Source organism: Lactuca sativa, chromosome 8, assembly GCF_002870075.4.
Source record: "Lactuca sativa cultivar Salinas chromosome 8, Lsat_Salinas_v11, whole genome shotgun sequence".
Lineage (NCBI taxonomy): Eukaryota > Viridiplantae > Streptophyta > Magnoliopsida > Asterales > Asteraceae > Lactuca > Lactuca sativa.
Window position 1 is genome coordinate 146,791,826 of NC_056630.2, and position 72,089 is coordinate 146,863,914.

Consider the following 72,089-nt stretch of genomic DNA (forward strand, 5'->3'; position numbering starts at 1 on the left):
TAATACATACACATTTATAGTTTCTACTCTACTAGCTCTCTATCCTAATATACATGGATATATATTGTACTACATGGCAAAGTGAGATAACTCACCTGGACAGTTTCTCATAAGATTAAGGGTTTCATGGGTGATCCCACTGGTGGTCAATGCGCCTAACGAGTATTAACCTATAATATTTTAACATGTTAATCTTTATGACGATGTGGTAATGAAACTAGATCTTTCACTAATCCCGATGAATATCGAGAGTTCTATCAAATAAGGATCAACCAAGCCAGACAGTTGGGAGGCAGGACCATTCAACATATAGCCTTTCTGAAATCCAACAACCAAGCCAACGTGACCATTCTAGACACCTCTCTCGTAAGTAGATCAATCAATATTTAACTAGAATTACTGATAAATATTATTTATAGGTTCATAATAACGATTATGACTATACATATAAGTTACACTTAAAATACTAGTACGTCTAGCTTAACTTACAGAGATTTCCTAACAAAAGTCCAAAAATTGCACTAGCAGAACTTCGGCCTGATAGCTACTAATGTCAGGCACTCATGGACTTCAGATCTTGCCAAAATATCCTATATACTGGAGATTTCTATGGCCAAATGTAGAGAGATTCGAGAGGGAGAGTAGGAATGTTGTGGGAGAAATGAAATGGGGTTGCAAGTTATTTATAGACAAATTTAAGGGAGGGTGCGTGTAACACCCCTAATCCAACATCACCAGGAAAGGAAAGGAAAACCCTAAGTCAAAGGGTTAACTCGTCGAGTCCATGGAGGGACTCAACGAGTCGAAGCGGGCTCCATGTTGCAACTTAAGTAGCTGACTCGGTGAGTCGTGGGGCTGACTTGACGAGTCAGGTCTCAGTTGGGAAACCCTAATTTCGGGACTTGGTGGCCTATTTAAACGCCCAATTCTCATTTCTAGGGCTTCATTTGCAGCCTCCACTGTCCAGAGATGAAACCCTAGCCACCCAACTTCATTCTTGAGCTTGTGTGAGAAGATTAAGGTCCCTTTTGAGTTCATCTTGAAGGTTGTAAGAGAAAGGAGCAAGGAAAGGAGTATAGATCCAGAGTTTGGGTGACATCTCGGATCATTTGAAGATATGAAGCTCATACCTTGGCTATTAATCATCTAGATCCCATTCTTTGCTTGTATCTTGTCACTTTTGGGAGCATTTCCAAGGCCAACCCGAGTATTGAGCCTTTGAGGATGAATAAAGATTAGATCTGAGCTATAGAAGCTCTGAGTGAGAAGCTTTACTCAGCTATGGCTTCCTTTCATGACTTGTACCTCCTTTGTAGCTTAGATTTGGTGTTTTAGCTTCATAGCACCTTGCATTCACGTAAAGTTAGCAACTTTACGTGTAATGCTATCCTTAGGAATCTAGATCTACAATTGGTAAGCAATGGATTGGACTGTAATCATCAAAATGAAGATGGACTCGGCGAGTCTGTTCTTGGACTCGACGAGTCGGGTTGAAACCCTAATCCCTTTTGGTTATGAGTGAGACCAGTGTGTTGAGTGGTGACTCAGTGAGTTGGACATGACAGGACTCGGAGATTGGAAGACCCGATGAGTCATGGGGTGACTCAGCGAGTCGAGTTGCGACTTGTAGGATTTTCTAAGTTTATGAACTCGGCGAGTCAATAGTGTGACTTTGCGAGTAGGGTCAACCTGGAAGGTTGACTTTGACCAGGACTTGAACTTGACTAGAGTTGACTTGGTATGACTTATGGAGGATATTTTGGGACTAAGTGTTATATTGATATTGGTAGCTCGGGGAGCTGCAATTCGGAGAGTTATTGGATAACAATTAGGAGGGTACCAGTCAAAGCTTCAGCATTGCAAGGTGAGTCTCCTCACTGTGTGAATGGGTCTAAGGCCACAATGCCAACCCATGTAGTTATGAGTAGGAAGACCCGAGGGTTAGCCCTAGGCATTGTATGCTAGTATGATATTCAAGACCAAGGTCCAGTGTTAGCGGGCGGGTGCCCAAGGAATGGTTCACATGATAGTTTATACTTGTTGTCTGTGTGATATATGTATGTGCCTGGTAGGGAGGTGAGTGTGGGCGAGGTCCCGTACCTCACCAATAGTAGAGTGTGGACGGTGTTTCATATCTCATTAGCAGCAGAGCAGGGGCGAGACCCAAGGTAGGAAGGGAGTGAGTGTGGGCCGGGCCCGTATCTCACTATCAGTAGGAGCATGGACGGGGTTCCATGACTCGTTAGTAGCAGGGCAGGGGTGGGGACCAAGATAGGCGAGGCCTTAGAACAGGATCCAGTAGTATATGTTTCAGTCTATGTGTTATGATATGATTGTATGTTAGTATATATTAGCGGGCGGGGCCCAGAGACAGGCGGGGCCTAAGAGAAATAGATTTGTACACCGAGCAGGGCTCGAAGCCAGGCGGGGCCTGTTGTAGTGGGCGGGGCCCGAGGTAGTGGGTGAGGACTAGTATTTGCAGTATGCGATTATGTGCATGGTATGTGGTAGGTTGGGGGAACTCACTAAGCTTCGTGCTTACAATTTTCAGTTTTGGTTTCAGGTACTTCCGGTGGCAAAGGGAAGAGCTCGTGGTGATCACATGTCACCCACCATAGTCAGTCAGCCTGGGATGTTTACTCTGATAATAAGAACATGTTTTGAATTGATACTCCGAATTTATGTTATGACTTATGTTATGGTTTTATAACTGTGGTTTTTAGTAATGTTTTTAAAGGAAATTTTTTTAGTCGTGATTTTGGGATCGTTTCAAGTTGGTATCAGAGCCTAGGTTTGAGGGATTTGGGCACACTTTCGGGTGTGTCTGAACTCAAACTAAGGAATTGGTATATAAATTTAAAAAAAAAACAAAAATCAGTTTTTGTAAAAATGGATTATTGAGAAAAGAAAAGAGTTTTAGAAAAAGAGAAAAGAACTTTGAGAAAGAAAAGAACTTTGGAAAGAGAAAAGGGTGTGGTGCATGTAATCAGCCGAGCTCAAGTAAGTACCCCAAAATACCCATATAAGTTTATGTTATGATTATCATTTAGTAGAACAACATGCTAGATTAGGACTAAGAATCTAGGAAGGATGCCTTATGTGCATGTTGTATGTGTATGAGCTTTATGAATTGCATGCTAGTACAGATTCTTGATGTGTGAATAGAATTACTTGATTATGTGTTGGTTATATTCCCCTTTTGTCTGAATGCTACTTGCTTCATGCTTTTTGGGATTCTGAGTGATGGGAGTTAGCCATTAGGTGAATGCGTCAAGTCACCTATGACCAGGGTTGAATAATCTAAGAGTGCTGGATTTGGCCTTATTGCATAGCTCTTGTCTGAGTCCAACCGTTGTAGGGACAAGTCCTTTACTCGAAGGATTATCTGAGCCTCATCACATGTGATGGTATTCAGGTAGTGGCTAGTTGACATTAGGAGGATGCCTTCAGTAGCTGAGGACTAGGTTCGGGTTGGAGATTACCCTAGGGCAAGCCTAGGATGAGAGTAGTGTTGGGAGCAGTGTTAGTAGAAGATGTTGGGTTTTGAGCATTCTAACACTCCTAAGTGTACATGCAACCCTAAATACCTTGGATCTATGTTTTCTCTATTATACATGAAAATATGAATATTCCAAGGTATTACCCTATCTAGCATACAATTCTTGATACTTGGGTAATATAACAAGTTAGAATACATACCTTTTAGATGTAACTTGTCTTCATGAAGCTTGAGTGCCTAGTGCCCCAAGTGTGACACCTCAAATGGTTCACACAACACCATGAACACTTGGAATAACCTTAAGAATAAGGATACTTTGGTTCTCTCTAGTGAAATCGGCCTTGCCCTTTTGTGTACTCACACTAGTGCCAATTTCACCAACCAAGGACATCTTTATATAGTGTGGAGATTAGGGTTAAACCCATGACCCTTCATTTCATATGATCCATGGGTTAAACACTCCATGGACTATCCATGCAAGCTTAGCCCAACCTAAATGAACTTGGCTCATCACACATATATATCTAAGAGTCCATATTTTATTAGTTCCTTTTGATCACTTAATTAATTATAAATTAATTCTTGATCAATACTAATTAAATAATATGATTATACATTAATATAGTAGAACTTATAATATATTAATATAAATCACTAGTATCCTTTTTTTCCTCATCTTGTCTATCCAATTGTCCTGATGCCATGCAACCCAAATGGACCATGCCGGGTCAGGTCAAGTACATACCAAATATAGTTATGGACTTAGACATTAATCCAACAGTCTCCCACTTGGATAAGTCTAAAACTATTATTGAGTGTGACTTCAAAACCTGACTAGCAGTCGTAGCTCTCAAAAGCTTCTGTCGAACTCTGACGTGTTAACTGAACTCTGATCTTGCCAATGACTTGTCCATTAGATAAGGGATCATATATTCCTCCATTCTAGATATCATATGGACTGAGACATGGATTATAAATCATTCTCTCTGTCTATTTGTTGTTTCCCGATTTCCGATTTATGACGACTGACTGATTAAACAAATCAAATCAGTCGTGGCTTGGCCAAGCACTCACATGTGTCATCACTAAATCATCGAAGGGCCCACATATATCGCTTTTATCCAGAAGGTAAAAGGAATGGATAAACTTCGACTCATATGGCTTGTTCTACTACTTGTTGAATCATACACAAAGGCACGTTTTATAACATCGAGTTACCGAATGCGTTTTTGTGCAATCAATGTACAACCAACTCATATCTCTAGGTTTGAAGAATATAAAATATTATCGTCTCATGATCACTCGTGATAAAATCCATGAAGTGATTCAAATGAGCGCGGGTTGAATCCAGTACTCAGAACTTTTGAGCACTCATGAGTGTTGTAGCACAAGTTTGTCCACCAACTTGGACCTCTACAAGCCAACCCATGACAGTCTTTGTAACGCCTGTAGATTAGGACTAGTCAATTTAGAGACGATAAGCGTCAAAAATGAATTTTTGATAGAAGATTATTTAGAATGAATAATCTTAACTAAGTTGTAGTATATGTTACAAGGATTCCGTACATATAAAGAACGCCGAAATCCGAGTTATAATGAAGAAGTTATGACATGTTGAAGTTTCGCGACAAAACCGGCACGAGGCTAAATGACGTAAAAAGTGAATTTACGTTAGAGCGATATTTAGCCTTAGCGATCTAAATGAAAGTCGTAGACTTCGTTAAACCGTGGGTGTTCATAAAAAGAACGTCCGAATCTGACTTCGTATGAGGAAGTTATGATTTTTCTAAGTTTCGACTTAGCGGTATGCAGCCCGAATACTCGATTTGAGATCGAACAATTTTTAGCCGAAACAATCTAAACGAGAATCAAAGATCTTGTTGATAGTAGTGCAACAGTAAAAAGACAGACAAAAATGGACGTCGAATGAAGAAGTTATGAATTTATAACGGAGTTTTCTTGTTCCGACCTACTAAAATAAAATAATAAAAATAAATTCAAAATTAGCCGATGGAGTCTATACAAAAGTTGTAGATCATAGTATCACCTACACGGGGATATAAATAACGTCGGAAACGAAGCTCGTATGAGAAAAATATGAATTTTTGAAGTTTATTAAATAATTAAAGTATTTAATTTAAATATAAATTCGGATATTATCTAAAGGGGGGCAGTCAGCGGCCTTATCCAAATTACGCCCGGCGTAACTCTGTTTACGCCCAGCGTAATTCGAAGAATCATCTCCTATATAAAGGGTGCGCGAGCAGCCGGGTTCCTTGCTCAATTTCTCTCCTCTCTCCTGTTTTACCTCGTTTTTCGTGCAAGAAATATCTCGAAGCCCCTGTATTGTTCTCGAGCCCCAAAGCAACTCCCGAAGCCCCGAAGATCCCGAAGAGTAAAATTCCAGAGCCGAAGCTCTGCCCGCAAGGAGCCCGGTTTTTGTGAAGATCTTCCATATTTATCGAAGAATACTACTTCTACAAGCCGTAGTGTTGTCCGATCATCTTCTGATCAAGTGAGTGTGTGGTCACTTTCTTATAACACATAAATATTAAGTATTTGCTATGAAATACGTGCTATGTGTATAATATAAAGTTGTTTATATGTGTGGGTGTATAGTCCCTTTCATAAACACGAGTATAATACATGTATTGTTTGAATGTATTAAGTATATGTTTGGGTGAGTGTGTAGTTACCTTCTTCTAACACATAAATATTAAGTATTTGCTACGAAATACATGTTATGTGTTTATATATTGTTGTTTATTTGAGATAAGTGTGGAATGGATGTTTTATATAGGTTTTAAATGAGTTAAACTGTATATGTATGTCATATCTACAAATATGTTGGGTAGAACATGGGTAGATGAAATAGTTGGTGTGTGATGAAGGATGAGTTTGAGGACGAGACGAAAGATAAACCTCAGTAGCTATGGATTTAGTACTGTAAAGATAAACCTCGGTAGCTATGGAATTAGTACTGTATAAATGAACCTTGGTAGCTATGGATTTAGTACCGTATAGACGAACGCTAGTAGCTATGGATTTAGTACTGTTAGATAGACGATGATAGCTATGGACTTAGTACCTACATTGGTAGCTATGGATTTAGTACCCGATGAATGAATAATAGCAGCTATGGAATTAGTGCTTTACGAAAGAACCTTGGCATCTATTATCTTAGTGCCAAATAAAGAATCCTGGCAACTATTGTCTTAGTGCCTAATAAAGAATCCGGGTAGCTATTGTCTTTGTGCCTAATACGGAGTGAACGAATTGATGACTCTTAGGGTAGACCCTTAAGAGTAAGGAAGATAATGGAGATGGGTAATTGGGTTGATTGTTTGATGATTGAATATAATAATTATATTATTATGGGTTGAAAACCCTATATGCTCACTAGGCTCCATAGCCTGACCCACTCAGTTTTCTTTGCATTACAAGTAATCGCACAAGAGTATAAGTTGGTGGACTTGACGAGAGATTTTAGATTATAGATCAGTAGTTACAAATGACTGTTGTAAGGTCTATTTTATACTTTTATGCTTTTGGTCTATATCGGAACATGACATCCCGAGATTTTGTTATTTAATGAAAATACATTTTTGTAAAGAAATGCTTTGATAAATTCTTATCATATTTTGTTTTGGGAACTAATTCCACAACTGTTTTCTTTAAAAGATTACTCTAATTTATAAAAACAAAGCATAAACAAATTGGTCTTTTTTGGCCGTGAAATTGGGGATGTCATAGTTGGTATCAGAGCATTAGTTTAAGCGAACTAGGAATTTGTAGGAAATTTCTAGACTTAAACTTAGAATGCTAAGTAATAATCGTAAGGAGTGTGTCTAAAATATGTTAGGTAGTACACCTAAATTGACACAAGCACTAGTTTATTTTAGGAATGATGCCTAAAATGCTTTTATGTGCAAAGTGCTATATGTTTGCCATAAATGAAGTTGTTCGTTCGGATCTATGGTCTATTGCCGACCGGATCTGGAAACCTTATGTGTGTAGGATTCTAAGCGTATGACTATGATATTAGAACTAGCATGTAAACATTTCGGAATGATATGGAAGATCGTAATATCTATCGTGAAGGAGGATCTAATTTCACCTTATTCGGTGTATAAATCAAAATGGCAAGAACAAGAAGCGGAGTTGGAAACGCAAACGAAAACAGGAATCAACATCCTCAACCACCAGTGATTGAGCAAGCACCTGTTGTAGCAGCAGCACCATAGCCAATGACGATGGCTGGGGTGCAAGCGATGATGCAGATGATGTTGGATTGCCAAATGGAAGAGACAAGGCGATTACTCCAAAAGAATCGTGAGGAACTATCACTTCAAGTGGAAGAGCCTGAAGTGAATGAAGGGCATTCAGAGGGAGGTAACCACAGTGGGACTGTTGGACAAGCAGAACCCCCAGTGGCAGAAAGGAATGACCTGGAAAGGGAAAGAAACAGGGATGGGCGTATGTATAACAATTTCTTGGGCGCCAAACCGCCAAGTCTTTCTGGAAGCCCAAATCCTGTTGAGATTATGGACTGGATCTCCGAAATGGAGATGGTGTTTGAGAGTTGCGACTGTAACAACAAACAAAAGATTGTCTTTGCAGTTAGACAACTGAAGACTGTAGTCTTGAGCTGGTGGAAGTTAGTGGCAGATATGATGCCTCGAGGGGAAGCCCTGAGGATGTCTTGGGAATCATTCCTGGAGCAGTTAAAGACGCAATACTACTCAGTGATAGATCTGATTGATCTGAACAATGAGTTCCAGAACTTGAAGAAGGGGAAAATGAGCATTAATGATTATGCTACTACGTTTATCGAAGAGATGAAATTGTTTCCATACTTGGTGCCGACTGAGCTCGCCAAGATCGAAAAATTTGCTAACGGATTGCCATCAGACTTTGGCCCAACGGTCAAAATGGAAAGTACGTTGAAGGCAGCCGTTAGAGCTGCTAAGAATGTCGAGACTCAAATATGAGAGAAGGGTCTAGAGAAGGTTGAAGTTGGAGAAAAGAGGAAGCTTGAAGGATTCTCAAGAACTGATAATAAGGGAAAGTTCGCAAAGTCTAACCTAGATGACCAAAGGTATGGACCCAAGTGGTGTGAAAAGTGCAAGAAGAAGCACTTTGGAGCATGAAACGAAGAAGTAACCTGTTACAAATATGGAAGGATCAACCACTATTCCAAGAACTATACACACAATGATAAGGTGTGCTACAGTGCGGAGGCAAGGGGCACATGTCTAGAGACTGCCCAAAGAAAAATGAAGCAATAAGGCTAGAAGCACCGCCAAAGCCAAGGGCATTCCACATGATCCTTGATGAAGCATAAAACAATGCGAGGATCCAAGAATGAAGACTTCATATATCTATATAAAGTCTGTATCAGGAAGTGTATCCTATTAGAGGCGTAGTATAGGGTGAACTTGAACCTTTGTGTAATCATTTCAAGAAATAATATAAACCCTAGTTTCGCTATTTGATGTGTTGTATGATTGTGTGATTTTCTTGTATGGTGACTTAGTCGACTGCGGGACAATACTTGGGACGAGTATGAGTAGGTGTGAAAGGTAGTAGATGCATATACTACTAGAAGCACAGGACTCGCACTTGGATAAGGGAATGTCACAAGGTTACCAAGAAGCTAGTGATTGATTCCATTTTATTCGGGTATGTCATTACCATTGTTTCGGTAATGACTAGTAAGATGGTTGTTGTTCCGACCCTAGTGGTCATATCCAATTGGAGTCCGACTACGGTGAGTATGTTATGTGGCTCGGAGAACCAAGTTTGAAGTAACATCTGATGTAAGTCAGAAGATTGAAGTCAATGCGATCATTGGTATCACGCTCGTTGTTAAGTAAGCTTGTAGCTAGAAATGCTACATGTAAAAAAGTGTGATTATATCACATTAGAATATGAAGGAAGGTATATTCCATTATAGAATTTGACTCTAAGAGACTTGAGTCTAAGCGTTGCATCATACGATGAGAGGTCATTAGAACATGACCCATCGCTCTGTTACAATAGATAAAGGAAAGTATTTATCCTAAGAAGAAGAAGGAGTCCTCAATAAGGATTTATTTTGTAACTCGAAGGTTACGATTGAAAGTCGAACATAGTACGAAGAGCAGGTGCAAGATTAAGCATCACGGTGAATACTTAGGATGGAAGGATGACGTATGGAATCATTATACAAGCCCTATTTCATTGATGATTCCGGGACGTAATCATCCTAAGGGGGAGATAAATGTAACGCCCGTAGATTAGGGATAGTCAATTTAGAGACGATAAGCGTCAAAAATGACTTTTTGATAAAAGATTATTTAGAATGAATAATCTTAACTAAGTTGTAGTATATGTTACAAGGATTGTGGTAATCAGGGACATTACAATAGAGACTATAAGCATCGAACAATCGATATAAAAAATTAGCAAAGATGGAGTCGTTCTCTCTCTCTCTCTGTCTCTCTCTCTCTCTCTCTCTCTCTCCTGGTGGCACATACTATGCCTTGAACTTCTCAACGAACTGCTCCCAATTCACCGCGCTCTTCTCTATAGGTGATGTAACATTTATTAGTTACATATTCATTTTAACCCTTGAGCGAGTCGCTCTCTCTCTCTATCCCTCTCTCTCTCTCTACTGGTGGCACATACTATGCCTTGAACTTCTCAACGAACTGCTCCCAAGTCACCGCGCTCTTCTCTGCAGGTGATGAAACATTTATTATTTAGGTATTCATTTTAACCCTTGAGTTGTACTTTATTTTCAAGATTATTCCTTTGTGGAAATTTCATAATTCCAAAGTCAGCATGGGGACACGGGGCGTACACCTTTGTACGCAGAGTGTACCCTGGTTCACATTAGTACGTTACGCGTACGCTGGTATACAGGGCGTATATAACCAGGTTGCAAACCCTAAATTTTAGGGTTTGGACCCTATTTAAACACATTTATGGCCACATGCACCTTCTTATCTTTAACCTCCGTCCTCATTTTGAAATCCTTATGAGTGTTGGTGCATTGTGAAGCTTGTAGAACCATATTTGGTGCCATTTGGAGCTTTTGGAGTATAAGGAAGAACATTGGGGTTTTGGTGTTTCACTCAAGGATTTGGATCCAACATGTTATTCCCCTTGTGAACCTTGCGGAGGTAAAAAGCTTCAACCTTGGTGTAGAAATCTTATGGATCTAGTTTTAGCTCAAATTTGTTACCTTTTTGTCCCAAACTTAGTCTTTGTGAGTAGAAGGTACTCCAAGGCATTTGAGATGTCCTTCCAGAGGTTTTGAGAGGTGTTAAGTCATAAAGTTGGGTTTTTTATCATTAGTTTCTCTCCATGCAAGTGCTAGATTGTCTTAATGGGTTAAGAGATTAGGGTTTTTGGAGTTAAGGTCTTAATAACCATGCTAAACTATAAAGTTGGAAACTTTATGGTTAAGAACATCTTTTGTTGCCTAGATCTGAAATTTGGACATAAGTGCTTAAGGGATTAAGCACTTATCAAGAAGGGTGGTGAGCAGTTACGTACGTTGGGAACATCGAGGGGTACATTGTATATACAAGGTTAGCTCCCCGATACTTGGTCAACTACGAAGTACGCCCCGCATTCATAAGGAGTCCCCCCTCCCCCACATACTGACTGAGTCAACCCAGTTCACTTTGACCTAGATTTTGACTAGGGTTTGACCTAGGGGCATTTTAGGTATTTGAATGGTAGTATAAGTTTTTGTTACTGTTATTCGTAAAGGTGACCATTAGCACGGGTTTCAGAGCATCGTGTCATTTCCGTTCTTTATCTGTCTGTGAGGCGAGTCTTCTTACCACCTTAAGAGGGTTGAAGGCACTAAGGCCGACTCATTGTATTGTATGAGTAAAATTTTATGTTGTCGTATGATTTTGTATGATTTATTTATTGAGCTAGTCTGGGCTCAGAGTCATTATGGACTTGGGGTTGATATCCGAGGGTTGATTCGGACCCGACACAACTATTTGTTATGTTGGGTTGATACGGACATGAGACAACCATGTGCTGTTATATTATATGTATGATGTATGTGGTATTTTGGGAAGCTCACTAAGCTTTATGATTACAGTTTATGTTTATGGTTTCAGGTACTTCCAGTTCAAAAGGGAAGGGCCCGACATGATGACACAACATCCTCCCCATATGATTTTCACACTTGATATATTTGTACTATGATGTTTTGGAATACTGTAAGGATTGATGTTTTTTTGTACAATCAATGAATGAAATTAATAATTTTTAAATGAAAAATTTTAGTACTGTTTTTGGTGCTGTTTATGGTTTCAGGTACTTCTACACACATCGACAGAAAATATTGTTTCATCAGACATCGAGTAGAAGAGGGATTCCTCGTAGTCAAGAGGGTATCGTTAGAGGAGAACCCAACGGATCCTCTCACAAAGGGTCTGAGCAGGGTTAAGCACTTACAACATGCGAGGAGCATTAGTCTGAAAGACGATATTAGTTTTAGTGATTAGATAGATGTTTGGAACCTTGTAATAGATAAACGTAATTGACATTTGATGATTAAGTAATGGAGATTTATTTATGAGTAAAGTTTACTATCTTGTGTCAATTTTGTTGCTATTGTTTCATTTTTGGATGTTTTACTTCCAGAATAATTAGATTGTTCAAATTATCCATAGTCAATCATACTTTAGGAGTAAGTTATGAGGTTAGACTGTCATGAATTGGTTTGTAGATTGTCTAAGTGCTTAGACATAACAATGGTTTGCTGCAACGTTCATGAGTACTTTTGAAATAAGATTTGAGTATTAGATTAAACTCACGCTCATTTTAATCACTTCATGGAATTTATCATGAGTGATTGTGAGACGATAATATTGTATAATCTTAAAATTAGGATATATGAATTGTTGTTTACAAGCCGGTTGTGCATTGATAATGTGTAAACACATCAGTAACTTGATGTTATAAAATGTGTTGTTGTGTACGATTTGATGAGTAAATAGTACAAGCATATAAGTCATATTTTATATGTTCCTTTTATCCTAGGAGGGTAAAAGCGATATCTTGGGCCCCTCGATGATTTTGTGTTGACTTATGTGCCGCGCCCGGCAGGACTGAATTAATGTGTTCAATTAAGTTCTATGTCAAACAAATCAGAAGTCGGGAAAGAAACTATTAGACATTGAGAATAATTATGTTCCATGTCTTTGTCCATACGATATCTTGCAGAACGGAGGATTATATGATCCCTTATCTAAAGGACGTGTCATTGACTAGGTCAGAGTTCAAAAACAGCTTTTGAGAGCTACGATTGCTAATTGGATTTTGAATTCGTACTTGCAGTTATAGTTATCAGACTTATCTAAGTGGGAGACTATTGGATTAGGTGTCTAAGCCCATAACTATAATTGGTATGTACTTGACCCGAGTGTAGCATGGTCCTTTTGGGTTGCCTTCACCATAGCAATTTGATAAGATGAGTTTTGGAGAAAGAGGTTAATTAATAATTTATTAGTATATTATAAAAATAATATATTAATTGAGAAATCAGATTATTTAATTAGTATTGATCAGAAATTAATTTGGAATTAATTTAGTGATCAAAACAGACTGATTAAAAGTAAAGGGACTAATATTGCAGATCACTGATAGTTGCAATATTGGGCTGTTGGACTCCCTTGTAAAGGGTTGGACGAAATCTATAGGAGGCCCTATAGAAATCGTCCAAGGACTTCTAGAAAGGGGGGGGGGGGGGGTTCATGGACTGATTGGAGTGTAATTCAAGAATTAGGGTTTCCACCTAGAAACCCTAGCAACCATAAGTATTTAAAGGTCCCCTGACCTCTCAATTTCGGCCACTGCTTCCAAGGGAAAACCTAGCCGAAATTCTGCTCTCCTTCTTCTCATGTGCTTGTGGTGTTTGTGACTCCATTAAAGGTGCAATGCTTGGGGCACTAAGCTCTTGAAGGTCAAGATCAAGGAAATGATTGCTTGTTACTACTACTTAACAAGAAAGGTATTCTTCCCTAGTTTATTCATTGAATCCGAAAATTGTATGCTAGTTTAGGGTTCTTGCTTTAGAAAACAAATTTGCATGCATAACTTGAGAAAAACTAGATCCAAAACAATTAGGGTTGCATGTGCACCATAGGAATGATGTAATGCTCAAAAATCCATCAGTGTCTCTACCAATGCCCTATCTTACAAATATATGCCCTATCAAGCATATATTAAACTTCCTAGACTATCCTTCTAGCATTCATTTCCCCTTCTTTATACTATTAGCTGAGGAATAACTTCTACAAACTCTAACTAGTTATCAGAAAAAATACAATTGCATGTCACTAAAATCAAACAGTCTATCGACCGTGAGATCCGACACTACAACGATTGGACTCAGACATGATTTGTGCAATAGCACTGAATCAGGAAATCTAAAACTATTTAATTCTGGGAGCATGCAACCTAACATATTTTTCAAATAACTAATCAACATCAATATAGGTTCTAAGCAGCAAATAAAAAGAAATTCAAGACTATAAGGCATCTTAAATATTAGGCAATTCTAACCGAAATTCTTGAAAATATCCATATCCTACATACTAGCTTGTATTTCTAACATTTCATATATTAGTAAACATAACAAATATGGATATTTTGGGAACCACTTTCCTTTATGAGCTTTGGCTGACTACACACATCACATTCTTTCCTTTTACTCTTTTTATGAAAAGATTTATTAATTACTCTGATCCTTAGTTTAAGTCTGGAATCACACGGGTGTTCATCCAATTTGCTCAAACTAGGGGTTTGATGTATTTACAGTCTGGCCTTGCCCTTCTCACGAATCATTGAAGCTCTAGAAAAACATTTAATAACAACTAGGTAAGCACGATGCTTACTGAGTTCCCCAAAATACCATATACCACAATACATATACATGTATACAGATAGTGTCTCACGATCGGCCAATGTATATGTTGGGATACGCTGACATGTATGCTATCGGCCTCTTCAAGCATTCCACCATCACCCCCTAACTAATTCTACGTGGGTTTGTAGGTTCCTGGCCTCTTTAACCGTTCCACCATCAACCCCTACCTAGGTCTAATATCACAACAATTACACATATATAGACTGCACTTTAGATTCTACTAATACAAGCACATTTATAATTTCTACTTTGTTAGCTCTCTATCCTAATATAAATGGATATATATTGTACTACTTGCTAAAGTGAGATAACTCACCCTAACAGTTTCTTAGAAGATTAAAAGTTTCTTGAGTGATCCCACTGGTGGTCAACACACCAAACAAATATTAACTTATACTATTTTAACCTGTTAATCTCTATGATGATTTGGTAATGAAACTATACCTTTCACTAATCCCAATAAATACGTGAGAGTTATATCAAATTAAGATCAACCAAGCAGGACCATTTCAATGTATAACATTTATGAAATCCACCAATCAAGCCAACGTGACCGTTTTACGAAGTCAGATTTAATCACAAAACTTCGAAGAAGTATAACTTCTTAATACGAATTCAGAATCAGGCATTCTATATATATATATATATATATATATATATATATATATATATCATATTGATGTTTCCTACATGTGTATGACGATTACCTTGGCTATAAATTAATATATTTCTACTTGGAATTTTATAAATGATGGTTTATATTGAATTCTATTGAAAAAGGTGAAAATGGGGCGTTACATCAGAAACAACCATACAACTAGAATTAATGGTTCTCACTGAACGATCAACGAATTTTGATCCGAGCAATAACGAAAATGGACTAAGGACCAACTTGGAGTTATCTATTGAAAGGCGGGAAATAGCGGTAATACGAAAATAGTACTACAAGAAGCAAACCGAAAACCACTATAACCAACGCGTAGAGGATAAATCTTTTAAGGTAGGAGAACAAGTTTTAAGAAACATTGGAGCAAGCCGATAAGAACCACAAGGGAAGCTAGGAGCAACGTGGGAAGGTCCATATAAGATCTATGAGGAAAATAGAGATAAATCATATATCCTACAACTAATGGATGGAGAAACCGTGCCAAGATCTTGTCATGTGAAAAATATACAAAATTTCTACGTATGAGAAGGGACATACCAAAAAGAAAATGAGTCGTTAAAACCAGTGTCATATATAACCTACACGGAACAAATAACAACTCGGTAGGTATATGGCATGGTCTCGACGTTAGTCATACCATCACATATTCAAAAACAATATAACCTACACAAGACAAAAAATAACGTAGTAGGCATATGACATAGTCTCCACGTCATACCATCACATATTCAAAAGTAATATAACCTACACAGGACAAACAACATCCCGGTAGGCATATGACATGGTCTCGACATTAGTCATACCATTACATATTCAAAAACAATATAACTTACACAAGACAAACAATAACTGGTATGCATATGGCATGGTCTCGATGTTAGTCATACCATCGCATATTTAAAAGCAATATAACATACACATGACAAACAACAACCTGGTAGGCATATGACATGGTCTCGACGTTATTCATACCATCACATATTCAAAAGAAATATAACTTATACGGGACAAACAAAACCCGATATGCATATCTCATTGTCTCGATGTTAGTCATACCGTCGCATATTCAAAAGCATTATAACTTACGTGGGACAAACAACAACTTGGTAGGCATATGGCATGGTCTCGACATAAGTCATACCATTACATATTCAAAAGCAATATAACCTACACGTGATGAACAACAACCCGATAGGCTAATGACATGGTTTTGACCCAGGTCATACCATTCACGACAATATAACCTATAATAAGAACAAGATGGCAAACACGATTCCCAACCATGTTAAGGCATACACGACACATACAGATTATGTCAATAGATTATTACATAACGACCCCAATATAAAACCACTTAATTAGATGTCTGTACCACTTCAGAATAATTCAAACACATGAAACAACAAGAAAAAGACAATTTGCATGGAATAAATTCTGAAAGGATCATTTTAGTCACAATGTACATACAAAATGGGATGGCAGAGAACAAGGAAAATAAATTGGTTACGCTTGCAAGCGACAACAGTTTGACGCTTGCAATTACACAAAAAATTAGGAAGCTTAACCAATCCAGAAAGTAAGATTTACAAAGATCCGACAACAAGATGTGTCCGAAGAACTTGGTTTTCCCGAAGACATGTCTCATAAACAACTTCTAAAAGTGATTGTTGATTTTCCAACAAAACTATCATCTCTGAAGCAACATGATACCGGTCAGACAACTCGGCATGCAGTTTGCCGACTTTGAATAACAACTCTTCACAACGAACTTCATACCCTCAACAGCCCACAAATTAACCTTGACAGAAAGATATTGGTCGCAAAAAATCAACAATTAGTCGAACAACTTTGATTTTTTGCTATTTACAGCGGAATTAATGTCTTCAGCATGAGCTATAGAGTGACAAGCTTCATCCAACTCTTCTTGTAACATAAGACAGGAAAAGCAAGTCCCTACAATATAGAATGAAAGCTAAGAGCTGAAAGCAAGATAAGAAAAAGCAAAATAATAACACAAAATCCTTTTACCATCAATAACAGAGAGTTGGCAATCAGGCACGACGAGGGGCAAGGAGACAAACGACGTTGTTACCTTGCACATAAAATCTTCAAACTTGTTACGAGATGTAGAAGTGATGAATGCGCGGTATCAATACCCAAGGATGGAGGAAGAAGCAATGGGGTGTCGACAGAGGAAACAGGCGAAGCACCCAAAAGTTGTTCGATCGAAAACACACTTGACTTGCAATTTATGAGAGAGAGAGAGAGAGAGAGAGAGAGAGAGAGAGAGAGAGAGAGAGAGAGAGAGAGAGAGAGAGAGAGAGAGAGAGAGAGAGAGAGAGAGATTTTAGGAACATATACGAAAAATAGATTAGAAATGTTTGATACGTGATGATTCCCTAATTGGTATATTTTCTTACACACAAACAATCAAGAATGTACATAATTTTTCACTAGAGAATTATGACAATTGACAAGGCCTATACAATGGGCTAATACACCAATAATGCTATTTACAATCTGACATTTTTCACAAAAAACAATTCTGAAAAACTCTTAGAAATCAACTTTGGAAATTTTCATGAATTTTGCGCAGACTAAACTAAGAAAAACGTTAAAAAAAATAGGGACCATAAAGAAAGTAATGCTAGGAGTCCACGAGATTATTTTATTATTATTATTATTATTATTATTATTATTATTATTATTATTATTATTATTTTTGCAATAAAAAATATGATATTTAATAACTCTAAAAACTCAGTTGGCATAAAGAAACGGTGTACTAAAAAAATCATCGTCTTTATCATCAGTCGACAATCAGAATTCAGAGATAGAAAGTAGTAGGAGGAGGATCAATGGTCTCTGCAGCTTCTCTCTCGATAATATCTTCTCCTTCATCACCATTTGAATCGCCTTATTTTAACAAATTTACCCGCAAAATCCCTAGAATTTCATCAACTAATCTTATCAAATTCCGCCCTATAACGCAATCCTTATCCATCGAAGAAGATGCCGGATCCCCCGACCGATTTCTAGAAAACAATTCGATTGCTGATTACATGAGGTTTAAGAAAGGGGCTTCCGGCGAATTACAAACCGCCGTCGTTAGTTACCGGAAGAAGTTCCCTTGGTCTCTTCTCCAACCCTTTCTTCAGGTTAATAATTTCTTCAATTGTTTTCCTGTTCCTCGCGATTTGGTTTGTTTTCGTTGCTTTAATTTCGAATTTTGTTTGATTTTCGTATAGGTTGATTTAGTTTCGACTATCCACATTGCAGACAAAGAGTAAGTTTTGCTACTACCCCCAAATTGAAACCACAATTCGATCAAACAATCTACATATGGTAATTAATATGATAAAAATGCCGTGAACAGGTACTTTGAAACCTTACAGGAAGAACTCGAGTCCTATGATTGCGTACTTTACGAAATGGTAGCTAGCAGAGAAAGTTTAGAAAACCGAAAATACCCTTCAGCCATTAGAGAACTCACAAAATCAAAGTCTCGAGGTTTCAACATCATAGGGTTCATTCAACGCCAGATGGCTAGAGTTCTCATGCTTGATTTCCAATTAGATTGTCTCGATTACGAGCCTGATAACTGGTACCATGCTGATCTTGACTTTGAAACCTTCAAATTACTTCAGGTACACCACCATTCTCTTCTGCTTCCTACATAATCCCAATCAATTACAATTAGTACTTACTGTGTTCATTGTTTGATCGATTTCTAGATTGAAAAAGGTGAGAGCTTTTTCACATTTGCAAGAGATATGACACTCAGATCAACAAAAGCATTGGTGCAAGCAACTTCAATCCCTGAAGAACTTGGTCCATGGAGATCTAAACTATTATGGGCTTCTCGTGTTCTACCTATGCCTCTTGTTGGCCTTTTCTTCATCAGCAGTCTTTGTGCTGACGTGGGTGATGAGTCAGCTGATTATCCAGAAATAGAGGCGTTATCAAGGCTTGATTTTGGTGCTGCTATGAAAGTCTTTTTAGCAAAAAGATTAACATCTGAGTAAGTATATTATACATATATACTTTCTTTATTGCTATTTCTTGCATTTTTAACCCTTTTTTGTGATCTATATATATTCAGTTTCACACAAGTAGTAACATCAGATGTGGAGGAGAAATCGGTCATTATAGGTGAAAGAAACAGGGCAGCAACAGAAGCACTTCAAACAGCAATCAACAAAGGGCATAACAAAATTGCTATATTATATGGAGGTGGACACATGCCTGATTTAGGAAGGAGGTTAAAAGACGAATTTGACCTTGTCCCTTCTCGGGTCAAATGGGTAACAGCTTGGTCAATCAAGAACCGGAATCTTGCCAGCAATTCTCTACCTTTCTTGAAGAAAATGGCGGAAGTTTCCGGATGGAAATTAAATCGGTATCAAACTCTTGCATTGCTTATATTTTCATCTGTTCTTGCATTGGACTTGTGGTTTTGGGAACTCTTTTTTGGGACTACAGTTGACTTTATTACACAAGTTGCTTCGGATGCTTTTCAGATTGTTAGTAGTTCTAATTTTTAAACTAATTGGATCAATGTTTATAAAGGATCATGTATAATGTGAATAGTTTGAAGATTATATCATTTTAGGGGATACAAATTGGGTTTATATTTGTAGTAATACTTTATGGGAACTTAAGTTATAAGGACTCTGTTTATTTGTAAAAAGATGGGTACATAATTTGAAGTTATGTATGGTTGAAGTTGATATCATCAATAATTCCTATGTTAAATTTGTTTAAAACAATAGACTTCTGCTAGCTTGCCTGACTTCATCATTCACAACCATCAAAACATTCTATTCATACAATAAAACATAACTTCTTACAACATGCATAACACTTCCTTTAACAAACTGCATATAAATTAGAACATATAAAACCCTAGACATGTATAACATTTAAAAAACCATATGAACACATCTAACAAAGTTTGATCTCTTGACCTATGAAACTTATATCGAATGACTACAATTCTAAATCGGAATTTTGTCGATTTTTCTCAAGTCAAATTGTAAACCTAATTTATCTATATATTTTATAGTGCAATAAGATATTTTCCTTTCCTTGGGCTCCGGTTGATTGTCTGTTGATCATTTTAAAATTTAATTATGAAATATATTTTTGCAGAGTCATAGTTTGAGTCTGGAATCACACAAATATTCATCCAATTTTCTGAAACCAGGGTTCTGATACCAACTTATAATATTTCAAAAACCATGACAATTTTTTATTTTAATAAAACATTTTTATAAAACCACAAGATAATCAACCGTTGTTTTCAAATCAATTCCATGGAAATCAGAGTATCAAACAATCTCTCAAAACATAAGTCAATAGGAAGATGTGTACAGTCACGCCTTTGTCTTTGCCTCGATTATCAGAAATACCTGAAAATATTGAAATCAACAACTGCAAGCAAAAAACTTAATGAGTTTCCCCAAAATACCCTACACAACAATAGATATACAATGCATGTACATTAGACTCATAGTATAAAACTGGATTGCCCCCTAGCCTACAGTCATCAGACTGGATTGCTCGTGGGCCCACAGTCCTCAGACTGGATTACCCCATGGGCCCACAAACATAACTGGATCGCCCTAGGTCTATTGGCCTACATCACAAAGTCGTACCACCTCAACCTTACCGCACTATGTCGACATATGCAAATAGATAAACAATAACCAGAATACAGGTGATCATATAGATCTATCAATCTAACAAATCATTACAATATACCAATTTCTTACACACAAGGACACATACTGCAGTACAAAGTATATCGTGAAACTCATCTCGCAACCCAGTAGATAACGACACTGAACATAGATCCAAAACTAACACTGCATGTCACATATACAACAACAATGTCCAAAAACTCAAACTACAACCTAAAACCCTCAATTTGACCAAAGTCAAACTTGGTCAAAAGTCAATGTTATCACTTAAAGGTCTCTTCGTTTGCTTGCCACATCGTGACCATCCTTTGGGCACGCCGTGGCGGAGTGACGACAAAATAATCGCGAATCAGACCATCGTCAAGATGTGACAACCAACCCGTCACGTCATGAGGTTTGCTCTAGACAACTTAATGCTTTAAGCTCTTAATCCTTCCATCCAAGAAAACAAATCATTTCTTTTTAGCCATGCATGTCCAATGCATGTCTTAAACACCAACTAGGTTAAATTGAAAGGAAAATGAGATCAATCTCATGCATGAAACCCAAAGCTCACTGATATTCTAGATCCGGGACAAAACGATACAAGGGAGTCACAAGAACTCATAAAGTTGCCAGCTTTATGAGTTTCTGTTAACATATGGTCCATTAGCATGGTCCAAACGTCATGACTTGGCATGCCAGCCTTTCCCAACGCTCGCCTATCAACATTGTCTAGCACCGCTGCCGAACGCTCGACTGGCGACCTCCGGGCATTCGCGTTGCGATCCCGGGAGGCCTTACCCAGCTCCTTGCTAGTTGGGCTGGCCCAAGGCCTGATCTAACTATCCCTTGACCTAATTGTCCCATTTAAATAGAATGTTTCCTCCTCTTTGAGGAGGCAGCTTCAAAGATATGAAAACTCTAGAGCTTGCAACAAGCGTCTAATCACCTTCTCTAACCTAGAGCCTCCATGGCTAAATACACACCCTACACACCAAGATGGTTCTCTCCGGCTAGGGAGAACCATCTCATCTCTACCAACCGATCTAACTTGATCGTCGGAGCTTGCTCCTGGGGAACAGTCCCTGGGGCAACTCTAACGACTTTGATGTGACTGCAGATTATGTATCTCACCAGAAACTCGCTGACGGCATCGCTTCCATATCCTCGATCCAGACCAAATACAGAAGTCCCGACAACCTGAGCACATGTCGCAACAGTTTCCAACACTCAAACTCCCTCAAGAGTTGAGAAAAGTGAACCAAACCCTAGATCTAACATGCTTGAGCTAAAAAGGCCGAAACTTGAGGAATTACAAGAGGGTTAATGCATCTCAGGATAATGGGAGAGTGGCTTGCTAATTGAAATGATGCACCGAATGTTGTCATTTCTTCTTCACGGCTTAACATCACCAAAAAAGAGCTTAAAAATCAACAATTGAGGATTAGGGTTTTCTTGAGGGTGAAGAGAGGTGATGGAGGATGAGGATATGCAAACCCTAGCCCCTCACTTCCCTTAAATAGGGGCTCAACCCCGAAATTAGGGTTTTTCATGCAAAGGTTGTCACATCGTGACTAACATATACGTCATGTCGTGAAAGCCAATGAGATGCGCAATCCTCACCGGACACCATCATGTCGTGATACATACGTGCTCATGTTGTGACCAAGGTTTTCATCCTTAAAACTTAAATAATTATTCAAAAGTGATGCTTACCTGGAACTGGGTGTTACAATTCTCCCCATCTTGAACTAGATTTCCTCTTAGAAATCCTCAACTGCAAATAGATATGGGTAGTGCCCGCGCCTCTCCACATAATTTAGGCGCTTATCGAACTAAATGCCATCTAATGGGATCACCTCCATGTCATCAACCATGCACTTCCAAAGCTAAGATACATGGAAGGTGCTATAAATCTATCTAAGCTCCCCAGACAGATCCAACCGGTAGGTCACCTTGCCTACCTTGGCCACTACCCAATAGGTCCGATAAATCAGGGGCCTAACTTGCCCTGCTTCCTACAACGTATAACACCCTTCTAGGGTGATACCTTCAATAGAACCATATCTCCAACCTCAAACTTCAACTCAGACCGTCGCATATCATCGTAACTCTTCTATCGAGTATGTGTTGTATGTAACCTCTACCTGATCTGCTAAATAAGTTTCGTCGTTTGGAGCACCACCTCAATCCTTCCTATGAACCTATGGCCGATCTCTCCCCAACAAACTGGTGTACGACATTTCCTCCCATATAGAATGTCATACAAAGGTGTGCTGATGTTGGAATGATAACTGTTGTAGGAAAACCTAGCTAGAGGGAGGTAAGAGTCCTAAATCCTACTGAAATCGATGATACAAGCCCTCAACATATCTTCGAGCGTCTGAATAGTCCACTCACTATGACCATGGGTCTGAGGGTGATAAGCAGTGCTGAAGTGCAGTCTCATACCCAAATCCTCGCAAAACCTCTCCCAAAACTGAGAAGTGAAACACACATCATGATCGAATATGATGAAGACCATTACACCGTGACAAGAAATGATCTCGCGTACATACACGTCGGCCAATTTCTCGGTTGAAGAACACTCCCGAATGGAAAGAAAATGGGAAATATTGGTCAAGACGTCGACAATAAGCCATATAACAACAAATCTCTTGGTCGTCATTGGCAATTTGGTCATGAAATACATGATAATTTGCGCCCATTTCCACATAGGAATCTATAAGGGCTGCAACTTTCTGTGCGGTCTTTGATGCTCTTCTTTAACCATCTGAAAGGTCAAGCATCTCTCCACATACCAAGATATCTCTCGCTTCATGCATGGCCACCAATAGCTAAATCTTAGGTCTCAGTACATGTAACACTTAAATCCGGGTAGGTTTCATTATTTCCCCATGTGTATTGATAAGTTGCATTTTGGTCCTTGTGTAGTACGTTGGGCGTACTACATGGTACACTTTGCATACAAGCTGTGAAGCGAGTACGCAGGGCATACCACATGGTACGCTCAGCGTACTCATACGAGGCCTGGATGGGATTTCGGACACGTACGCAGGGCATACATCCATGTACGCGGGGCGTATGTGTGATTTAATGAAAACCCTAATTTCGGGGTTGGACACTTTATAAACACATCTATGGATCATGAAACCTTCATTTCTCAGCCTCCACTGTCCTTATAGCATCATGCATGGAACCCTAAACCTCTCCTTTGTGTTTTGAACTCATTGTGTCCATTTTGGTGTGTTTTGGTCCATAATCAAGAAGTAGAAGCTTGGTGCAAGGTGGTGGATCAAGGAAGAGCTTGTGGACCTTGATTATCTGCTTCATTTCCAGCTTGTTTGAGGTAAAAATCTATGACCATTCTCATTAGAAGCTTAGATCTAGTTTATATGGCCCTTTTTAGCCCCATGAATGAGATCTAGTGGTTTGGTACTACTCTAGGAGCTATGGGTTGCTACTCTTGGTGTTTCTGAGGTTCAAAGTCCATAAAGTTGGCACCTTTAGGGTTTAGAATCACCTATGCATGAGATTATGCCCCTTTATTAAAGGTAGAGTGCTATATCTTGATGTTGGGTCCTTATGGGGAATGCAAAGTCACCAAGTCAGTGGCTTTATGGTTCGACGCTTATTGGGACTTACACCTATGGGTTGGACTTGTGGACTTAAGCATTAAGTGCTTAAAATGGATTCTGGCGTAATGGGTGAGTACGTTGGGCGTACATGTCTGTATGCACGACGTACAAGCCTTTTCGCGTGTACGCCCCGCATACTCAGTCAGTTGGGTTTTTGCACTTTGGGTTTCAAGTTGGGCCTTTTATTAGGATTAGGTGTTTGGGTTCTTGATGGGCCATCTGAGAATAAGTGTTTTGGACTAGGGAAAGATTATTGGGATTTAGGGTATGGACCATGTAATGGTTTGGGCCTAATTTGGAAAATTGGGCCATAAGTGGGCTTTGGATGATTATTTGGTTTTTGGGCCTTTTAGATTGTGATTTTGGACCTTAGTCTTGGACCAAACTAGGTGAGGGGTAAAATGGTCCTTTTACCCCAAATATGGATTGGAACCCAAATGTTTAATTAGGTGTTATTTTGTATTGATAGCTCGGGGATTCGTTAGGACAACAACTATGGACTTTCAGTGAGATTCAGCAGTCGAGGTGAGTTTCCTCACCGGATTTAGCGGGTCTAAGGCACCAATGCTGGCCCTTATTATTTATGTTAGGATGTTAGGAGTATGCGTGAACCTTTCATGTGTTATGTGCTGCTATGTATACCGGGCGAGGCCCGATGACTAAAATGTATGCTAGTTATTTATGATCATTGTATGTGTTAGCATGATTATGTGATATATATTGAATGTGTATAGTGGGGGGGGGGGGTTGATGTCAGGCAGGGCCTAAGAATAACAAATCTGTATACCGAGCAGTGCTCGATGCCGGGCGGGGCCCGATCTTGGGCGGTGGCCCAATATGTAATTTAATATGTATGGTATGGGGTAGTTTGGGGAACTCACTAAGCTTTGTGCTTACAATTTTCAGTTTATTTTTCAGGTACTTCTAGTTCCAAGGGAAAATGCTCGGGATGACTGCATCACACACACACCACATAGTTCCACTTTTGTTATTTACTCTGATGGAAATGATGTTTGATACACTTATTTGATTTGGATTGTATTGATGATGTCTTTGGAATACTGATTTTATTACATTAAAAATGAAAATTTTGGGTCATATTTTGGGACGTTACAAGTTGGTATTAGAGCCTTGGTTTGAGGGATTTGGGTACACTCTCGGGTGTGTCTGAACTCAAACTAAGGATTTGATAAAGTTTTTTAAAATAAACAATTTTTTTAGAAAAAAATTTATCTTAAATAAAAAAGGGTGTGGTGCATGCAATCAACCGAGCTCAAGTAAGTTTTCCCAAATTACCTATACATGTTATCTAATATGATTTTGATTTGTGAATCGCATGCTAGTTAGGGCTAAGGATGCGCTAAGTTTTTGCATGATAGAATGCTAGGAGAGATGCCTTTGTATGCCTATTGTATGGGCTTGTAGACTTGCATGCTAGTACCGATCAGTCAGTGATAGGATGGCCTGTTTAGGTGATGCTTGATTCTGGTTACTTGATGCTCGAATGTTACTTGCTTTGTGCTTTTAGGAGTTCTAACTAGCTTCAGTTAACTAGTAAGCAAATATGCTAAGGTTAGATTTTAACTCTATTACACAATTGTTTTCTGAGTCCAACCGTTATAGTGTGAGACCTTTCATTCGAAGAATTATCTAGTTTTAGTGGTATGTAATTTTATTCATGAGCTAGTTAGAGGGAGCTAGCAGGAGTTCCTTCTGCAGCTGATGGCGGAGAGTGGTATGGAGTTTATCCTAGGAAAACCTATAATGAGATCTAGTGCCAGGAGCCTTATCTGTGAGGGGAATTTGTATGGATATGAAGCGACTTGGTGGAGTTAAGGAAATCTTTGAGGAAAGTACGAATAGATGTGGAAGGTAATATGGGCCCGTACTACTGGAAGCAAAGGATCCGTACTCGATTCAAGGAGAGTTACGATAAAACCAGGGAGCTTGTGGAGTTGTGATTCCCCGATATATATATATATATATATATATATATATATATATATATATATATATATATATATATATATATATATATATATATATATATATCTCGATGCGTAATATGATGGTTTATTTGGTCTATTTTCAGTATGGTGGTATTGTGAGGCAGACCTACTGGCAGTTCTGGTGCTGGTGAGGGTTTAGGCTTAGGATCTGGAGCGGGGCAGCTTGATGAGCAGACTAGGGAGTTCATCTCGTCTGATATTACTCATTGCATTCTTGATCAAACTTCTGTGATCTTCGGCACGGTCAAGGAGGGTATTCTGGAGGTTCTGGATGAGCGGTTGAGCTCGTTTCGTTTTGAGATGGTGGCACTAATGGTAGCACGTTCTTTGACATGAGGGAGTTCCGATCATGTGGAGCTCCGGACTATCATGGGGAGAAGGACCCCATAGTGAGCAGGATGTGGTTAGCAAATGTTGCTAACACCTTCCGCACCAGCCGTTGTCCTGAGGGGGACAAGATATGACTAGCTTCCTGCCTTTTGAAGGACATGCCACGAGATTGGTAAGAGGAGGTAGGACATGTAGCGGGTGATGATGTTGTTATTGTGATGTCATGGGATGATTTCTCGACCAGGTTTCGAGCTGATTTTGCACCAATGATTGAGGTGCAGCAATTGGTGCGAGAGTTTCAGGATCTCCGCCAGACTACAGAGACGGTGGCTGAGATCACCGTGATGTTTAGGGAGAGGGCGCTTCTGGTTCCGCAGTATGTGGCGGATGAGGATATGAAGAAGGCCCGATATCATGAGATGTTGAGAAGTGACATTCGACAGTTTGCAAGTCGATCTAGCTGCAAGACGTTGGAGGATATGATAACTCGAGCTAGGGAGAGGGAGATTGATCTGGAGATGGAGAAGAAGAGGAAGCCAAATTCTATGCCGAGTGCTGAGGGTTCGGGCAAGAGGCCCAAGGTACCTGAGTCTATATCGAGAGGCCATTAGGGCCGAAGCCGTTGCAGGAAGTGCAGCAGGTCGCACGAGGGACCGTACATGGTTGGTGGTTCTGGATGCTTCAAGTGCGGCCGGACGGGTCATTATAGCAGGATTATACTGCTACCATTGTAACGCCCGCAGATTCGTGCTAGTCAATTTAGAAATAATAAGCGTAAAAAATGACTTTTGATAGAAGATTATTTAGAGTAAATAATATTAACCAAGTTATAGTATATGTTACAAAGATTTTGTGCATATAAAGAACACTGAAATCTAACTTATAACGAAGAAGTTATGACCTGTCGAAGTTTTGCGACAAAACCAGCACGGCTCCGAGTATCGTAAAAAGTGAATTTTTGATAAATTACTTTTTAGAACTAATGATCTAAATGGAAGTCATAAAAGATGTTAAACTGAAATTGTGCATATAGAGAACGTCCAAATCTGACTTCATTTGAGAAAGTTATGATTTTTCTAAGATTTAGCATAGCAGTGCACAACTCAAAAATCGAATTTTAGATCGATTTATTTTTAGCCGACACAATCTAAATGAGAATGGAAGATATCGTTAATAGGAGCTCAAAGATATAAAAACATACGAAAACGGACGTCGGATAACAAAGTTATGAATTTTTAATGGACTTTATCTGTCTAAGCCTGTTAAAATATAACTTTTAAAATAAATTCAAAATTAGTTGACGGAGTCTAAAAGAAATTTTTAGATCACGTCTCTACCTACGCGTGAATATAAATAACATCGAAAACAAATGTCGTATTCAAAAGTTAAGGAATTTAGAAGTTTATTAAATAATGGGATGATGTGAGGTTGACAAGTGGCCGAATCAGGACCTTTGCTTTCTCTCCATGGTTTCGCATAGGATTCCGACACCTGGCCCTCGTACGCACAACGTTAAGCCTCATACGCGCAACGTACTCTGAGGTTACGCTTAACGTAGTCCGAAGCCTTAGCCTATAAATAGGTGCGAGGATCACCTCATTTCTTTACACCATTCCCATTCTTTCTCTCTCAAGCATCCTTCTTAGCCCTCCCATTCTCTAGCACTTCCTAAGTGTTAGAGGCGAGTCCCAGAGTGCCAAAAGGCTCTGAGAAGAAGAGATTTTGGCTCAAAAGTTCTGTCCCTCTAGAGCCCGACTCCTAGCTAAACTCAATTGTAAGTGAGTTATGCTTACCCTACTTTAAGTATAACTTATGTTTAAGTTCATTATCGTTCTTATGAACCTATAAGCAATATATGTGCTAAGAATAATAAATATAAGTTATACAAAGTGTTATTATAATACCTTTTAACTGCTTGCGGTACGGGGAATCTAGTTTGAAGGGCCGCATAAGGTTGTTGGATTTCAGGAGAACTTAAATGCCAAAATGGTCCTGCCCCCCGGTGTTTCATGTCTGCCCCCTGTCTATACATAGTATTTGAAAAGTATTGTTTAACACTTATAAAACACTATCGCTTTTATACATTGAGTTAATTAGTTGCAATAAATGTTAGACTGAAATCTAGTAATAATGATACTAGGTTTCGTCGAAGGAAAAGACGATTGCTAGAAGCGAAGCGCTGTCCGAATTTCGAGTCATCAGTTTAACAAGTGAGTGCATAGTTACTTTCATATTATGCATAGATATGAAGTGTTTAATAATAATACGTGCTATATGTGCTTATTATTCATGTTCCTGATATCTATGCTAGATGAACGATTTATACATGTTTTACTTGATTTAAACTGTATATGTATTTTTATACCTATAAGTATATTGGGAAAGATGGGTAGGTGAAAGATGAGAGATGAAATAAGATATAGATGATGAGAAGCCTTGACCCAAGCGATGATCCAGTCATCTAGCAGAGTATAGATGACGACCACAGACTATTCTAGACAGTCCAGTGGAACGCTACCAGTCTCGCAACCTGTATGTGTTGTAAACGATATGTTCACCATATGTACTCTAAAAACCCTGACAACTATGGACTTAGTGCCTTACAAATGAACGTTGGCATCTATGGATTTAGTACCCTGTAGATGAACATTGACAACTATGGACTTAGTGCCTAACAGATAACATTAGCAGCTATGGACTTAGTGCCTGTTGGATAAACCTTGGCAACGATGGACTTCGTGCCAATTCCTTAGGACAATCCTTAGGAATGAATGTATAAAGAATAAATGATTCTTAGGGTAAATCCTTAAGAATAAAGAAGATAATGGGGAGAGGAAGTTGCATTAATTGTTTGATGATTAAACATAACGATTATATTATTGTGGGTTGAAAACCCTATGTACTCACCAGGTTTCCCAACCTGACTGTAACATCCGGATTTCAGGTAAATTATTTATTCATTTTTTTTGTTGGAGAATCTGAGAGGGACTCGGTGAGTTGATGCTTAGACTCGCCGAGTAGTGTCGCGATTTTCCATACGGGTTAATGACCAGACTCGGCGAGTCGACTAGTGGACTCAACGAGTCGACTAGTGGACTCGGCGAGTCCACGCTGTTTAATGAAACCCTAATTTCCGGGGTTTGAGACCTATTTAAAGGCCCTTATGGCCTTCATTTGTGGCTACCAGTTGATAGAGAGAGACCCCAGAGTGTGTGAGCGTTTTGAGAGAGAAAGGAACCCATTTTTTATCCTTGTGTGGGTGATTTTGCAAGAAGAAGGTGAACAAGGCAAGAGGAAACTGAAAAGGGTTCTAATCTGTGGATTTCAGAGCTTAGGGACTTCATTTTGAGGTATACATTCGATTCCCTTTCAGTTTTGGTGTAAGTTTTGAGAGTTATGGTTTCTTGCCCCTTTTTGAGTAAGATTTGTGAAGCAATTGGTCCCTTCTTGTGTTGAGGCTTTGAATCTGGATCCAAAGAGGTCTAGAGACCTTAACTTCTTGATCTTTTTGGGTGTCATGGAGAGTTATGAGCTTAGGGTGGCATATTGAGGCCATTTCTTCAAATAGAGCCATTGGGTCGTTGCATGGGCATCAAGATCCAAACTTTACGTGTTTATATTGCTCAAGGAGGCCATATCTATGAGTTAGAGGAACGGATCTGACCTCAGGAGCTCATTTGAGCTCGAGCATGGCATGAACTCGCCGAGTACCAAGAGCAGACTTGGCGAGTAGGGTTAGGGTTTCCCCATAGTTCACTCAGTGAGTGCTTGCCGAGTTGGGAGAATGACTCAGTGAGTCAGAAGGAATTAGAGGACTGGAGTTCAAGGCTGAACTCGCCGAGTTCATAATGAGACTCAGCGAGTTGACTCGGGGTGGCCTCGTGACTCATGCCAGGTGTGACCCGTCGAGCAGGGGAAAGACTCGACGTGTCATGCGGGGGATTAGAGGGATAGTGGACACGCGTAGAATTTTCGAGTCACCTTAGTGCACTCGGCGATTCGGGTCAGAATCTGACCGTTGACTTTGTTGACTTTGAGGATTGGTCAACAATGGAGTCTTCGTGTCAAGAGAGGGTTGAGTCTAGTCTCTAGAGCTGTATTTATGAGAGTATTTTATTTTATGTGATTAGGCGGAGGCTAGACCGTATTGCTACAGAGTCAGAGATTTACCGAGACACCTGAGGAGAGTCTTCTCACTATACTTTACCTTGAGTGGTAAATAGGGTTATGTGACAGAGTATCTTGTATGCTATGTTTGTGATGTGTTGCACTGCATTATTTCTATGTGATTTATGTTGTGTGTATTCCAGAGTTCACAGAGTTAGGGCCAGTAGGCCCACAGAGTTATAGCCTCGAGTGGCTAACATGTATTATATGTGGTATTTTGGGGAACTCACTAAGCTTTATGCTTACAGTGTTATGTGTTATGTGTTTCAGGTACCAGTGATGATCGCGGGAAGGCGCCGGCATGATTCGTACACACACATGGGATTTTATGTATTTTGATCTTGGGAAATGTTTTTGTGAAACAAAGATATGATACAATGAGATTTTGTTAATAAATGTGTTTGGAAAATGTGTTTTGAAAAATTAAAAATTGTTTTAATTTTTTACGGTGTTACAAGTTGGTATCAGAGCCTTGGTTTGAGGGATTCAGATGCATCTTCGGGCGTGTCTGAACTCAAACCGAGGATTTGAGAAAAGTTTTATTAACAAAACAATTTTTAAAGAGTAAAAAGGAGTTTTGAGACAAACAGAGTAGAGCCGTGTGTACGATCAGCCAGCGCCCGAACGGTGATTTCCCAAAATACCCTTGTAATAAGTGTTACGAGATATATTATGTTATGTTATATGATGAGCGATATTATGCATGCTAGAGTAGACTAGGTATCCTTATTAGGACTAGAGTGGCCTGATATATGATGGCTTAGTCTAGGAGTTTTGCTACTAGGGATGCTTGAGAGTGTTTAGATAGCAGCGAGGAGCTTATGAGAGATCAGCTAGTGAGTAGCATATGATTTAAGAGAGTAGAGTGCTTGGAATTTGGGACTCTGGGAGGAGGACTTAGGATGAATGTTGAGGCGGTGTGGTCGGTAGTATTGGGCCCGTACTACCGAAGGCACCGGGTCAGTGCGCAATCCAAGTAAGAATCCTTAGGGTACCAGAGACCAAGTAGGATTGGGATATCGAGTGTGTGTACACCTGAGCGAGTCTCTGATATCTTGTGTTGTATTTCAGAGAGGCATCATGGTGGGGACGCGCCACATACCAGGGACTAGTGCGGGGGTGTGAGCGACGAGGAGCTCCGCCAGATGATTCATGATGAGGTGGCTGCTGCCATCTGCGCTGAGATTCCAGAGATGTCCGGGTCTATCAGGACCACCCTGATAGAGACATTTGACAAGAGATACGGTGCTCTTTCTGATGCTGCTGTGGCTGCGACCACTGCAGCTATAGCTGCGGCTAGACCGCAGGGTGGTGATGCGTTGCTGTTCCGGGAGTTCAGTAACACAAAACCACCGGAGTTTGATGGGACCCAGAACCCGATTGCAGCAATGAGGTGGATTTCAGACATCGAGGGGTGTTTCTTCACCTGCTCATCTCCAGAGCATTTGAGAGTCCGGTTCGCGTTGAACCAGCTTCGCTTGGGAGCGAAGGACTGGTGGAAGTTTGTGACGGTGCATTATTCGCCTGCTGAGCTAGCTGTAGTGACTTGGGAGAGGTTCACTGCTATGTTCCGAGATGAGTATGTTCCCCAGGTGGAGAGGGAGCGTTTGGCCCAGGAGTTTCTGACCCTCAAGCAGGGTACTGAGTGTGTCACAGTGATTACGACGATGTTCCATGAGCAGGCGATGTTCTGCGCAGAGCACGTGTCCTTCGAGCAGGCACGTATGAGCCGATAACTGAGTATTTTGAGGAGGGATATACGGGAGTTCGTGGCGAACTCTACGTACCGGACATTTGCTGAGCTTCAGGAAATTCCCGGAAGAGGGAGATAGAGCCGGAGACCCAGGCTAGGGAGGAGGCTAAGTCTCAGGGGAGGGATCGACGACCGGCGCAGTCTTAGCCGGCAGCCAAGCGGGCCAAGCCCGTTGATTCGAGATCCGAGAGTCAAAAGGGCTGCACTTGTGGCAAGTGCGACAAGAGCCACGATAGGGTATGCAGAGCGGGGTCTTGCTACAAATGTGGCAAGGTGGGGCATATGGCCAAGGATTGCCCCAAGGGGTTTGCGGTATGCTTTCACTGCAACCAGACCAGACACCGCAAGACAGAGTGTCCACAGTTGCGAGGGACAGCCCTGGGAGCATCTCAGGGATCTGCCCCTACTGCTATCAGAGCTACTGAGAGCCGGCCAGTGAAGGTCGAGGTACCGAAGGCACGAGGGAGAGCCTTTCAGTTTACTGCGGAGGAGGTCCGCGCGGCGCCCGATGTCGTGGCTGGTATGTATCCTTTCTTGTATTTATTTTGATGTTTGGGATATTATGTTTATTTTATGTTATGCGTAGGTACTTTTCTTGTGATTTCTGTACCATCCTTGGTGTTATTTGACTCGGGTGCGAGTCGGTCTTTTGTATCTTTGGCTTTTAGTCAGCACATCAGTATTAGCCGAGAGGCATTGAGTCGACCTCTGAGAGTTTCCATATCTGACGTGAGGACGGTGTATGCCACCTAAGTGATCCGAGGGTGTGTACTCAAGATTTTCGGCGTTGAGTTTCCGATTGATTTAGTTCCTATTGCGATAGGAGATGTCTGTGTCATCGTGGGCATGGACTGGTTGAGCAAAGTTGGAGCGGTCATCAACTGCGAGAGACAGCTAGTGACTATACGAGACCCCAGTGGGGGAGTTCTTACGGTGTACGGCGAGGGTACACGATCTGGATCAGCATTTTGTTCGGCCGCTAGAGGGAGACAGAGTCTACAGCAGGGCTATAGTGGGTTTGTGGCGTATGTTTTCTCGGAGGAGTTGTCGGGCGTGCCTCTTGAGAGGCAGGTAGAGTTTCGTATCGATTGGGTTCTGGGGGCAACACCTATCGCCAAGGCGCCCTATCACCTTGCACCTCCAGAGATGCAGGAGTTATCCTCGCAGCTTCAGGAGCTGCTGGGGAAGGGTTTTATTCGGCCGAGCAGTTCGCCGTGGGGAGCGCCTATCCTCTTTGTCAAGAAAAAGGATGGTTCACACTGGATGTGCATTGATTACCGGGAGTTGAACAAGTTGACGGTCAAGAACCGTTACCCGTTGCCAAGGATCGACAATTTGTTCGATCAATTGTAGGGAGCATCTTGGTTCTCCAAGATTGAATTGAGGTCCCGATATCATATGAGGGTGCGAGATGCGGATATCCAGAAGACAGCATTTAGGACTCGTTACAGGCATTACGAGTTCGTGGTGATGCCTTTTGGGCTCACCAATGCACCGACGGCGTTCATGGATCTCATGAATAGAGTGTACAGGCCGATGTTGGACCGCTTGGTGATCGTGTTCATCGACGATATTTTGGTGTATTCAAAATCCAAAGAGCAGCATGATGAGCACTTGAGGGAGATCCTTGGAGTTATGAGATCGGAGAGGCTTTACACCAAATTCTCCAAGGGTGATTTCTGGTTACGAGAGGTCCAGTTCCTTGGGCACCTCGTTAACCAGAATGGGATATTGGTCGATCCGGCCAAGATCGAGGCAATGATGAGTTGGGAGGTGCCGAGATCCCCCACCGAGATTAGGAGTTTCCTAGGGTTGGCTGGCTATTATAGGAGATTCATCAGGGATTTCTCCAAGATCGCCGTGCCACTCACCAAGTTGACCTGGAAGGGTGTTGCTTTTTCTTGGGGCCCAGAGCAGCAGGCCTTCTTCGAGACACTTTGCCAGAGACTATGCGAAGCCCCGGTGTTAGCCCTTCCGGAGGGGATGGAGGACTTCGTAGTGTATTGTGACGTGTCGATATCGAGGTTGGGAGTGGTGCTTATGCAGAGGGGTCATGTGATAGCATACACATCGAGGCAGCTGAAGCCTCATGAGATGAGGTATCCCACCCACGATCTGGAGTTGGGGGCAGTGGTGTTCGCCCTCAAGATCTGGCGTCACTATCTGTATGGGGTTCGGTGTACCATATACACGGACCACAAGAGCCTGAAGTATTTGATGGATCAGCCCAACCTGAATATGCGCCAGAGGAGATGGTTGGCTGTGGTGAAGGATTACGATTGTGAGATCCTGTACCACCCGGTCAAGGCTAACGTTATAGCCGATGCCCTGAGTCGTAGGGCGGAGGGTGCCCCGATACGGGATGTTTGTATGAGGCTGACAGTGATGACCCTGGTATTTGACGCCATTCGAGGGGCCCAGGCTGAGGCCGTGAGACCAGAGAACCGTAAGAGGGAGCGGGTTATCGGGCAGGTATCGGAGTTCGTCACCGATAGCCGAGGGCTTATGACCTTTCAGGGACGGATTTCGGTGCCGTTTGTGGGCGGAACGCGCACCATCCTGATGGAGGAGGTGCATAGATCGAAGTTTTCGATCCATCCCGGGGCTACTAAGATGTATTTGGACCTGAAAAAAGAGTATTGGTGGCCCTGTATGAAGAGGGATGTTGCATGGTTCGTTGAGAGGTGTTTGACCGGTCGCAGGGTTAAGGTCGAGCACCAGAGGCCGCATGGTAAGTTGTAGCCGTTGGAGGTTCCCGAGTGGAAGTGGGAACAGATTACCATGGATTTTATCACCAAATTGCCGAAGACTGCTAGGGTCGTCGATGCAATTTGGGTGATTGTGGACAGGTTGACGAAGAGCTCATTTCCTTGCTATCAGTGAGAGCTCTTCCGCTGAGAGGTTGGCAGAGTTGTACGTGAATGAGGTGGTATCACAACATGGGGGTGCCGATCTCGATTGTCTCAGATCGAGATGTGCGTTTCACTTCCAGGTTCTGGAAGAAGTTTCATGAGGAGTTGGGTAGGAGGCTGCATTTTAGCACTGCATACCACCCACAGACCGACGGGCAGAGCGAGCGGACGATTCAGACGCTCGAGGACATGCTTTGGGCATGTGTATTGGACTTCGGAGGGAGTTGGGACACATTTTTTCCTTTGGCTGAATTTTCCTATAACAACAGCCATCATTCGAGCATTGGTATGCCACCCTTTGAGCTGTTGTATGGGAGGAGGTGTCGGACTCCCATTTGCTGGGGTGAGGTCGGTCAGTGTGTGATGGGTAGTACAGAGATAGTACTTCAGACGACTAAGCAGATTTAGGAGGTCTGGCAGAGGTTACTGACGGCTCAGAGTCGTCTGAAGAGCTACGCAGACAGGTGTTGCTCGGAGCTCGAGTTCCAAGTTGGTGACTTCGTACTCCTGAAGGTATCTCCTTGGAAAGGAGTGATCCGATTCAGGAAGAGAGGCAAGTTGGGGCCTTAGTATATTGGTCCTTTCAGGGTGACCGCCAGGGTGGGCAGGGTAGCATACCGCTTGGAGCTACCTGCGGAGTTGAGTCAGATTCATGATACCTTCCACGTGTCTCAGTTGAGAAAGTGTATCGATGATGAGTCGGCAATGGTTCCAATAGAGGACATTCAGGTGGATGCAAGCCTGAACTATATTGAGAGGCCGATCGCGATTCGGGATAGAAGGATCAAGACTTTGAGAAACAAGGAGGTGTCATTGGTTCAGGTCCAGTGGCAACATCGGAAGGGTTCTGAGATGACTTGGGAGCTGGAGTTGGAGATGCGCAAGCAGCATCCAGAGTTATTTGTGGAAAGAGACTTCGAGGGCGAAGTCTGATTTTAGTAGGGGAGAATTGTAACATCCGGATTTCAGGTACATTATTTATTCATTCTTTTTTTTTTGGAGAATTTGAGAGGGACTCGGTGAGTTGATGCTTAGACTCGTCGAGTAGTGTCGCGATTTTCCATACGGGTTAATGACCGGACTCGGCGAGTCGACTAGTGGACTCGACGAGTCCACACTGTTTAATGAAACCCTAATTTCCGGGGTTTGAGACCTATTTAAAGGCCCTTATGGCCTTCATTTGCGGCTTCCAGTTAATAGAGAGAGACCCCAGAGTGTGTGAGCGTTTTGAGAGAGAAAGGAAGCCATTTTTTATCCTTGTGTGGGTGATTTTGCAAGAAGAAGGTGACCAAGGCAAGAGGAAACTGAAAAGGGTGCTAATCTATGGATTTCAGAGCTTAGGGACTTCATTTTGAGGTATACATTCGATTCCCTTTCATTTTTGGTGTAAGTTTTGAGAGTTAGGGTTTCTAGCCCCTTTTTGAGTAAGATTTGTGAAGCAATTGGTCCCTTCTTGTGTTGAGGCTTTGAATCTGGATCCAAAGAGGTCTAGAGACCTTAACTTCTTGATCTTTTTGGGTGTCATGGAGAGTTATGAGCTTAGGGTGGCATATTGAGGCCATTTCTTCAAATAAAGCCATTGGGTCGTTGCATGGGCATCAAGATCCAAACTTTACGTGTTTATATTGCTCAAGGAGGCCATATCTATGAGTTAGAGGAATGGATCTGACCTCAGGAGCTCATTTGAGCTCGAGCATAGCATGAACTCGCCGAGTACCAAGAGCAGACTTGGCGAGTAGGGTTAGGGTTTCCCCATAGTTCACTCAGTGAGTGCTTGCCGAGTTGGGAGAATGACTCAGTGAGTCAGAAGGAATTAGAGGACTGGAGTTCAAGGCTGAACTCGGCGAGTTCATAATGAGACTCGGCGAGTTGACTCGGGGTGGCCTCGTGACTCATGCCAGGTGTGACCCGTCGAGCAGGGGAAAGACTCGACGTGTCATGCGGGGGATTAGAGGGATAGTGGACACGCGTAGACTTTTCGAGTCACCTAAGTGCACTCGGCGATTCGGGTCAGAATCTGACCGTTGACTTTGTTGACTTTGAGGATTGGTCAACAATGGAGTCTTCGTGTCAAGAGAGGGTTGATTCTAGTCTCTAGAGCTGTATTTATGAGAGTATTTTATTTTATGTGATTAGGCGGAGGCTAGACCGTATTGCTACAGAGTCAGAGATTTACCGAGACACCTGAGGTGAGTCTTCTCACTATACTTTACCTTGAGTGGTAAATAGGGTTATGTGACAGAGTATCTTGTATGCTATGTTTGTGATGTGTTGCACTGCATTATTTCTATGTGATTTATGTTGTGTGTATTCCAGAGTTCACAGAGTTAGGGCCAGTAGGCCCACAGAGTTATAGCCTCGAGTGGCTAACATGTATTATATGTGGTATTTTGGGGAACTCACTAAGCTTTATGCTTACAGTGTTATGTGTTATGTGTTTCAGGTACCAGTGATGATCACAGGAAGGCGCCGACATGATTCATACACACGTATGGGATTTTATATATTTTGATCTTGGGAAATGTTTTTGTGAAACAAAGATATGATACAATGAGATTTTGTTAATAAATTTGTTTGGAAAATGTGTTTTGAAAAATTAAAAAATTGTTTTAATTTTTACGGTGTTACACTGACCCACTCAATTTATTTGTATCACAGGTGTCGATACGAAGATAGATTACACTGAGAGATTAAAGGAGATGTAAACCATTAGTGTAAATGAATGCAAGGTCTGTTTATGCGTATGTTTCTGTATTAACAATGACATCCCAATGTTTTAATATAAACAAAATACATTTATTTGGAAATGCTTTGATGATAACTTTATCATGTCTTTCTAGGAACAAATTCCGCAATAATAATTTTTTAAAATAGATACTCTGATTTTTAAATAAGCATAAATATAATTTTTAAATGACCGTGAATTTGGGGATGTCACAAACACTACCCAGGGATCTAATCTGATTTACTTTCATTACAATCAGAGGGGCCACAATAAGGCCCATTGTCCAAGTTTGACTGTAGCAGGACTGGTGTTAGCAACCGCTCCTGCAACTCTTCGGATTACTGATAGTCGCCAGGGCCGGGCAGACGCGCCTGTGGCGACGAACAAAGCTTTCCAGTTAACGGCCAAGAAGGTGTGTGAAGCTCTCGACGTGGTGACGGGTATGTATCTTCTCCTTATCTATTTATTTTTATTGAATTGCTTGCTTATGTTTATGTGTTTTATTTTTGGATCGTTCCTTGTGAACGGTATTTCTACATTGGTATTGTTTGATTCGGGGGTTACCCGATCCTTTGTATCGCTTGCGCTTAGTAAGAGATTTGCTGGAGATCCGGGGGAGTTGGATTATCCTCTTGATGCTGAGATTGTTGATGATAGTTCTATTCAGGTTGGGAGAGTTCATCGGGGTTGTGTTCTTTAATTTTTCAGTGAGCAGTATTTGGTGGATTTGGTTCCCATTTAGTTGCGTGGGAACAAGGTTATCGCAGGAATGGATTGGTTGAGCTCTAATGGGGCAGTGATCGATTGTGAGCAACAATTGGTATGGTTTGGACTCCGAGTGGGGGAGAGTTAGTGGTTCATGAAGGGAGATCTCAGCATGGGTTGATTTTGTGTTCAGCAACGAGGGCTAGATGCTATTTTCAGCAGGGTTGTTCCAGTTATGTCGCCTATGTCATGGATTCCCGGGAAAAGGGTAAGGCAACCGTGGATGATGTGCTGATTGTGCGGGATTACTCGGATGTGTTTCTGGAGGATATTCCTGCGATGCCTCCGAAGAGGCACATTGAGTTCAGGATTGATCTGGTTCCAGGTGCGGCTCCAATAGCCAAAGAACCATATCGGTTAGCTCCTCCCGATATGCATGAGTTGTCTACACAGCTGCAGGAGCTGTTGGACAAGGGATTTATTCGACCGAGCAGTTATCCTTGGGGAGCACCGGTTCTGTTTGTAAAAAGAAGGACGGGTCTCATCATATGTGCATCGAATATCGGGAGCTGAATAAGGTAACAATGAAGAACCATTATCCACTTTCAAGGATTGATGATCATTTTGACCAGCTTCAAGGTGCATCTTGGTTCTCCAAGATTGAGTTGTGATTGGGTTATCATCAGATGCAGTTCAAGGATGAGGATGTGTAGAAGACCACTTTCCAAAATCGTTATGGTTATTACGAGTTCGTGGTGATGCCTTTTGGGCTCACCAATGCTCCATCCACATTCATGGATCTCATGAATCGTGTGTTCATATCGATGTTGGATCAGTCTATGAGCAGCATGAGGAGACGTTGAAGAGGGAGAAACTTTTCACAAAGTTCTCTAAGTGTGACTTATGGTTGCACGAGGTGCAGTTTCTGGGGAACCTTGTCAACCAGAATGGTACTTTGGTTGATCCAGCCAAGATTGAGGCCGTGATGCAGTGGGAAGTTCCGAGGTCTCCATCTGAGATTCAGAGTTTTCTTGGGCTGGCGGGTTATTATTGGAGATTCATCCATGATTTCTCCAAGATAGATGTTCCTTTGACCCGACTGACAAAGAAGACGGCTACTTTTCACTGGGGGCCTGAGCAGATGGCATCTTTTGAGACTTTGAGAAATCGATTATGTGAGGCGCCGATTTTGCCCCTGCCGGAGGGTGTTGTTGATTTCGTGGATTATTGTCATGCTTCGATCATAGGGTTGGGGGTAGTGATGATGTAGAAGGGTCGCGTGATCGCTTATGCTTCGAGGCAGTTGAAGCCTCATGAAGCGAATTACCTGACACATGATTTGGAGTTGGGGGCTATGGTTTTCACCCTCAAGATTTGGCAGCATTACCTCTAAGGGGTCCGTTGTACTATTTACACGGATCACAAGAGCCTGAGGTACTTGATGGATCAACCGAATCTGAATATGAGACAGTGTCAATGGTTGGATGTGGTGAAGGATTATGATTGCGAGATCCTTTACCACACAGGGAAGGCCGATGCTCTCAACCTCAGGGCATTCGCGGATCCGATCAGAGATATATGTTTGAGGACGATTGTGGTTACTCAATTATTGGAGCAGATTCGTGAGGCACAGGTCGAGGCTATGAACTAAGAGCACCAAAAGAGCGAGCATATTATGGGTGAAGTGGCTTCCTTTGATTATGATAGACGTGAATTGTTGACTCTGCATCAACGAGTTTGGGTTCCTTATTAGGGCGGTGTACGCCAGATTCTGATGGAGGAGGCTCACAAGTCGAGGTTCTCCATTCATCCCAGGGCGACGAAGATGTATAGAGATCTTCATCATAATTATTGGTGGCCCTGCATGAAGCAGGATGTGTCATGGTATGTGGATAGGTGCTTGACTTGCAGGAAGGTCAAGGCCGAACATTAGTGACGTTACGGCAAGATGCAACCATTGGAGATTCCCATATAGAAATGGGAGGACATCACCATGGATTTTATTACGAAGATTCCTAGGATTACGGGCATAGTGAATTCGATATGGGTCATCGTGGATCGTTTGAACAAGAGCAAACATTTAATTTCGGTTCAGGAGAGTATTTCTGCAGAGAAGTTGGCCGAGGTTTATGTCAGGGAGGTTGTGGCACGTCATGGGGTGCCGATATCAATGGTTTCTGACACAGATGTTCGATTTACTTCCAGGTTTTAGAAGAAGTTTCATGACGAGTTGGGCACTCATCTCCATTTCAGCACAACATTCCATTCATATACCAATGGTCAGAGTGAACGGATGATTCATAACCTAGAGGATATGTTGTGGGTGTATGTTATGGATTTCGATGAGAGTTGGGATACATATCTTCCGTTAGAGGAATTTTCATATAACAACAACTATCATGGAAACATTGATCGACCTCCTTGTGAGATGCTCTACGGGAGGAAATGCAGAACCCGAATTTGCTGGGGGGAGGTTGGTCAGTGGGTTATGAGGAGTACCGAGGTGGTACTCAAGAGCACTAAGCTGATTGAGCAAGTTCAGAGCAGGCTACAGACAGCTCAGAGTTGGCAGAAGAGCTATATCGACAAGCGCAGTTTAGACTTAGAGTTCCAGGTGGGAGATATAGTTCTCCTAAAGGTGTCATCTGGTTCCAGAAGTGGGGCAAGCTGGGCCCCAGGTATATTGGTCCTTTCAGGGTTTTGGCTCGAGTGGGCCAGGTTGCTTATCGCTTGGATCTTCTAGATGAGCTCAATCAGATTCATAGCACGTTCCATGTCTCTCTGCTACGGAAGTGTTTAGTGGATGAGTCTGCAGTGGTTCCATTGGAGGATATTTAGGTGGATGACCGCATGAATTATATTCAGAGACCAGTGGCGATTCTGGATCAGAAGACGAAAACCTTGAGGAACAAGGTTGTCGAGCTGGTGAAGGTGTAATGGCAGCACCTCAAAGGATCAGAGTGGACTTGGGAGCCCGAAGATTAGATGAGAGAGCAATATCCAAAGTTTTTCAGGGCAACGAACTTCGAGGACGAAGTCTGATTCAAATAGGGGAGAATTGTAACACTTGAATCTTGGCATGTTCATTATTGGCCCTTGTGTATTGATAAGTTGCATTTTTGTCCTTGCGTAGTACGCGGGGTGTACCACATGGTATGCTTGGCGTACATGTTGCGAAGCAAGTACGCGGGGCGTACCACATGGTACACTCAGCGCACTCATGTGAGTCCTTGACGGGATTTTAAACACGTACGTGGGGCGTACATCCATGTACGCGGGTCGTACGTGTGATTTAATGAAAACCCTAATTTCGGGGTTGGACACTATATAAACACATCTATCGATCATGAAACCCTCATTTCTCAGCCTCCACTGTCCTTATAGCCTCATGCACGAAACCCTAAACCTCTCATTTGTGTTTTGAGCTCATTGTGTCTATTTTGGTGTGATTTGGTCCATAATCAAGAAGTAGAAGCTTGGTGCAAGGTGGTGGATCAAGGAAGAGCTTGTGGATCTTGATTATCTGCTTCATTTCCAGCTTGTTTGAGGTAAAAACCTATGACCTTTCTCATTATAAGCTTAGATCTAGTTTATATGGCCGTTTTTAGCCCCATGAATGAGATCTAGTGGTTTGGTTCCACACCAGGAGCTATGGGTTGCTACTCTTGGTGTTCCTGAGGTTCAAAATCCATAAAGTTGGCACCTTTAGGGTTTAGAATCACCCATGTATGAGATTATGTCCCTTTATTAAAGGTAGAATGCTATATCTTGAAGTTGGGTCTTTACAGGGCATGCAAAGTCACAAAGTCAGTGACTTTATGGTTCTAGACGTTTATGTTCGGTTTTGAGCATTCTAACACTCCTAAGTGTACATGCAACCCTAAATACCTTCAATATATGTTTTCTCTATTTTACATGCAAATATCAATTTCCAAGGTATTTATCCTAACTAGCAAATTATGAAGTACAAATAATATAAAATCTAGTAGAATGACATACCTCTTTGTTGGTGCTTGATTCCATGTAGCTTGAGAGTCTAGTGCCCCAAGTGTGACACCTCAAATGGTTCACATAACATCAAATGTGTTTGGAATAACTTAGAGAGAAAATATAACACTTCAAAATCGGCTTGCCCTCACTTGTTTCACTAGTGGCCGATTTCTTCAATTATAAGATCATTATATAGTTAGTCACAATTAGGGTAAACCCTAATTGTCATGGCTTTCCATTTCCTTGGATCCATGGGTTCAAATACACCATGGAGCATCCTATGAGTTTTATCCCAACTTGATAATCCATGGAGCAATAGCCCACTATATAAGTATGTATGATTTACACAATGAACCCAGATATTTAATTAGTCTTCTTTTGATCACTTAATAAATTCTAGATTAATTCTTGATCAATACTAATTAAATAATCTTATTAATATATTAGAACTTATAATATATTAATAAACCTTAAGTGTTATTTCTCTCATTTTAGTCTATCCAAATGCATGAGGCCATGCAACGCAAATGGACCATGCCGGGTCGGGTCAAGTATATACCAATTATAGTTATGGACTTAGACACTAATCCAACAGTCTCCCACTTGGATAAGTCTAAAATTATTATTGCAAGTACAACTTCATAGCCCGACTAGCAATCGTAGCTCTCAAAAGCCGCTGTCGAACTCTGAACAAATCAATGACGTGTCCATTAGATAAGTGATCATATATTCCTCCATTCTAGATATCATATGGACCAAGACATGGATTATAATCATTCTCTTTGTCCATTTGTTGTTTCCCGATTTCCGATTTATGACGACTAACTAATTGAACAAATCAAATCAGTCCAGTCCCGACCGAGCACTTACATTTTGTCATCACTAAATCATCGAGGGGCCTACAGATATCGCTTTTCTCCCTTTGAGGGTAAAAGGAATGGATAAACTTCAACTCATATGCTTGTACTGACTACTTGTTGAATCATACACAAAGGCACATTTTATAACATCGAGTTACCAATGCGTTTACGTGCAATTAATGTATAACCAACTCATAGTCAACAACTCATATCTCTAGGTTTGAAGAATATAATATATTATCGTCTCATGATTCACTCGTGATAAAATCCATGAAGTGATTCAAATGAGCGTGGGTTTAATCCAATACTCAGAACTTATGAGTACTCATGAATGCTGCAGCAACCATTGCTATGTCTAATGCAAATTACACAAATCATACAAGCCAAATTCATGACAATCTTGATTCATATCGACTTCCAACATATGACCGATTGTGGATGGTTTGAATAACTTAGTCATTCGGGAAGAATGACCTAGTTATTCTGGAAGTCAAAACATGCAAAGTGAAACACAAAATAATACTAATCTTGTATGGCCTCAACACTTTGAGTGTAAATAAAAACCCTTTTATCTAAGCACCATATTGTTTACTCATTATTCATGTTTCGATTAATCAACTTAATACTTGAATTGAAACAATAGCCATGCCATGCTCTAAGCATGCACACTATGTTCATCCAAACAATAGCTATGCCATACTCCAAGTATGCACACTATGTTTACATGTGGTCCTCTCTTTGTGAAACAGATCGATTGACAACATTTCAATGATTCTCATTTCACAATCCCAAATCCTTTACAATAAATGTAAGAACACCAAATTCTTGTCATTTATCGTAATCTTGTTAGATTCTAAACTTATATGCAATGATCCTCTTGTAATGAATATGCACACAAGTCACAAAGACTTTGCAACAGACATTACAAAGTATTCCAATGGAAAGCAATTCCATGGAAATGAAGTCTCAGATTCAAAGTACATTCCTTTGAACATCCTTCTTTGCATTAAGTTCTTTAATCTTACACAGATTCAAAGAATAACCTCTAGCTATGGAAACAATTCCATATTCTCATTTTGACCATCACGTTTGAACAAGAGTTGCCTCTTTTCAAAATATGTCAATATGGTCCTTACTCTATACTTCCAATTGTCCATGAGTGACCAATCTTTGGTAAGCCTCAGATTGTCCTCGACAATTGCTTAATCATTTTAGTCATATCCAGTTCTAATCCTTTTTTTCCCTCTTAATGCCCTAAGCATTAGGAAAATTTAGAATGGATAAATATTATAACACATGCAATCGATCCTATATCCGAAGCATATGGGACACGATTGATGCTACAAAATTTTTTATTTGCCATGTTCTCATAATTCGAACTATGAAGAGGTATGCCGTAATCATAATCTAATTTTGAGAACGCAACATATATAGAATTTACTTATGTTGAACTATTCCAACATAACGTTCATATATATCCTTGACTAAAGTTGATTAAAATCTCAATCTAAGCTTGTAGAATTGGAATGAAGTATAAAATCCTCTCCCTTAATTATAGCAAAACAACTTTTTCAAGGCGAATTGAAACTTTTGTTTTCTATAATTAATATTGCTAACTTGCAACACTTAACATAATAATCATGCTCCCACTAGCATAATGATTATTATCTTACTAACATAGCACTTATGCTCCCACTAGCTTTGACATGTATCTAGAGATCAACTGGACTTCTAGAAATCAATACTTTATTGACTTTCTTACCAAAGTTCAGATTTCTGATACGAGATTGCTTTTTTAAGACTTTATCAAAATCATACACCTTTCCTTAGATAGCTCACATGTGTGTCTAAACAATTATGAAGAGGGATGCCGTAATCATAATGTTTAGACCTTTTTCTCATTCTCACAATTGCTATTTACTCAAAATCTACTTAGTGAAAGAGTTTCCTCACCATCATTTTCATGAATCGAAGAGAAACCTTATGACACTTAGATTTTATGGTGTATGTGTTCCTATCCATGTGAATTTTTTATAACCATAATCACAAGACAAGGTTAGTGGCAAATCCAAACACATATGGACTGAACTTGTTCAATCTTAATTTCTTGCCGCCCGGCAGCACAAGGGGCTACCATTTCTTCCAGGTTGTTATGAAAACAATTAAGAACTCATAGAACTCACAAGCATAGTCAAATTTTACTGGAATAGACACAGAAATAAGAATATGTCAACACGATAGGTTACAGACCTCAATTCGTGGGCTAGTGATTAACAAAACTCTTGATTAGTTCTTGAAACAATCTCAATACTCCCACTATCCTCTTGAGATATAAGATTCTCTTTGTCAAGAACCATTCCTTGACATAAAAATATTCAAGAGTTAGTGCGGATTCTTATCAAGTTAAACACTTCTCACAATTGGTCTTAGTTGGTCTTTGTCTTATCCAAAACATCACAACTTACCAATCTCAAATGTACAAGAATAGGAAACATCTTACTCTACATTTGACAAGTGTTAAAAACTTTCTAAAGACCATGTCACTCAAGTTACAATCTTGGAGTATAACTCCAGGATTTGTTTTTCGAACGAAGTATGATTTATCTTTTGATTTAACTATTTCAACAATTCACGATTCCTCTCCTTAGGCAAACAAATGCACTAAGGTGTCCTTAGAGGATCAATTGTGATATGGTTTCAAAGTCACTAAGATAATCATAAAACAAGATACTCAAGCACTCTCCCATCTCTTCAGATTGGAGAAACGTTTATCTTCCTGCCTTATTTGATTCTTATTATCCGTTCTGTCATACATTGAAAATTTTCCAATGTTCTAGAATTATTCATAAACTTGTAAGCATAACCATATTTACTAAACTTTAGTAAATCATAATGAATAACTTATTATTCTTTGTGTTGGACCTGACCAGCGCACAACCTAATGTACCCGATCCTTTAGTCCTTCACTTTACTCACATGCAAATGTGAACAAGGAATTAATCTTAATTTCCCAAAGATGAAAAATCCCATTCATCATACAATACAAGTTGCATGATTTCCAAGTTTCTATCCAACTGAAACCTTGGGCGATGAGAATCTTTCCTTATTTGGTAAATTATGACACTACCACAAATGAAAGAATCAAATCCATTTACCAATATTGCTTATCAATGGGAACATATAAACAACAATTTTTTTTTCACAAATGCCATTGTAAGGATACTTAAAAATAAAAAAAAAATAAAAAAAAAAAAAACAAAATTTTCTTTTATTTTAAAACTTGCGGAAAAATCTTATCCTTACAATGCAAATACATATGACAACTTGCTGTTATCTATTCCTAAGCAATATTTCATAACTCTTATGCAGCGACTCAAAATTCTAGTCATCAAACCATACGATCAGAACCAGCACACTCTTTCTTTAAGCTTCCTTTGATTCTTCCAAAACATCAAAATGTAATTACATTACATCATGTATTAAGAATCTCAAAAGGAGACTTAACAAAGTTAGATAATGGAGTTTACCTAAAGTAGAGTCAAACATTTGACTTTACTATCCTTATGGACTTTTAGGTAAATTCGGCAGCTTCGCAACTAATGCCTCTTCCTTTGGCAAAAGAAACATATGTACACTTTGGAAATGGTACACGAGACTATCACATACTTAGTCTTTCTCTTTACCATTAGGTCAAATGACTTGACCATGGCCGATCCCTTTCCATTGGGAAGAGAAAGTTTTTCTGGACTTCTAGTGTTATCATTGTTAATGTCCATCAAAGTTTGGGAAGTAGACCTTCCAATCTAATTTGCTTTACCTATGCTCCAAATGATTGCTGATTCAGCATCATCAAGCAAATATGTAAGATCATTAAGGGTCATGTCGTGATCTGTCATCAGGGAGTGACTGAAGAACCAAGTCAACAACCGACTACCTCGAGACTTCGACACTCGACTCTCCCGACTTGTCAATATGTGACATAACCTCTAAGATGTAAGTACATATAGAATTTGCTTGCCAATAGAGATTGAGTGACTTATAACTTATCAAGTCTTGAAACTTTTGGGATAGGGAGAATTATAGTCATTTCCTACCCGTTCGGCTAACGACCCTCCACCAGTCAAGGAAGCAGTGGGTGAGAGTGGACACCCATTAAACTGCCATTTTATAGGTAGTAACCTTATACCCCCCTTATAGACCGGCTGTGTGAATGAGGCCTACTAATGGTAATATTGACTTTTCTTATACATATCTATAAAATTAAAAATTATAATAATAGTATAAGGGTTGAATTTTAAACTTTTAAAATTCTAGGGTTCAATTTGGAATTAAAGTATACATGAGGGGGTAACTTTACAAATTCCAAAACTTGAGGGTAAGTTTTGAAACTATTTCAAGACTCTTCAATTCATAACTTATGAGTTTAATGGTTCATTAAAATGAAGACTCTTCATTTTTATGTAACCTCTCATACTTTAATGACAATTTTAATGAAGTGACTCTTTAAACATCCATAACTTGAGGACAACTTACGGAGTCATAAAACCATTTAATGAATAAGACTCTTCATTTTGTGTAACCTTTGGCAATAATTATGAGTTTTAAGATTCATAAATATGACTTTTCATATAACCTGAAGACAATTTACAAAAACATATTTTATGAACTAACTCTAGATTAATTTGGATTAAAAACAACTAAAACACAATTTTTTTCATTAATCTAAACTAACTCATAAATCAAGGAAACATAAAAATCTTGGTAATCCATAATTTGAGGACAAGTTATGGACTCCATACAATTTCATTGAGATCAAGAATTATACTAACAAACAATTTGCACATAATTCCTATGATCTACCAAAACTCATAAACAGAACATTCATAATCAATATTTTTCAAGAATTACATAAACACATATAAAATTGAAACTTTGATTATAGCATTGAAATTGGTTTAACATAATCATTACCACATTAAAAACAGGTTTTATAAGTCCAAAAAGTAAAAGGTAATGATTCTAGACCAATTCCAGCACCAAAACTCGAAGATATGCTGTTTGGGGGTCCAACCCGTTGAGTGCACGAACCAACTCAACGAGTTGGATGCATTGTGCCTTGGACTCGTTGAGTCCCCTGTCCACACAGCACAAAACTTTGATTTTCAAGCAGTATAAACAAGTATAACAAGAAAACAATCCTAGGCTCTGATACCACTGTTGGGTTTTGGGCATTTTAACACTCCTAAGTTTACATGCAACCCTAAATACCTTGGATCTATGTTTTCTCTATTATACATACAAATATCAATTTCCAGGGTATTTATCCTAACTAGCATATTATGAAGTACAAATAATATAAAACCTAGTAGAATGACATACCTCTTTGTTGGTGCTTGATTCCATGTAGCTTGAGAGCCTAGTGCCCCAAGTATGACACCTCAAATCGTTCACACAACATCAAATGTGTTTGGAATAACTTAGAGAGAAAATAGAACACTTCAAAATCGGCTTGCCCTCACTTGTTTCACTAGTGGCCGATTTCTTCAATAATAAGATCATCATATAGTTAGTCACAATTAGGGTAAACCCTAATTGTCATGGCTTTCCATTTCCTTGGATCCATGGGTTCAAATACACCATGGAGCATCCATGGAGCATCCTATAGGTTTTAGCCCAACTTGATAATCCATGGAGCAATAGCCCACTATATAAGTATGGATGATTTACATAATCAACCCATATATTTAATTAGTCTTCTTTTGATCAGTTAATTAATTCTAGATTAATTCTTGATCAATACTAATTAAATAATCTTATTAATATATTAGAAGTTATAATATATTAATAAACCTTAAGTGTTATTTCTCTCATTTTAGTCTATCCAAATGCATGATGCCATGCAACCCAAATGGACCATGCCGGGTCAGGTCAAGTATATACCAATTATAGTTATGGACTTAGACACTAATCCAACAGTTTATTGGGACTTAGACCTATGTTTTGGACTTTTAGACATAAGCATTAAGTGCTTAAAATGGATTCTGGCTTAATGGGTGAGTACGTTGGGCGTACAATTATGTACGAGCGATGTACAAGCCTTTCAGCTTGTACGCCTTGCGTACTCAGCTAGTTGGGTTTTTGCACTTTGGGCTTCGTTAGGGCTTTCTATTGGGCTTAGGTGTGTGGGTTCTTGATGGGACATCTAAGAACAAGTGTTTTGGACTAAAAAAAATTATTGGGCTTTATGATAAGTCCGATGTTTGGGTTTGGGCTCAATTTGGAAAATCGGGCCATAAGTCGGGTTTGGATGATTATTTGGTTTTTGTGCCTTTTAGATCGTGAGTTCAAGCCTTAGTCTTGGACCAAGCTAGGTGAGGGGTAAAATGGTCATTTTAGCCCAAGTATGGATTGGAACCCAAATGTTTAATTGGGTATTATTTTGCATTGATAGCTTGGGGATTTGTCAGGACAACAACCATGGATTTTCAATGAGATTTAGAAGTCGAGGTGAGCTTCCTCACCGGGTTTAGCGGGTCTAAGGCACCAATGTCATCCCTTATTATTTATGTTAGGATGCTAGGAGTCTACGTGATCCTTACATGTGTTATGTGCTGCTATGTATACCGAGCGAGATTCGATAGCATGCGAGGCCTGATGACTAAAACGTATGCTAGTTGTTTATGATCATTGTATGTGTTAGAATGATTATGTGATATATATTGTATGCGTATATGGGCGGTGACTGATGTCAAGAGGGGCCTAAGAATAACATATTTGTATACCAAGCGGGGCTCGATGCCAGGCGGGGCCCGATATAGGGTGGGGACCCATTATGTGATTTATTATGTATGGTATGGGGTAGTTTGGGGAACTCACTAAGCTTTGTGCTTACGATTTTCAGTTTATGTTTCAGGTACTTCTGGTTGCAAGGGGAAGAGCTCGGGATGACTGCATCGCACACACCACATAGGTCCGCTTTTGTTATTTACTCTGATGGAAATGATGTATGATACAATACATTTTGGGATGAAATTTTGGGATGTTACAGTACATTTTCATGGATCGAGGATGTATCGAGAACCTGGACTTGTGTGCGTCCGGTAACAGTGTCTTTCGGAACCCACTAGAAATTGCGACCCATGCCTGCCCACACTTGGTCATAAGCCCTAGACTATCAGTAACAAATCTGCCAATTTGGCCCTTGATCTTCTCCTTCTTCCAATTCCCCCTACTGATTCCCTCGGCCTGAGCTTCCCTGATAATGTCCAACAACGACGAAACGATGGTCATCCTCAAACACAATCCTCGAATGGGAGCCATAGCCGCCTTGCCGATCATGGCTTCGGCGACCACTAGGGGTGTAAACGAGTCGAGCCGAGCCCGAGCCTGACCAAGCTCGAGCTTGGCTCGTTTAATTTTGACGAAGCTTGAGCTCGGCTCATGAACAATTTAGTGGGCTCACGAGCCTAATCGAGCTTAAACGAGCCTCCACAGACACACACACACACATACACACACACACACACACACACACATATATATATATATGTGTGTGTGTGTGTGTGTACATGCATGTGTGTATGTATGTATGTATGTATGTATGTATGTATGTATGTATGTATGTATGTATGTATGTATGTATGAATGTATGTATGTGTGTGTGTGTATATATAGGCTCGTTTAGGCTTGCAAGCCCATTAATTGAAGCTCGACTCGAGCTTATTTAATAAAAGAGCCTCATATTTAGGCTCGAGCTCGGCTCAGGCTCGTTTAATTCGAGCTCGAGTCGAGCTTTTAACTAGTCGATCCCGAGTAGCTCACGAGTAGCTCGGCTCACTTACACCCCTAGCGACCACATTGTCCTTCTATAGATGATAAAGAATCTCACAGTGATAATCCTTGACCACGTCAAGCCACTTACGCTGCAATGTGTTCAGATTCGGCTCATCAGTAAGATATCTCAAGGTCTTATGATCCATGTAGATGGTACAACAGACCCCTGTGAAGATAGTGTCGCCAAATCCTGAGGGAAAATACTACAACCCCCCAATTCCAAATCATAAGTCGGATACCTAACCTCATGAGGCCTCAGCTTTCGGGAAGCATATGCGATGAACCTACCCTGCTGCATGAGTACCGCTCCCAAACCCTTCATCAAAGCATCACAAAGTACCACAAAATCCTCAACACCATTTGGAAGGGTCAATACCGGGGCATCACATAACCTCTGCCTCAGAGTCTTAAATGCAACCTGCTACCCAGTCCCCCTACAAAAATCCACACTCTTCTTTGTCAAGTGGGTTAGAGGAACAACAATATTAGAGAAATCCTGAATGAACCTCCGATAGTAACCTGCAAACCCTTGAAAACTCCTGTAATCATAAGGGGACTTCGGGACCTACCACTACATAACTGTCTCAATCATGGCTGGATCAAGCAGAATTCTGTTCTGATTGACGAGGTGTCTCAAGAACTGGACCTCTCGTAACCGGAACACACACTTAGAGAACTTGTCATATAGTCTCTCTTTCCTTAGAAGTCCAAGTAGCTCTCATAAGTTCTCCTCATGCTGCTCCCTAGTCTTGGAGTAGACCAGAATATCATCATTGAAAACAATAACTGACCGCTCAAGCATCGGTATGCAAATTAGATTTATCAAATCCATAAATTTCGTAGGTGCATTGGTGAGCCCAAACGACATCACCACAAACTCGTAATGTCCATATCGAGTTCAGAACGTTATCTTCTTTACATCCTCCTCTCTAACCCTCATCTGGTGGTAACCCGACCTCAAATCAATCCTAGAGAACCAAGATGCACCCTACAACTAATCGAATAGATCATCAATCCTAGAAAGTGGGTAATGTTTCAAGATTTTCAACTTGTTCAATTCTTGATAATCTATGCACATCCGATGAGAACCATCATTCTTCTTCACAAATAAAATCGGCGCTCCCCACGGGGAACTACTCAGTCGGAGGAACTGCTTGCCCAACAAATCTTAGCGCTTAGAGGACAACGCCTGCATCTCGAGTGGCGTGAGGCAATACATCGCCTTAGCAATCGCGGTCGCATTGGGGATTAGGTCGATCCTAAACTCCACCTGCCTCACGGGAGGCACATCGGGTAATTCCTCTGGGAAGACATATGGATACTCCCTAACCACTGGCACATTTGAAACCACAACCTTCCCCTCAACTTGAGTATCAACCACATATGTGATATAATCCAAACATCCATGCTAGAGACACTGCCTAGACCTAACAACTGAACAAAAAGCCAAACCGACCCTAGTACCCTTGCCATAAATGGTTAACTCTCCCCCACTTTGGGTTCGAACCACCACCAATTGCCTCTTACAATCGATCACAACTCCAAACCTACTCAAATAGTCCATCCCCATGATCATGCACACATCCCCCATAGGGATGGGAATCAAGTCAATCGGGTAGGACACCCCGAAAATCTCGAAAGTATAATTATGAAAAACACTCAAAACAGAAACCTTGTGTTCGTTGGCGGTGGAAACTCGCAACGGACACTCCAACACCCCAAGGGCCATAAGTAAATCCTTTCTGAAGGATTGAGATACGAAGGACTGACTCGTACCCGAGTCAAAAAGCATAAGAGCAGGCAATGAATTCACTATGAAGGTACTTATCAGGATCACAAACATAAGCATACATAAATTTAATTTGACTAAAAATAAATGAATATATACCAATGACCACATCAGGTGTCAACTTTTTATCCTATGTTGTAAGCTGAAAGGCATGACCCTTGTCCTTTGAGGCCTCGACCCTCCCCTAGCGTCTATCTTTGATCCGAAGGGTAGTCGGAATAGGTGCCTGTACTGGTCTAACAGCGAGTAATGGGCAGCTGGCCTTTACATGACCAACCTGATCGCAGTGATAACAAATCCTGGTTCTTGGCCGCAGAGGATGCTGGCGTCAATCCTTTGTATAATAGACCACCCTGCCAAATTTGTGGCATCCAGTCACTGATCGACATGCACCCTTATGCGCTTCCCACACTTTCCACAAGTATAACATCCCAAAAATACTAAGAATGTTTTTTGTTTTAAATAAAAAAAACATCAAACATTAATCTCAAATCCTCAAAGTGTGTCCAAATGGAAAATAGTTATCAGAGTACAATCCCAAAATCATAAAATGTTGGGATGTTACCAAAAACTTAAACATAAACTTAAACCGTAAGCATAAAGATTAGTGAGTTACAAAAAAAATATCACATACCATACAAGCAATGGGCCCCACCCAGTGAGTGTAATGGGCCTCACCCTAACTCGCATAATGGGCCACGCCCACTAAGTATAACAAACCTTGTCGTAACTCACATAACGGGCCCCGCCCAATGAGCATAACTAACCTTGCCCTAACTCACATAAAGGGCCCCACCCAATGAGCATAACGGTCCTCTCCATAACTCGCATAATGCCCCCCCCCACTGAGCATAACGGGCCTCACATTAACTTGTATAATGGGTCCTGCCCAACATACAAAACATTTAAGTATTACATAGACAACTAGCATCCTACAACATAATCCAATGGGTCAGCATTGGTGCCTTGGACCCACAAGTATAGTGAAGAGACACACCTCAATCCGATTATAAACAATCACACACACACAAGATGCTACTACAGTGACTCCTCACACTGAACCAAGGTTCTAAATGGCGTGAGGCGTGGCGTGGCGGCAATGTCAAGCATTAAGAGCATTAGCGATCCATGGCGTTTTTCAAGGCATGATAAGTTTGTATACATTAAAAAAGAAAAATCTTATAATTATAGAATCATATCAAATATAACAAGTTTTAGAAGTGTTATATCAACACTTAACATGAAAAAGTTAACAAAAACTCAATTCTATCATGCTTGATAAAAAAAACTCGCGACTTGGAAAAAACTCAGGCCCTAGCGCGTTAAGGCACGCCTAGCCACATTATTTAGGTGCCACGCCTCACAAATATGTTTTGCATGTTTTCGTATCGATTTCTTTACGCCTCACGCAATGGCACGCCTTGGTGCCGCCATGATGCGTTATTTAGAACACTAAACTGAACACATTCAAACCAACCCTAATCACTATTTAGGGTAATAACCCACAAATAAAGGTCCAAATAATAATTCCTCTTACAAAGGGTAAAAAACCTTTTACCCTTCCTGCTCTGGGACCAACATTCCATGAACCAAGGCCTAAACTAGCCCAAGACCCAAAATGGCCCAAATGGGCTTCAGGTGAGTACGCCATGCGTACACAATGTGTACGCCCAACATACTGGACCCTCACCGAAAGGGGACATGGGTTCAACCCGTTACACCATACGTACTAAGTAGGTACGCCCATCGTACTTGTCAGATGCCCAAACTTACTTTTAAGATTTTAATGCTTAAAGACCTTTCATCCAACTCAGAGATCTCAACCGAAGGAACGTCTTAACTGATAAAGTCGACAAGTTGGTGCCTTTACATGATTCAAACAAGCCCAAAACCAAATTCTAACCTTCTAACTTCATATTAAGAACAATAACTCATGCATGGATGAACCAAATCCATCAAGATACGATTTTTATGCATTAGCGACCTCAGAAACATCAAGACATGCGAACTTAAGCTTATGGAGTAGCTTTTACTCACAAGAATCAACCCATGGGACCAAAATATGCCAAAACCCTAAGTTAAACAAGATATAAGTAATGAATCATAAAGGTTGAGACTTTATTCCTCCAGAAGAATGATCAAGATGAAAAAAGTCTGGATCTACAAGCTCCAAGCCAACCAACACTTCTCTAATGAGCTCCATCTTCTTCAATATGCTCCAAAAACACTCCAAATCACTCAAAAGCTCAAAAATCTCACAAATTGGGCTAGCGTTTCGAGGAGATTGCTTTAGAGGACGGAGGGTGAAGATAAGAAGGATTTCCAAAGGGTTAAGGTATTTAAACAGGGCCCAAGACCCAAAAATTAGGGTTTGCCTCTGCCACAAGTACGCCCAACGTACTCTAGGTACGACCAACGTACTCGAGAGAAACCCTGTTTCCAAGTCTTAATTAGTTACGCCCCGCGTAACCCTCAATTACGCCCAACGTAATGTCCTTTCATGCAAAATGATTAAATATTTAAAACTTAAAGAATTTACATGGGATCCGGGTGTTATAATTCTCCCCCACTTGAATCAGACTTCATCCTCGAAGTCTGCCGACACAAACAACTCTGGGTAATGCTCCCTCATCTCATCATCGGGCTCCCACGTCCACTCTAAACCCTTACGGTGTTCCATTACACCTTCACTAGATCCAAAACTTTGTTCCACAAGGTCTTCATCTTCTTGTCTAGAATCGCAATCGGTCTCTCTATGTAATTCAGGTGCGCATCCACCTGGATATACTCCAAAGGAACCACTGCGGAATCATCAACCAAACACTTCCGCAGCTGAGAGATGTGAAAAGTGTTGTGAATCTAACTGAGCTCCTCGGGTAGCTCCAAATGATAAGAAACTCTGCCCACTCGGGTAATAACCCTGAAAGGACCAATTTATATGGGGCCCAACTTACCCCGCTTCCTGAATCGGAAGACACCTTTCCAAGGTCAAACCACCAGGAGTACCATATCCCTAACCTGGAACTGCAAACCCAATCGACGCCTGTTAGTATAAATCTTTTTTCGGCTCGTCGCAGTCTGCAACCTCCTGTGCACCTATTGAATCAACTCGATAGTCTGAAGCACCACCTCCGTGTAACCCATAACTCATTTACCGACCTCTCCCCAGCAAATCAGGGTCTGAAACTTTCTCCCGTAGAGCATCTCAAAAGGAGGTCGATCAATACTGGCGTGGTAGCTTTTTTTGTAAGAAAACTCAGTTAATGGGATATATGTATCCTAGTTACCATCAAAATCCAGCACATATGCCCGAAGCATATCCTCCAAGGTCTAGATAGTTCACTCACCCTGACCATCAATTTGTGGATGAAATGTCGCATTGAAGTGTAATCGCGCACCCAAATCCTCATGAAATCTCTTCCAGAATTTGGAAGTGAACCGAACATCCCGATCAGAAACTGCTGAGACTGGGACCCCATGTCGTGCCACAACCTCCCAGATGTAGACACCTGCCAAATTCTCGCAGATATGCTCTCCTGAATAGGAATGACATGTGAACTCTTGGTCAATCAATCCACGATGAACCAAATCAAATCTACCCCTCGCGCGGTCCATTGTATCTTTGTGATAAAGTCCATCGTAATCTCTTCCCATTTCCAAATTGGAACACCCAATGAATCCATCTTTTCATGAGTTCGATGATGCTCAACCTTGACATTCCTGTAAGTCAAGCACCTCTCCACATACCAGGCCATATCCTGCTTCATGTAGGGACACCAATAATCAAGCCAAAGGTCTCTATACATCTTTTTCGCTCCTGAATGAATAGAAAACCTTGACTTATGCACCTCCTCCATCAAATTATGATGCGTACCCCCAAAATATGGAACACAAACTCTCCGATGAAGGGTCAATAATCCCTGACTACCTGGCCCACTATACACTCACTCTTCCGGTGCTCCTCCTTCGTAGCCTCCGCATGAGCCTCTCGGATCTGCTCCAATAGTGGGGTAATCACTGTCATCCTCAAATAAACATCTGTGATGGGAGTACCGATTGCCTTACATCTAATAGCATTGACCACCATGTTGTCCTTCACCGAGTGATAAAGGATCTCATAATCATAATCCTTCACCACATCTAGCCACTTGTGTTACCTCATGTTCAGATTTAACTGGTCCATCAAATACCTCAAACTCTCACGGTCCGTGTATATGATACAGCAAACCACATGTAAGTAATGATGCCAAATCTTAAAGGAGAATACCACCGTCCCCAACTCCAAATCATGAGTGGGATAATTCACCTCATGAGGCTTCAACTGCCTCGAAGCATAAGCTATCATACGACCCCTCTACATCAAAACAGCGCCCAATCCTAAAATTGATGCATCACAGTACACCAAAAAATCATCCACACCCTATGGAAGGGTCAAGATCAAATCCTCACATAACTTATTCCTCAAAGTCTCAAAAACCGCCTGCTGCTCAGGCCCCCAATAGAAAGTAGCAGACTTCTTCGTCAACATGGTCAACGAAACTGCGATCCTAGAGAAATTCTCGATAAACATCCGATAATACCCAGATAAACCAAGGAAACTTCGAATATCTGATGGAGACCTCGAAACCTCCCACTACATCCCGACCTCGATCTTGGCCAAATCAACCAATACACCCTTTTGATTGACAAGATGCCCCAGAAACTGCACCTCGCATAACCAGAACTCGCACTTGGAGAATTTGGAATATAGCCTCTCCCTCCTCAAATCTCCAAGAAATCTTGCAGATGATCCTCATGCTACTCCTTGGTCTTGGAATAGACCAAGATATCATCAATAAACATGATGACTAACCGGTCCACAATCGGTCTACAAACCCGGTTCATGAGATCCATGAACATTGTTGATGCATTGGTGAGCCAAAAAGGCATCACCACGAACTTGTAATGAGCATAACGAGTCCCGAAGGACATCTTCTAAACATCATCATCTCAAACCCTCATCTGATGATAGCCTGAACATAAATCAATCTTGGAGAACCAACACGTACCCTGATACTGGTTGAACAAATCATCAATCCTTGGAAGCGAATAATGGTTCTTAATCGTCAACTTGTTCAGCTTCCGGAAATCAATACACATCCTATGAGATCCATCTTTCTTCTTCACAAACATAATTAACGCTCCCTAGGATGAACTACTTGGTCCGATAAACCCCTTGTCTAACAGCTCCTGGAACTATGTAAACAACTCCTTCATCTCCGATGGTGCTAACCGATATGGTGCATTGGCTATCAGAGCCTCACCTAGAACCAGATCAATACAGAACTCCACCTGCATGTCCAGAGGCACTCCAGGAAAGTCCTTCGGAAACATATCTGAATACTCTCGAACAACTGGAACATCATCAATCTTCCTCTTTTTCTCCTCCCTGGCATCCAATACATAAGCCAAAACGCAGAACAATCCTGATGAAGGTATCTCCTAGCTCTTGTAGCTGAACAGAGAGCTGATCCACACTGAGCACCCTCGCCATGAATAATTAGTTCTCCCCCACTTGGGGTTCGAACCCTGACTAACTGGTGCCCTCAATCAATCATCGACCCATTAGGGCTCAACCAATCTATTCTCACGATCACATTGCTCTCACGTAAAGGAATAGGAACCAAGTGAATCAGATATTGCTCACTAAATAACTCTAGCATGTAACCTCGATGAACCCTCGATACCTAAAGTGGATGATCATCAGCAATCTATACCTCTAATGGATAATCAAGCTCTCCTAGAGCATCATCGAATCTCTTGCTAAGAGCAAGAGATACAAACGATCGGGTGGCTCCCGAATCAAACATAACTAAAGTTGGAACACCGTTCACTAGGAACATCCATATATAACATCATACATAGCAATAAGCATAAACATCAAAGAAATAAATGAAATAGGGAGAAAATACATACCCGTAACTACATCTGGCGCTGCGCGAGCCTCCTCGGACAATAACGGGAAAGCTCAACTCCTCACGACTGGAACCTACTCCTTTCCATGGCGGCCATTGGTGATCCTCAATGTTGTTCGAGCGGGTGCTACAACCGCTCCCCCTACTGCCAAACTCAGAAAATCGGGCGTCTTGTGGCCTCTTTGATTGCAATGAAATCAAATCCGACCCGATCCCTGGGTGGTGGTAGTGACAGTGCAATCCCTACTGAAGTGACCAATCTTGTCGCACTTGTATCAACTAGAACCACCTGCCCTGCAAGCTCCCTCGTGCGTCCAGCCGCACCTACCGCATTGAACCTGACCCTTATGGCCCCTTGATATCGAATTTACAACCTTGAGCTTCTTCCCTGAGCGCTCAGATACTGGACTCGGAACCGACTTCATCCTCACTTACTCCAGATCTATCTCCCACTCACAAGCCCAAGCTATCATGTCCTCTAATGTCTTGCAACTAGACATGCTCATAAAATACCATATCTCACCTTCAACATATCATGATACATATCTTTTTTCATGTCCTCATCTGCCACATACCGCGGAACCAACAAGGCCCTCTCACATAACATGGCGGCGATCTTCGCCGCAGTCTCGGTAGTCTGGCCAATGTACTGAAACTCCCTCTCCAACTGCTGAACCTCAATCACGAACGTAAACTCATCCTTGAATCTCGGAACAAATTCATCCCAAGACATTGTGTCAACCGCCTTGCCTCCCAAGGCATAGTTCGAATCCTCCCACTAATCATGGGCTCTGTCTCTCAAAAGACAGGAAGCAAATTTGACATTCAACCCCACGGGGCAGAAGCTAGTCCAGAAGGCATTCCCGATGTCCACCAACCACCGTTTGCTAGCAATGGGGTCTTTCATTCCAAAGAAAGTAGGAGCCCCACATTCACGGCTCGAAAATTCAGAGAGCGTGGACCCATCAAAGCACCATCTTAGTGAGAAATGTGCCTAGACGCTCATCCAAAATCTCCATGATGCCATCTTTGATTGTATCAAAGATCACACGAGTCTGCTCCAGAATACTATGGGTAATCTCAAATAAAATGAACTACCACGTCTGATCATCCAAGGGTACGTATCCAGAGCCTGAACCCGATCCCTCAGTAGGACCTAAACCACCTCGAGTGACAACCACATTGAAAATAAACAATGCAAACCATAACAATACACTCAAAGAATATCACACCATGAGAGTCCCTTAGTATTCTTGTGACTCCCTTGACTCGACTACTATCCTATGCATCCAGTAGTACGGTCCCAATACTACATTCCACACTTATCCGTACTTTACTCAAGAGTCATCCTAATTCCCCCAAGTGACTCTCTAAATCCAACATTACACAATCCCACTAAAAAACACATCTGCTAATGCTAACATGCTTCATAGATTCTCCTAGGATCCCTTTCCCACCACTCTCCACCATCATCTATAGAAGAAGTCCAAACTAATACCCGCTAACTACCTTATGAATATAATTATGCAACAGATACTAGATAATTCTTTGACTTCAAGGTCTCACACTACAATGGTTGGAGTCTGATATTGCCATATTTATACACATTTTTAGGCACTATCTTAATACATTTTAAGTAATATTTAGGTTAACTGCAAAGATATGTGATACTCATAATTAAATTGTATTTTGCTGCCAAATAAGACACTCTTGACGAATAAGGACCAAAATTGACAAGCATTGGAACTTTAGAGGATTGGAGCTTAAAAGAAGAAGATTTCAGCATAAAACCAAGCTCACGACATGAGACATCAATTCTCAAGATGTGAGGAAAGAGTTTATAGAAGATTAGTACGCATAAGGCAAAATCCTTGCACAATACGGGTATCTACCGAGCTCATGACGTGATGTGTCAATTCTCATGACGTGAGCGATGTATTTTGGAAAACTATAAATACTCCTTCCATTTATCAATTAAAAAAGATTTTGGAGGAGGGATATTCTAAGATACTCGAATTGGGAGGTCATAAACCTGCAAAAAACATATCTTTGGAAGGAGAGATCACTTGAAGATTAAGAATTTGAAGATCAAATCATTACATTCGGTTTGCATTACTTGAATCATGTCAATTTCTTATGAACTTATGTGTTTGATTTTAGTTATGAGTAGCTAAATTAGTTTACTTTTGTTTAGTTGGATGAAACCTTAAAACTATGGTTTGGTTTACTATTTATTGGATTTTATAAAGTTGGATTTATGGTTGTGTTTGATTATAATTACCTAGCATGTTAAAGTTTGTTACTTTGTTTCTTAAAATCAAGTTTAGTGTAGCTTAGTGACCATTAAATTACATGAACTTGTTTACCTAGTAATTTAGTGAGTATTAAATTGCTAGATCTAAGAGTGACCACTTCTTAGATAAGTGATAAAAGTAACAAACTTAGCTATGATGGAGAACATAATTGTGACCATAATTGTGTTTGCTTAATTACCTTAGATAAATCCTACATAGCTGGATTACAATTAATAACTAGTTTCGTGTTTGCTTGTGTATGACCATACATAGTAGTACATGAATTGGTGAAAATATTAGTATATTGTACCAAAATTGCTAATTACATAATAATTGGTAATCAACTTTATTAATCCATAAATAGTAACTTACCATAGAAAAAATGTGGATTCGAAACTAAACGAAAGTGTTTTTAATATATTAAGTAAAACCATTTTTAGTTGAGTGCTTAAGTTTGTATGAACTTGAAAAATCAGATAAAAACCCTTTTTTTAATTATTGCTAGCTTTTAGATCGACTTTTAGTAGTTACTTTAGTATACAAAATCTATTCCATGTGTTCAATACCTGACTATTCGTTCTATACTTTTTGCGATTAGGTCCACTGCCTTAGACATAATAGTTAGTTAATTCGTTGGATAAAACTAGTAGGTATAATTTTACGCATCGAATTTTTGGCGTCGTGGCTGGGAAAAGGCTATTTTAGTTTTTAATTTAACGCTTTAGGTTAATCGATCCTTTTTTTTGCACTAGTTAAATTTCTCTGAAATACTGAACTCACGACGTGAGCGCTTAAAGCTTACGATGTGAGATCTGATATCTCAGATTTTATTTCGTTTTTGCTTTCTGTTTTAGTTTATCTACTATACCATGAGGTGGCAATTATTACCACGTCGTGGTAATCAATCAGTAGGTCTTTTTATTTAGTTTTAGTTCGATTTTATGCTTTTATTTTTATTTTTTCTTCAGTAGTATATGACCCACGGATCAAACACACCATTAATACCACCACTTGAAGATCTAGAGTCAACTTTTCATAAAAAAGAAGGACCATAAAGTAGGAGGACCAAGCAACATCCCGAAAAACGAAAGCACATTCGAAAGCTTTGAGAAGATCATGAAGATGCATACAAACACCTCGATGAAGATGCATACAAACACCTCGATGAAGTCAATGACATCGGTCCAGAACTTGTGCAACCCGCAATTCCTGCTACTACTACCTTCGAGCTTAAGGGGCACACCCTTTTCGCGCTAAAGGATAGTCCATTCTCCGAAAAAGATCATGAATATGCATACAAACACCTCGATAAAGTCTATGACATCGTCGATTACTTCAATATTCTGAATGTACCACGAGAAACAATGTTGTTGAGAATGCTTCTGGTTACCTTCAAAGGAGAAGCAAAAGATTGGTTGAAGGCACTTACACTAGGTATAATCACCACTTGGGCGCAAATGCGTGAAGAATTCCTCCAACAATATTTCCCACCATCCAAGCTTGCTAAGCTTAAGAAAGCCATAGCCAATTTTGAGCAATAAGTGGTAGAATCTTTGTATGAGGCATGGGAGCGATATAAGGGGTTAATAAGGAACTGTCCCCAAAATGATCAAAACGAGCAACAAGAAGTCTTGATCTTCTACGATGAGGTGAGCTAATGACAAGGCAACTCCTTTATTCTCAAGGACCTTTAATAAGGAAGAATCCAACTGAAATTAAGGAACTAATCGAAGAATTTTCAAACCATTCATGGGAGTACCACAACCCTCGTAATGACGGAGCTAGGGGAATTGGAAATGGTGCTTCAGAAGACATGGTGGCTATTTTGGCAATGTTGAGTAACATGGATCATAGAATGACATAAATAGACCAATCCATACATGCAATACGTATGGGTTGTGAAAATTGCACTGGTCCACATTTGACAAAAGATTGCCATTTGGACGAAAACGGGAATAGGAAAGATCAAGTGTGTTACTCAAGTGGAGACCGCTATGATGAAGATTGGAGAAAGACAAAGAATGAATGGTTGTCGTATGAGGAGTACAAGAAACAAAAAGAAGAAAAATATAGGCAAACTGAACGGGGATTTTACCAAATGGAACAACAACAACCCAAGAAAAAAATGCACTTATAGTCAATGCTTCATAGATTCATGGAAGCTTCTGAAATACGTCACGATGCAGCTGATGCCTCCATGAAAAATCATCAAGCGTCCATTAAAAATATTGAGGCTCAACTCAGGCAATTAACTACATTAGTTAACGAACGGTTACCTCCTAAAAATCCTGATAATAAACCCCAACCACATGTCATGACCATAACCACTGAAGAAGAAACTATTTCTGAGTTCTTGGATGCATTACAAGAAAAAACAAAGGAGCCCGAATCACAGCCGAAGCAGATGAAAATCAAAGAAAAATTTTGCTGAAACACCAACCTCACGACATGAGGATTTAACCCTCACGATGTGGTCTCGGTCTGGGCAGAAAAATCTTTCTTATGCTCGATCCTATCAACCTCCTTTATCGTTTCTTCTCGAGCCAGAGTTCATCATTTGGAACAAGAACATAAAAAGTTTATGCAACAAGTTAAGGGTATTCCAATCAATACTCCATTTATTGAACCCTTAGCCAAAGTTCCCGAATATGCAAAATTTCCCCAAGATTTACTCGACACTCGCCAACAACTAGAGAAGACTTCCAAGGTAGTTCTTAGTGAGCAAAGTTCTATGGTTATTATGGAGGGAATACCAAGGAAAATAGGAGATCCCGGATACCTTACACTTCCATATGAATTTGGAAATAACATGTAGACATTTGCCTTAGCCGATTCCAAAGTGAGTATTAATCTGATGCCTTATTCATTTTACCAAAAGATCAACCTTCTAGAATTGAAGGCCACCGGGATGACAATTCACATGGCAAATCGTTTGGTGAATCATCCTCGAGGCATAATTGAAGACATATTGGTAAAATTTTGGAAATTTATTTTTCCAATCAACTTTGTGGTGCTAGACATGAAGGAGGATGAAGATGTCCCAATTATCCTTGGACACCCATTACTTAATAACGCGCGAGCCTTGGTGGATATCCGTGAGTCAAAGATTACATTGCGAGTAGGAAATAAGGAAATAAATTTTCGAGTTGAAGATGGATTCAAGAAGGATATTGCTCAAAATGAAGTATTCTATATGGATGAAGAAAATGAGCTTGAGGAGTTACAAAAATTGATGGAAGAAGAAATGCATACAAGAGAACAAGTCAAGCGTACCAACCCAAGAGCTTCAATTCCAATGGTCTTTGAGGTTTCCGCCTTTAAAACACCAAAGTCTCAAGTGAATGAAGAAGGTGAAGAAACTATTTTCTCAAGTGATGATGAATTAAGTGAAAATGAGATTAGACAAGACTTGAGCAAGCTGACTTTGGACAACATGGATACTGAAGCTCGAGAACGACACAAAGAAAAAGGAGAACCCGAACTTGCTACGAGAAATAAAGGGTTGAAGCGGAAACACGAGGATGACGGTACTAAAACGAATTCTAAAAAAGCCTATTTAAGAAGGGTACAAGCTTACAAGAAAAGATGGAAAGTACAGAAGGTGCAAATGGAGATCGTATCTCCAAACAGTACCACGTAGGGCGGCACGGAGTCCAGTTCATGACTCCATAAAAATAAGCGCTTCTCAGGAGGCAACTCGAGCTCGGTTTGCGATTTTTTCAATTTTCTTTTAGTTTTTTCATTTTTTTACTTTTTGCATTTGCATTCAAGTTCTAAGATAAGTTATCATCATAGTCATCTTAATCTTAATAGATAGAAAACAAATCAAGGGTGGGGTTAAATTAAGAGTGGTTGAATTTTTTTTAAGAAATTTAATGCTTTTGGTAAAAAAATCTTGAAACCACGATGTGGGATTAAGCCCCACGACATGAGAAGTAATTTCTGCCCAATGATATTCACTTAGTTTAAAGCTCACGACCTAAGGTTTACTCCTCACGACGTGAGCCATTAAAAACATGGGGGGACCAGTTTTAAACACAACTTTCAAAACTTTGACTACCGCTTTCAACCCATTCTCATGAACAGAAGAAGCACTTGTACCCACACTCGATTTTGACTTTGATTTTCCGCTGTTTTCTTCAAACTTCCATCGATTTCGTTTTTCCTTTTCAATTTTGAAAATGGCATCAAGGAGAACCAATGAGCAATTCCACAGAAATGTGTTCGACCTTCACCCATTATATTATCTTCCAGTTAACATGCCTCAAATTGTGGTGAGAAACTTCAAAAGCAAGATGGGATGGTTATACAACAGAGAATTCTCCATTTCTTCACATATTGATTTGGCCAAATTAGAAGAAATTGGGGTCATGGCAAGGTTGAACCCATATTTAACAAAGATATTACTGGGGATGGGTTCTTTTTCACATGCAATGGGTGGAGGAATTTATTTGTCGTTAGCGAACCTGTGTTTAAGGAATTATGTGTTGAGTTTTTCGCTTTGGTCTCATTTGAAGACGCCACGGTGGATCCTTACTTTGCACGGGCGTTAGTTTTTTTTTTTTTTTTTTGCCTTGGGGGCGAAAACCGGGAGTGTAGTATCGCGGAATTTTCTTGGAGGATGGGCATTTATGCGCAAAATGAAACAAGGTCTCCAATTTTTGACATCTTTTTGAGGGCGGCTACGCGAGATTATCCTCTGGGGGTGAATGGTTATGACTTTTGGTCCACAATTGCCAACAGCAAGACACCCGAATGGTTATGACTTTGGTCCACAATTGCCAACAGGGCGTTCCATTCAGGTGTCTCGCAAGAGAGTGAAACATCCCAAAAATACGACCCGAAAATTTCATTTTTAGTATAAAAAAGATCAAGTATCACATAATAAAACCATACGTTGCGTATCTCAAAACCATAATAAAATACTGTGAGAAAAATGGTGTCACAACTGTAGCAAAACATATCTAAGGAACTGAATCAACTTCCAGGACAAAAACTGAAGTTGTGGTGTGTGCGATGCCATCATCCCGAGCTCTTCCCCTTACTTGCGGAAGTACCTGAAACCAAAACTAAAACTGTAAGCACGAAGCTTAGTGAGCTCCCCCAAACTACCACATACCACACAATAACAAATAAAGCACATACTGGGCCTTGCCCACTGCATCGGACCGAAGTCTGGAAGTAACTGCATCGGACCAAAGTCCGAAACTGACTGGGACCTTGTCCCCTGCATCGGACCGGAGTCCGGAACTAGCTGCATCAGACCGAAGTCCGGAACTGACTGGGACCTTGTCCCCTGCATCGGACCGGAGTCAGGAACTAGTTGCATCAGACCGAAATCTGGAACTATCTGAACATAACATAACATAAACACGTATACGCTAACATAACACATATACTGCATCGGACTGAAGTCCGGAACACATAACACTTAGACATGCCTGAATCATAAAGACATCAAGCACCCTGAACTACTGCTTCGGACCGGAGTCCGGAACTAACTGCTAGCTAAACGGGCCGACATTGTAGCCGTAGACCGTTCCTACTGGTAGGAAACTCACCTCGTGAACTAGCTACTGAGTGTATGGCTCTAGAAGCTATCTGCTGCTGCTCCGGTATCTCCCCAGCTACAATTCCATAAACACACTCAATCAAATACTAATAATTGTAGTGGGGTAAAATGACTCTTTTAACCCTGGTCAAAGTCAACTCTCCCGGTCAAAGTCAACCTACAGTTGACCTGACTCGCCGAGTTGGGCCGCCAACTCGCCGAGTCACTATTCTCACTTCTCAACCATACTCGCGGCTACTCGTCAAGTATGGCATCAACTCGACGAGTTTCCTTTCGATTCTAGAACTCAGGCTATCTGCATCCGACTCGCCGAGTCGTATGAACAACTCGACGAGTTGTTCTTGAGTTAAGAAGATTGCCTTGGACTTGCCGAGTTGTATGAACAACTCGTCGAGTCCCTCCATTACTGAGTCTGACCTCCAGCTCACTGAGTCCACTCTACTACTCACTGGTCCCCACTCGGCATCACTCAAAAGGGGAAAAATCGGGGACTCGCGACTCGACTTGCCGAGTCGTTCTTCCGAGTCGCATGCATGCAGCTACTCTAAACTCGATTCTGCTTGAATCCAACGCATAAAACTTAAAGATATAGGCTCCCTAAGCTCGATTAACATGTAAAGGTTCTATCTTTACGTGCCCATATGCACCCATGAAGATTAAAAGGCTCAAAAAGCATAATAAAGGCTAGATCTAGGGTTCTCAAGCAAAGAAACTTCAAAAAGGCACTAGATCAGGGCTCTAAAACTCCTAAATGAACAGATCTAGGGATATCTCGACCCAACAAGGCATTCATACAACTACAAAGCTTGGAAAATACATTAAACTAGCCTTAGAGGTGTTCTAATGGAGGTTTTAAGCACAAAACAGAATAATTCCGAGACATACCTCAATGAACTCTGACTTTGGCCTTGGATCTTTGCTCTACACTTCCTCTTCTTGGTCCTTTCTTCTTTTTCTTCTTCAATCCTTCAAGAATCCACACAAAAACACTTTAATCATAAAAGGAATGGTTTAGGGTTTCTCACAAGCTCTCTGAGGGTGAAGGAGGCGAGTTTGGGGCACATAACATTGCTTAAATAGTGAGCAAACCCGGGGATTTAGGGTTTCTTCCTGGCAGGCGGACTCGCCGAGTCCCGAATATGGACTCGTCGAGTCGCCGACTTACACGTGTTCGAAATCCCGTCTCTACTCGACGAGTCGGGCTATAGGCTCGCCGAGTCCCTCTCGAAAACTTCTAAATAGATAACATGGAAACAACATACCAGATACGGGTCGTTACAATTCTCCCCCACTTGACTCAGACTTCTTCCTCGAAGTCTGCTACGGCTGAATCTGCAAATAACTCCAGGTAGTGCTCTCTCATCTCTTCTTCAACCTCCCACGTCCACTCAGACCCCTTCCGGTGCTGCCACTGCACCTTCACTAACTGAATTACCTTGTTCCTCAAGGTCTTTGTTTTCCGGTCCAGAATCGCGACCGGCCTCTCAATATAATTCAGGCTGCTATCAACCTGAATATCTTCTAAGGGAACAACTGCTGACTCATCCACCAAACACTTCCTCAACTGAGACACATGGAAAGTGTTGTGGATCTGGATAAGCTCTGCTGGAAGATCCAACCGATAAGCAACCCGACCCACTCGGGCCAAAACCCTGAAAGGACCAATGAACCTGGGGCCCAGCTTGCCCCTCTTCCAAAACCTGATGACACCCTTCCAAGGTGAGACCTTCAGAAGGACCATATCGCCCACCCGGAACTCCAAGTCTAAACGCCTCCTGTCGGCGTAGCTCTTCTGCCGACTCTGTGCAATCTGCAGTCTACTACGAACCTGCTGAATCAACTCGGTCGTCTTGAGCACCACCTCTGTGCTCCCAATGACTCGCTGACCGACCTCGTCCCAACAAATCGGGGTCCTGCACTTCCTCCCATAAAGCATCTCAAAGGGAGGTCGATCAATGCTCGCATGGTAACTGTTGTTATACGAAAATTCCGCTAACGGAAGATACGTATCCCAACTGCCACCGAAGTCTAAGACACATGCCCGGAGCATGTCCTCGAGAGTCTGAATCGTCCTCTCGCTCTGCCCGTCCGTCTGAGGGTGGAAAGCGGTGCTAAAATGGAGACGAGTACCCATCTCGTCGTGAAACCGCTTCCAGAATCTGGATGTAAAACGGACGTCTCGGTCTGACACCACCGATACCGGCACTCCATGACGTGCCACTACCTCCCGCACATAGATATCGGCTAACTTTTCCGCCGATATGCTCTCCTCGATCGGTATGAAATGAGCACTCTTCGTCAACCGATCCACTATTACCCAAATCGAATCTACCCCACGTGCGGTCCTGGGAAGCTAGGTGATAAAATCCATGGTGATGTCCTCCCATTTCCACACGAGAATGTCTAACGGCTGCATCTTGTCATGAGGCCTCTGGTGTTCTGCCTTGACCTTCCTGCAGGTCAGGCACCTCTCTACATACCAGGCGACATCCCGCTTCATGCAGGGCCACCAGTAATCGGGTCGAAGATCTCTATACATCTTCGTCACCCCTGGGTGGATAGAAAATCGAGACTTATAAGCCTCGTCCATCAACACCTATCGTACTCCGCCCCAGTACGGTACCCACACTCTCCCATGAAGGGTCAACAACCCACGACTATCATAATCAAACGAAGCTACTCGGCCCACTATCCTCTCACACTTCTGCCTCTCATCCTTAAGGCCCTCAACCTGAGCCTCCCTGATCCGTTCCAACAACGGAGTAATCACTGTCATCCTTAGACATAAGTCTCTGATAGAGGCTGTTGTCACCTTGCGGCTTAGGGCGTCGGCCACTACGTTGGCCTTCCCTGGATGGTAAAGGATTTCACAATCATAATCCTTCAGCACCTCCTCTGTCTCATGTTCAGATTCGGCTGACCCATAAGGTACCTCAAACTCTTGTGATCCGTGTAGATGGTACAACGGACCCCATAAAGGTAATGTCTCCAAATCTTGAGGGCAAACACAACCGCCCCCAAATCTAAATTATGGGTAGGATAGTTAGCCTCGTGAGGCTTCAACTGTCTCGAGGCGTAAGCTATCACATGTCCTCGCTGCATCAATACTGCTCCCATACCTGTGATTGAGGCATCACAGTAGACTACAAAATCCTCTACTCCCTCTGGCAGGGTAAGGATCGGAGCCTCGCACAACCTCTGCCTGAGGGTCTCAAATGCTTCCTGCTGCTCAGGCCCCCAACGAAACACCACCGACTTCTTGGTCAGTCGGGTGAGCGGCACTGCTATCTTGGAGAAATCCTGAATGAATCTCCGGTAATACCCTGCCAACCCTAGGAAGCTCTGAATCTCGGATGGAGACTTCGGAACCTCCCACCGCATCACGACCTCTATCTTGGCCGGATCTACTAAAATACCCTTCTGGTTGACGAGGTGACCAAGGAACTGCACCTGCTCGCAACCAGAACTCGCACTTGGAGAACTTTGCAAAAAGTCTCTCCCTCCTCAAAACTTCTAGCACCTCCCTCAGGTGCTCCTCGTGCTGCTCCTACGTCTTGGAATACACCAAGATATCATCTATGAATACTATCACAGACCGGTCCAGCATCGGCCTGCACACACGATTCATGAGGTCCATGAACGCGGCTGGAGCGTTGGTGAGCCCAAATGGAATCACCACAAACTCATAATGACCATATCTGGTCCTGAAAGCAGTCTTCTACACATCCTCATTTCTGACTCGCATCTGATGATACCCGGAACGTAAATCGATCTTGGAAAACCAAGATGCTCCTTGAAGCTGGTCAAACAAATCATCTATCCTCAGAAGTGGGTAACGGTTCTTCACCGTTACCTTATTCAACTCCCGGTAATCTATACACATGCGGTGCGACCCGTCCTTTTTCTTCACAAACAAAATCGGAGCTCCCCAAGGCGAACTACTCGGTCTGATGAAACCTTTGTCTAGCAGCTCCTGCAACTGCGTAGACAACTCCTGCATCTCAGGGGGAGCTAACCGATACGGTGCCTTAGCTATCGGCGCCGCACCCGGAATCAGATCAATCCCGAACTCGACCTGTCTCTCTGGAGGTATTCCAGGCAAATCCTCTGATAATACATCAGGGTAGTCTCGCACTACCGGAACATCATCTACTGCCACCTTACCCTTCTCCCGGGCATCCAAAACATAAGCTATATATCCGGCGCAACCCTGCTGAAAATAGCGCCTCGCTCTCGCGGCTGAACAAAAAACTAGTCCGCGCTGTGGCCTCTCGCCCTGAATCACTAACTCTCCCCCACTGGGAGTGCGAACCCTCACTAGTTGCAGCTCGCAATCAATCACCGCCCCATTGGGACTCAACCAATCCATGCCCACTATAACCTTATTCCCTCGCAGGGGAATATGGACCAAGTCCACCGGAAACTGCTCGTCGAACAACTGAAGAGAACATCCTCTATGCACTCTGGCGACCCTCACGGTCCTGTCATCTGCTATCTCAACCTCTAGTGGACAATCCAACTCCCCTGGAGCTCTACTAAATCTCTTGCTAAGCGCTAGCGATACAAACGATCGGGTAGCCCCTAAATCAAATAATATTGTTGCAGAAATGTCGTTCACAGAGAACGACCCTATACAAAACATATAACCATAAGCAATAATCAATAATAATAATAATAATAATAATATAGAGATGAAGGGAAGATACATACCCGTCACCACATCAGTAGTCGCTCGTGCCTCCTCTGTTGTCATCTGAAAAGCTCTA

The 72,089-nt window shown here is 41.1% G+C and overlaps 1 protein-coding gene and 1 non-coding gene across 2 annotated transcripts; one reads left to right on the plus strand and one right to left on the minus strand.

Moving 5' to 3' along the window:
• The first annotated feature begins 17,866 nt into the window (after positions 1–17,866).
• LOC111918547 (uncharacterized) lies at positions 17,867–19,863 on the plus strand. The gene is made up of 5 exons (XM_023914199.3): positions 17,867–18,266; positions 18,357–18,394; positions 18,485–18,755; positions 18,843–19,129; positions 19,211–19,863. The coding sequence occupies exons 1-5, from the start codon at positions 17,967–17,969 to the stop codon at positions 19,650–19,652; spliced, it is 1,338 nt and encodes a 445-aa protein (XP_023769967.1). The 5' UTR covers positions 17,867–17,966; the 3' UTR covers positions 19,653–19,863.
• Positions 19,864–63,256: 43,393 nt separating this feature from the next.
• LOC111918561 (small nucleolar RNA R71) lies at positions 63,257–63,363 on the minus strand. Its single transcript, XR_002859283.1, has one exon. It is a non-coding gene; the product is annotated as a small nucleolar RNA R71 (small nucleolar RNA).
• Positions 63,364–72,089: the final 8,726 nt, after the last annotated feature.

Coding starts and splice junctions, on each gene's coding strand:
- LOC111918547 (XM_023914199.3), top strand. CDS start 17,967: ATGGTCTCTGCAGCTTCTCTCTCGATAATATCTTCTCCTTCATCACCA. Junction 18,756..18,842: donor AAACCTTCAAATTACTTCAG/GTACACCACCAT, acceptor ATCGATTTCTAG/ATTGAAAAAGGTGAGAGCTT. Junction 19,130..19,210: donor GCAAAAAGATTAACATCTGA/GTAAGTATATTA, acceptor ATATATATTCAG/TTTCACACAAGTAGTAACAT.